The following is a 72,089-nucleotide window of genomic DNA, read 5'->3' as shown; positions in this document are numbered from 1 at the left end:
AACTTTATTTCCTTCTTTTTCCTTCTTTTTCTTTTCCTTTCTCTCTCTTTTTTTCGAAAAAAAAAATTTTTTTTGAATCACTGCTTTTTTCTTGCTTCAAGAATCAATCTGATGATTTTTCAGATCCTCAATAACAGTTCTCTTTTTCCTTCATTCTTTCAAGAGCCAACAATTTTTAACATTCTCAAAACAACAAGTTCAAAAGACATATGCACTGTTCAAGCATTCATTCAGAAAACAAAAAATATTGTCACCACATCAAACTAATTCAACTAGTTTCAAGGATAAATTTCGAAATCCTGTACTTCTTGTTCTTTTGTGATTAAAGCATTTTTCATTTAAGAGAGGTGATGGATTCATAGGACATTCATAGCTTTAAGGCATAAAATTTCAATTTTATTAATTATGAATTAAGAACAAGACTCAAAGATAGATATAAGATGAGACTAAAAAAATAAAAATAGAAAACAAAACAAAAGAACAAAAACGCAAAAAATTAGGCTCCTAATGATAGAGGTTTTCACAGAGTTAGGACTCAACAACCTTGATTTTGAGAAGTGGATGCTCCCTCAGCTTGAGAGGAGAGCTTTTGGCGTTTCAACTCTTGGAGTTCACGCCCCTGCTTCTCTTGTTCCTTCAGCAATTTGCAGAGCATGCAGTTCTGATTCTGCTGTTCTTCCTTCAGTTGCTCCATAGTCTCTTGCAACTTGGTGATAGATGCTTCTAGGCTGGTCCAGTAGTCAATTCTTGGGAATTCAGGGAGGAATTCCTGCGCGCTCCTTTTGATAGAGTTGTCTTGCATTTGTCCTTCCATTGACTTCTTGGTGATTGGGTGTTCAATGGGTATGAACTCATCTACTCCCATCTTCACCCCAGCCTCTTTACAGAGCGAGGAGATCAAGCTTGGATAAGCCAATTTGGCTTCAGTGGAATTCTTATTTGCAATTGTGTAGATCTCACAAGCAATCACATGATGAACTTCCACTACTTTTCCAAGCATAATGCAATGAATCATCACTGCTCTCTTGATGGTGACCTCAGAACGGTTGCTAGTGGGCAATATGGAATGCCCAATAAAGTCTAGCCAACCTCTTGCAATTGGTTTGAGGTCTCCCCTCTTGAGTTGGTTTGGGACACCCTTTGAATTGGTTATCCACTTAGTTCCAGGGAGGCATATGTCCTCTAGAACTTGATCCAACCCTTTATCTGCTCTCACCATCCTCCGATTGAAGGAATCAGGATCATCTTGCAGTTGAGGTAGTTTGAAGATTTCTCTTATTTTGTCCAGATGGAAGTACATAACTTTCCCTCTGACCATGGTTCTGTAGGTATGGTAAGCAGTTCCAGTCATTCTCTGCTTGTCTGTTAACCACAGATTAGAGTAGAATTCCTGAACCATGTTCCTTCCAACCTTTATTTCAGGATTGGTCAGAACTTCCCATCCTCTGTTTCGAATTTGCTCTTGGATCCCCGGATATTCATCTTCTTTCAGATCAAATTTAACTTCCGGGATCACTGACCTCAGACCCATTATTTTGTGATAATGGTCTTCATGTTCTTTGGTTAAGAACTTCTCTTGATTCCAAAGATTCTTTGGATTATTCTCTTTCTTTCCTCTTAAATTGGTTTGTTTTCCCTTAGGAGCCATGACCTTGATGAATCTTGGCTTAGTGATCACGGAAAAGCACACCAAACTTAGAGGTTTGCTTGTCCTCAAGCAAAAGAAAGGAAAGAAGGGAGAGAGAGGAAGAGGAAATTCGAATGGTGTGGTGGGAAGAGGGAGCCAAACGTGTATTTATAAGGTGGGGAGGGGAGTTTTCGAAAAAAAAGAAATTTGAAAAGAGATTTGAGAAGATATGGAAAGAAATTGAAAGAAAGGTGAGTTTTTTTTTGAACAAAATTTGGGAATGATTTGAATGATTTGAAGAATGATTTTGAAAATTTGAAAGTGAATGATGAGAGATTGAAATGTATTTTTGTAGAAAAATATGGGTGAGAAAAGGAAAGTTTGAAAAAAATCTGATTTGAAAACAAAATTGTGGTCCCACCACCTTTCTGGCGTTAAACGCCCAGAATGGCACCCATTCTGGCGTTTAACGCCCATTAGATGCCCCTTTTGGGCGTTTAACGCCCAGCCAGGTGCCCTGGCTGGCGTTAAACGCCAGAAATCCTTTATCACTGGGCGTTTTTCTGAACGCCCAGGATGCTGCACACCTGGCGTTAAACGCCCAGAATGGTGCCCATTCTGGCGTTTAACGCCCAAAATGGCACCATTCCTGGCGTTAAACGCCCAGAATGGTACCCATTCTGGCGTTTAACGCCCAAAATGCCCCTTACTGGCATTTTTTTCGCCAGTAAGCTCTTTTTTTCTGCTTTTTGAGCTGAATCCTTCTGTAACTCTGTGAATTCCTTCATTTTTGATATTTGCCTCTGTAAGAACAAATCATATAACCTCCTAATGACTGGGTTGCCTCCCAGCAAGCGCTTCTTTACTGTCTTTAGCTGGACCTTTACTGAGAATCACTCAAGTCTCAGTTTTGAGCATTCCTGCTCAAAATTGCCTTCAAGATAATGCTTGATTCTCTGTCCATTAACAATGAACTTTCTGTCAAAATCAGTATCCTGAAGCTCAACATATCCATATGGTGACACTCCTGTAATCACATACGGACCCCTCCACCGGGATTTGAGTTTTCCTGGGAATAGTCTGAGCCTAGAGTTGAAGAGCAGAACTTTTTGTCCTGGCTCAAAGACTCTGGTTGACAACTTCTTGTCATGCCATTTCTTTGCCTTTTCCTTATAAATTTTTGCATTTTCAAAGGCATTGAGTCTAAACTCCTCTAGCTCATTTAGCTGGAGCAGTCTTTTTTCACCAGCTAACTGTGCATCCATGTTTAGGAATCTGGTTGCCCAGTAGGCTTTATGTTCCAGTTCCACGGGCAGATGACAAGCCTTCCCATACACCAGTTGGTATGGAGAGGTTCCTATAGGAGTCTTGAATGCTGTTCTGTATGCCCACAGAGCATCATCCAAGCTCTTTGCCCAATCCTTTCTTCGGGCCATCACAGTCCGTTCCAGGATTCTTTTTAGCTCTCTGTTAGAGACTTCAGCTTGCCCATTTGTCTGTGGATGATATGGAGTTGCCACTTTGTGGCTAATTCCATATCTAACCATAGCAGAGTATAGCTGTCTATTGCAGAAATGAGTGCCTCCGTCACTGATTAGTACTCTGGGAACACCAAATCTGCTGAAGATGTGTTTCTGGAGGAATTTCAGCACGGTCTTGGTATCATTAGTGGGTGTAGCAATTGCTTCTACCCACTTAGATACATAGTCCACTGCCACCAGAATGTAAGTGTTTGAGTATGATGGTGGGAATGGCCCCATGAAGTCAATTCCCCATGCATCAAACAATTCTATCTCTAATATCCCTTGTTGAGGCATGGCATATCCATGAGGCAAGTTACCAGCTCTTTGGCAACTGTCACAGTTACGCACAAACTCTCGGGAATCTTTATAGAGAGTAGGCCAGTAGAAGCCACATTGGAGGACTTTAGTGGCTGTTCGCTCACTTCTAAAATGTCCTCCATACTGTGATCCATGGCAATGCCATAGGATCCTTTGTGCTTCTTCTCTGGGTACACATCTGCGGATCACTCCGTCAGCACATCTCTTAAAGAGATATGGTTCATCCCAGAGGTAGTACTTGGCATCTGAAATTAATTTCTTTCTTTGCACTCTACTGTACTCCTTGGGTATGAACCTCACAGCTTTATAATTTGCCATATCTGCAAACCATGGAGCTTCCTGAATGGCAAAGAGTTGCTCATCTGGGAAAGTCTCAGAGATCTCAGTAGAAGGGAGGGACGCCCCAGCTACTGGTTCTATTCGGGACAGATGATCAGCTACTTGGTTCTCTGTCCCTTTTCTGTCTCTTATTTCTATATCAAACTCTTGCAGAAGCAACACCCATCTTATAAGCCTAGGTTTTGAATCCTGCTTTGTGAGTAAGTATTTAAGAGCAGCATGGTCAGTGTACACAACCACTTTGGATCCCACTGGATAGGATCTAAACTTGTCAATGGCATAGACCACTGCAAGTAATTCCTTTTCTGTGGTTGTGTAATTCTTCTGTGCGTCATTTAGAACACGGCTGGCATAATAAATGACGTGCAGAAGCTTGTTATGCCGCTGTCCCAACACTGCACCAATGGCATGGTCACTGGCATCACACATTAATTCAAATAGCAATGTCCAATCTGGTGCAGAGATGACTGGTGTTGTGACCAGCTTAGCTTTCAGGGTCTCAAATGCCTGCAGACACTGTGTGTCAAACACAAATGGTGTGTCAGCAGCTAGCAGGTTACTCAAAGGTTTTGCAATTTTTGAAAAATCCTTTATGAACCTTCTGTAGAATCCTGCATGCCCTAGAAAGCTTCTGATTGCCTTAACATTGGCAGGTGGTGGTAATTTTTCAATTACCTCTACCTTTGCCTTATCCACCTCTATTCCCCTGCTTGAAATTTTGTGCCCAAGGACAATTCCTTCAGTCACCATAAAGTGACATTTCTCCCAGTTTAAAACCAGGTTAGTCTCTTGGCATCTTTTCAGGACAAGTGCTAGGTGATTAAGACAGGAGCTAAATGAATCTCCATATACTGAAAAGTCATCCATGAAGACTTCCAGAAATTTCTCTACCATATCTGAGAAGATAGAGAGCATGCACCTCTGAAAGGTTGCAGGTGCATTGCACAGACCAAAAGGCATCCTCCTATAGGCAAACACGCCAGAAGGGCAAGTGAATGCTGTTTTCTCTTGGTCCTGAGGATCTACTGCAATTTGGTTGTAGCCTGAATAGCCATCCAAAAAGCAGTAATAGTCATGCCCAGCTAGTCTTTCTAGCATTTGGTCTATGAATGGTAAAGGAAAGTGATCCTTTCTGGTGGCTGTATTGAGCCTTCTGTAGTCAATACACATACGCCACCCTGTGACTGTTCTTGTAGGAACCAGTTCATTTTTTTCATTATGAACCACTGTCATGCCTCCCTTTTTGGGGACAACTTGGACAGGGCTCACCCAGGGGCTATCAGAAATAGGATAAATAATCCCAGCCTCTAGTAATTTAGTGACCTATTTCTGCACCACCTCCTTCATGGCTGGATTTAGCCTCCTTTGTGGTTGGACCACTGGTTTGGCATTATCCTCCAACAGGATCTTGTGCATGCATCTAGCTGGGCTAATGCCCTTAAGATCACTTATGGACCGCCCAAGAGCTGTCTTGTGTGTCCTTAGCACTTGAATCAGTGCTTCCTCTTCCTGTGGATTTAAAGCAGAGCTTATAATCACTGGAAAAGTTTCACCCCCTCCTAGAAATGCATACTTCAGGGATGGTGGTAATGGTTTGAGTTCAGGTTTGGGAGGCTTATCCTCCTCCTGAGGAATTTTCGAAAATTCCTTTACTTCCTCTGGTTCTTCTTGATCAGGTTGAGCATCTTTGAAGATGTCCTCAAGCTCTGATTCTAGGCTTTCAGCCATATTGATCTCTTCTACCAGAGAGTCAATAATGTCAGCGCCCATGCAGTCATTGGGTGTGTCTGGATGCTGCATGGCTTTTACAACATTCAACTTGAACTCATCCTCATTGACTCTCAAGGTTACTTCCCCTTTTTGTACATCAATGAGAGTTCGTCCAGTTGCTAGGAAAGGTCTTCCTAGAATGAGAGTTGCACTCTTGTGCTCCTCCATTTCCAGCACCACAAAGTCAGTTGGAAAGGCGAATGGTCCAACCTTGACAATCATATCCTCTATTATGCCTGATGGATATTTAATGGAGCCATCAGCAAGTTGGAGGCATATCCGGGTTGGTTTGACTTCTCCAGTCAGCCCAAGCTTTCTGATAGTGGATGCAGGTATTAGATTGATGCTTGCTCCAAGATCACATAGGGCTGTCTTGGTGCAAGAACCTTCTAATGTGCATGGTATCATAAAGCTTCCTGGATCTTGAAGCTTTTCTGGTAAGCTCTTTAATATGACCGCACTGCATTCTTCAGTGAGGAACACTTTTTCAGTTTCTCTCCAATCCTTCTTATGACTTAAGATTTCTTTCATGAACTTAGCATAAGAAGGTATTTGCTCAAGTGCCTCTGCAAACGGAATCTTTATTTCAAGAGTCCTTAGATAGTCTGCAAAGCGGGCAAATTGCTTATCCTGCTCCGCTTGGCGGAGTTTCTGAGGATAAGGCATCTTGGCTTTATATTCTTCAACCTTAGATGCTGTAGGTTTATTCCTTACAGAAGTGGTTGAAGAAGCCTTGTTAGAGGATTACTGTCAGCACTTTCAGGTGTCTGATCATCCCTTGGTGTATGAACGCCAGGATTGGGTGGAAAATGGGCGTTTAACGCTAACTTTTCCCCCTTTTCTGGCGTTTGAACGCCAGAACTGGGCAAGGAATGGGCGTTTAACGCCAGCTTTCCTTCCCTTTCTGGCGTTTGAACGCCAATAACATTCCTCTCTGGGCTCTTACTGTCCTCAGAGGGATTTTGCACAGTGGTTTGGTTGTCCTCTGTCAATTGTTCCTTGTTTGGCTTTTTGCTCTTATGAGTAGTGTTATTCAGTGTCTTCCCACTCCTCAGTTGAACTGCTTGATATTCCTCTGTTATCTGTTTGGATATTTGCTGTTTTGCTTGCTTCAACTGCAGTTCTATGCTCTTGTTAGCAACTTTAGTTTCATGGAGCATCTCTTTAAAGTCTGCTAACTGTTCTGTCATCAGGAGCAATTGTTGATTAAGCTCAATTATTTGTTCTTGAGGACTAGGGTCAGTGACTACTGCCATGACTTCCTCTTTTGGAGAGAACTCATTGCTAGAGTACAAATATTGGTTCCTAGCAACAGTGTCTATAAGCTCTTGAGCTTCTTCAATTGTCTTCCTCATGTGTATAGATCCACCAGCTGAGTGGTCTAAGGACATCTGAGCTTTTTCTGTAAGCCCATAGTAAAAGATGTCTAACTGTACCCATTCTGAGAACATTTCAGAGGGGCATTTCCTTAACATACCTCTATACCTCTCCCAGGCATTATAAAGGGATTCATTATCCTCTTGTTTAAAGCCTTGGATGTCTAGCCTTAGCTTTGTCATCCTTTTTGGAGGGTAAAAGTGATTCAGGAATTTGTCTGATAACTGTTTCCATGTCTTTATGCTTGCTGTAGGTTGGTTATTCAACCACCTTTTAGCCTGATCTTTTACAGCAAATGGAAACAGTAATAGTCTGTAGACATCCTGATCCACCTCTTTATCATGTACTGTGTCAGCAATTTGTAAGAACTGTGCCAGAAACTCAGTAGGTTCTTCCTGTGGAAGACCGGAATACTGGCAATTTTGCTGCACTATGATAATGAGTTGAGGATTTAGCTCAAAGCTGCTTGCTTTGATGGGAGGTGTACATATGCTACTCCCATATGTAGCTGTAATGGGGTTAGCATATGACCCCAGAGTCCTTTTGGATTGATCAATCCCACTTAGATCCATAATGGATTGCAAATAGATATATTTTGTTTTTTTTTTGTTTTTTTTTATTTAAACGAAAAAAATAAAATAAAACAAAAGAAAATTAAAGTGAAAATTCGAAAATCAAAAAGAAAATAAGATCAAAGCAAATTGAGAACTGAATCAATTAGTTGATCAAAAAGATTTTGAAAATAGCAATTAAAAAGATATGATTGAAAAATTTTTATGAAAAAGATTTGATTTTTGAAAAGAGGAAAGAGAAAAACAACAAAAAGACACCAAACTTAAAATTTTTAGAAAATCAAACACTAATTTTCGAAAATTTTTAAGGGAAAACACAAAGAGGACACCAAACTTGGAATTTTTAAAGATCAAAAAGAGACTAAAAACATGCAAATTCGAAAATTAAAAGAAAAACAAAAGCATGCAATTGACACCAAACTTAAAATATGAAACTAGACTCAACTAAAAGACTCTAAACCAACAAAAACAAAGTAATCCTAATCTAAGCAACAAGATAAGCCGTCAGTTGTCCAAACTCGAACAATCCCCGGCAACAGCGCCAAAAACTTGGTGCACGAAATTGCAATCACACTTTTGCAATCCCGCACAACTAACCAGCAAGTGCACTGGGTCGTCCAAGTAATACCTTACGTGAGTAAGGGTCGATCCCACGGAGATTGTCGGCTTGAAGCAAGCTATGGTTATCTTGTAAATCTTAGTCAGGATATCAGAAATTATCAGGATTGATTGTGAAAAACAAAAGAACATGAAACGATTACTTGTTTTGCAGTAATGGAAAATAGGTTGAGGTTTTGGAGATGCTCCATCTTCTGAATCTCTGCTTTCCTACTGTCTTCTTCCTCAAACACGTAAGGCTCCTTCCATGGCAAGCTGTATGTAGGGTTTCACCGTTGTCAATGGCTACCTCCCATCCTCTCAGTGAAAATGTTCCTATGCTCTGTCACAGCATGGCTAATCATCTGTCGGTTCTCGGTCAGGCCGAAATAGAATCCCGCGATTCTTTTGCTTCTGTCACTAACGCCCCGCCTGCTAGGAGTTTGAAGCACGTCACAGTCATTCAATCATTGAATCCTACTCAGAATACCACAGACAAGGTTTAGACCTTCCGGATTCTCTTGAATGCCGCCATCAATTCTAGCTTATACCACGAAGATTCCGGTTAAAGAATCCAAGAGATAACTACTTAATCTAAGGTAGAACGGAGGTGGTTGTCAGGCACGCGTTCATAGTTGAGAATGATGATGATTGTCACGGATCACCACATTCATCCGGGTTAAGAACAAGTATTATCTTAGAATGGAAGCAAGCATGATTGAATGAGAAACAGTAGTAATTGCATTAATCCATCAAGACACAGCAGAGCTCCTCACCCCCAACCATGGGGTTTAGAGACTCATGCCATGGAAAGTACACAAAGAAAACGTGTAAAGTGTCATGAGGTACAGATACAATGTCAAAAGATCCTATTAATAGTAAACTAGTAACCTAGGGTATACAGAGATGAGTAAATGACGTAAAAATCCACTTCTGGGTCCACTTGGTGTGTGCTTGGGCTGAGCATTGAAGCATTTTCGTGTAGAGACCTTTTCTAGAGTTAAACGCCAGCTTTTATGCCAGTTTGGGCGTTTAACTCCAAGTTTTATGCCAGTTCCGGCGTTTAACGCTGGAATTTCTGAGGCTGATTTGCCACGCCGGTTTGGGCCATCAAATCTTGGGCAAAGTATGGACTATCATATATTGCTGGAAAGCCCAGGATGTCTACTTTCCAACGCCGTTGAGAGCGCGCCAATTGGGCTTCTGTAGCTCCAGAAAATCCACTTCGAGTGCAGGGAGGTCAGAATCCAACAACATCTGCAGTCCTTTTCAGTCTCTGAATCAGATTTTTGCTCAGGACCCTCAATTTCAGCCAGAAAATACCTGAAATCACAGAAAAACACACAAACACATAGTAAAGTCCAGAAAAGTGAATTTTAACTAAAAACTAATAAAAATATTCTAAAAACTAACTAGATTATACTAAAAACATACTAAAAACAATGCCAAAAAGCGTATAAATTATCCGCTCATCAAAAATACAAAAGTAAAAGGTCCTATATATAGAGAACCAGTATCCTAGGGTTTACAGAGATGAGTAAATGACATAAAAATCCACTTCCGGGCCTACTTGGTGTGTGCTTGGACTGAGCATTGAAGCATTTTCGTGTAGAGACTCTTCTTGGAGTTAAACGCCAGCTTTGGTGCCAGTTTGGGCGTTTAACTCCCACTTTGGTGCCAGTTCCGACGATTAACGCTGGAAATTCTGTGGGTGACTTTGAACGCCGGTTTGGGCCATCAAATCTTGGGCAAAGTATGGACTATCATATATTACTGGAAAGACCAGGATGTCTACTTTCCAACGCCGTTGAGAGCGCGCCAATTGGGCTTCTGTAGCTCCAGAAAATCCACTTCGAGTGCAGGGAGGTCAGAATCCAACAGCATCTGCAGTCCTTTTCAGTCTCTGAATCAGATTTTTGCTCAGGACCCTCAATTTCAGCCAGAAAATACCTGAAATCACAGAAAAACACACAAACACATAGTAAAGTCCAGAAAAGTGAATTTTAACTAAAAACTAATAAAAATATTCTAAAAACTAACTAGATTATACTAAAAACATACTAAAAACAATGCCAAAAAGCGTATAAATTATCCGCTCATCAAAAATACAAAAGTAAAAGGTCCTATATATAGAGAACCAGTATCCTAGGGTTTACAGAGATGAGTAAATGACATAAAAATCCACTTCCGGGCCTACTTGGTGTGTGCTTGGACTGAGCATTGAAGCATTTTCGTGTAGAGACTCTTCTTGGAGTTAAACGCCAGCTTTGGTGCCAGTTTGGGCGTTTAACTCCCACTTTGGTGCCAGTTCCGACGTTTAACGCTGGAAATTCTGTGGGTGACTTTGAACGCCGGTTTGGGCCATCAAATCTTGGGCAAAGTATGGACTATCATATATTACTAGAAAGCCCAGGATGTCTACTTTCCAACGCCATTGAGAGCGCGCCAATTGGGCTTTTGTAGCTCCAGAAAATCCACTTCGAGTGCAGGGAGGTCAGAACCCAACAGCATCTGTAGTCCTTTTTAGTCTCTGAATCAGATTTTTGCTCAGGTCCCTCAATTTCAGCCAGAAAATACCTGAAATCACAGAAAAACACACAAACTCATAGTAAAGTCCAGAAAAGTGAATTTTAACTAAAAGCTAATAAAAATATACTAAAAACTAACTATATCATACTAAAAACATACTAAAACAATGCCAAAAAGCGTACAAATTATCCGCTCATCACAACACCAAACTTAAATTGTTGCTTGTCCTCAAGCAACTGAAAATCAAATAAGATAAAAAGAAGAGAATATGCAATAAATTCCAAAAACATCTATGAAGATCAGTATTAATTAGATGAGCGGGGCTTTTAGCTTTTTGCCTCTGAATAGTTTTGGCATCTCACTCTATCCTTTGAAATTCAGAATGGTTGGCTTCTTTAGGAACTCAGAATCCAGATAGTGTCATTGATTCTCCTAGTTAAGTATGATGATTCTTGAACATAGCTACTTATTGAGTCTTGGCCGTGGCCCAAAGCACTCTGTCTTCCAGTATTACCACCGGATACATACATGCCACAGACACATAATTGGGTGAACCTTTTCAGATTGTGACCCAGCTTTGCTAGAGTCCCCAATTAGAGGTGTCCAGGGTTCTTAAGCACACTCTTTTTGCCTTGGATCACAACTTTATTTCTTTCTTTTTCTCTTTCTTTTTCTCTTTATCTTTTTTTTTTTCGTTTTCTTTTCTCCCCTTTTTTTTCGTTTTTCTCTCCTGTTTTTTGTATTCACTGCTTTTTCTTTGCTTCAAGAATCATTTTAATGATTTTTCAGATCCTCAGTAACATGTCTCCTTTTTCATCATTCTTTCAAGAGCCAACATTCATGAACCACAAATTCAAAAGACATATGCACTGTTTAAGCATACATTCAGAAAACAAAAATATTGCCACCACATCAAAATAATTAAACTGATATAAAATTCAAAATTCATGCAATTCTTTTCTTTTTCAATTAAGAACATTTTTCATTCAAGAAAGGTGATGGATTCATAGGACATTCATAACTTTAAGGCATAGACAATAAGACACTAATGATCACAAGACACAAACACAGATAAACACAAGCATTAAAATTCAAAAAACAGACAAATAAAGAACAAGGAAATTAAAGAACGGGTCCACCTTAGTGATGGCGGCTTGTTCTTCCTCTTGAAGATCCTATGGAGTGCTTGAGCTCCTCAATGTCTCTTCCTTGTCTTTGTTGTTCCTCTTTCATGATTCTTTGATCTTCTCTAATTTCATGGAGGAGAATGGAGTGTTCTTGGTGCTCCACCCTTAGTTGTCCCATGTTGGAACTCAATTCTCCTAGGGAGGTGTTTAATTGCTCCCAATAGTTTTGTGGAGGAAAGTGCATCCCTTGAGGCATCTCAGGGATTTGATGATGAGAGGGGTCTCTTGTTTGCTCCATCCTCTTCTTAGTGATAGGCTTGTCCTCATCAATGGGGATGTCTCCCTCTATGTCAACACCAACTGAATAGCAGAGGTGACAAATGAGATGAGGAAAGGCTAACCTTGCCAAGGTAGAGGACTTGTCCGCCACCTTATAAAGTTCTTGAGCTATAACCTCATGAACTTCTATTTCTTCTCCAATCATGATGCTATGAATCATGATAGCCCGGTCTATAGTAACTTCGGACCGGTTGCTAGTGGGAATGATTGAGCGTTGGATAAACTCCAACCATCCTCTAGCCACGGGTTTGAGGTCATGCCTTCTCAGTTGAACCGGCTTCCCTCTTGAATCTCTCTTCCATTGGGCGCTCTCTTCACAGATGTCTATGAGGACTTGGTCCAACCTTTGATCAAAGTTGACCCTTCTAGTGTAAGGATGTTCATCTCCTTGCATCATGGGCAAATTGAATGCCAACCTTACATTTTCCGGACTAAAATCTAAGTATTTCCCCCGAACCATAGTAAGCCAATTCTTTGGATCCGGGTTCACACTTTGATCATGGTTCTTGGTGATCCATGCATTGGCATAGAACTCTTGAACCATTAAGATTCTGACTTGTTGAATGGGGTTGGTAAGAACTTCCCAACCTCTTCTTCGGATCTCATGTCGGATCTCCGGATATTCACTCTTTTTGAGTGAAAAAGGGACCTCGGGGATCACCTTCTTCAAGGCCACAACTTCATAGAAGTGGTCTTGATGCACCCTTGAGATGAATCTCTCCATCTCCCATGACTCGGAGGTGGAAGCTTTTGCCTTCCCTTTCCTCTTTCTAGAGGTTTCTCCAGCCTTGGATGCCATAAATGGTTATGGAAAAACAAAAAGCAATGCTTTTACCACACCAAACTTAAAAGGTTTGCTCGTCCTCGAGCAAAAGAAGAAAGAAGAGAGTAGAAGAAGAAGAAATGAGGAAGAAGGGAATGGCTTTGTGTTCGGCCAAAAAGGGGGAGAAGTGGTGTTTAGGTTGTGTGAAAATGAAGGAGTGAAGATGGGTTTATATAGGAGTGTGGGGCGGGTGATGGTTTGGTCATGTATGGGAGGGTTTGGGTGGGAAAGTGGTTTGAATTTGAATGGTGAGGCAGGTGGGGTTTTATGAAGGATGGATGTGAGTGGTGAAGAGAAAGATGGGATTTGATAGGTGAAGGGTTTTTGGGGAAGAGGTGTTGAGGTGATTGGTGAATGGGTGAAGAAGAGAGAGAGTGGTAGGGTAGGTGGGGATCCTGTGGGGTCCACAGATCCTGAGGTGTCAAGGAAAGGTCATCCCTGCACCAAATGGCATGCAAAAAGGCGTTTTGAGCCAATTCTGGCGTTAAACGCCGGGCTGGTGCCCATTTCTGGCGTTTAACGCCAAGTGCTTGCCCTTTTCTGGCGTTTAACGCCAGTCTGGTGCCCCTTTCTGGCGTTAAACGCCCAGAATGGTGCCAGACTGGGCGTTAAACGCCCATCTGCTAGCCTTACTGGCGTTTAAACGCCAGTAGGTTCTTCCTCCAAGGTGTGCTATTTTTCTTTCTGTTTTTCATTCTGTTTTTGCTTTTTCAATTGATTTTGTGACTTCTCATGATCATCAACCTACAGAAAACATAAAATAACCAAAGAAAATAGATAAAATATAGCATTGGGTTGCCTCCCAACAAGCGCTTCTTTAATGTCAGTAGCTTGACAGTGGGCTCTCATGGAGCCTCACAGGTGCTCAGAGCAATGTTGGAACCTCCCAACATCAAACTTAGAGTTTGAATGTGGGGGTTCAACACCAAACTTAGAGTTTGGTTGTGGCCTCCCAACCCCAAACTTAGAGTTTGACTGTGGGGGCTCTGTGTGGCTCTGTTTTGAGAGGAGCTCTTCATGCTTCCTCTCCATGGTGACAGAGGGATATCCTTGAGCCTTAAACACAAAGGATTCTTCATTCACTTGAATGATTAATTCTCCTCTATCAACATCAATCACAGCCCTTGCTGTGGCTAGGAAGGGTCTGCCAAGGATGATGGATTCATCCATGCACTTCCCAGTCTCTAGGACTATGAAATCAGCAGGGATGTAATGGTCTTCAACTTTTACCAGAACATCCTCTACAAGTCCATAGGCTTATTTTCTTGAATTGTCTGCCATCTCTAGTGAGATTTTTGCAGCTTGCACCTCAAAGATCCCTAACTTCTCCATTACAGAGAGAGGCATGAGGTTTACACTTGACCCTAAGTCACACAAGGCCTTCTTGAAGGTCATGGTGCCTATGGTACAAGGTATTGAAAACTTCCCAGGATCCTGTCTCTTTTGAGGCAGTTTCTGCCTAGACAAGTCATCCAGTTCTTTGGTGAGCAAAGGGGGTTCATCTTCCCAAGTCTTATTTCCAAATAACTTGTCATTTAGCTTCATGATTGCTCCAAGGTATTTAGCAACTTGCTCTTCAGTGACATACGCATCCTCTTCAGAGGAAGAATACTCATCAGAGCTCATGAATGGCAGAAGTAAGTCCAATGGAATCTTTATGGTCTCATTTTGAGCCTCAGATTTCCATGGTTCCTCATTGGGGAACTCATTGGAGGCCAGTGGACGTCCATTGAGGTCTTCCTCAGTGGCGTTCACTGCCTCTCCTTCCTCTCCAAATTCGGCCATGTTGATGGCTTTGCACTCTCCTTTTGGATTTTCTTCTGTATTGCTTGGGAGAGTACTAGGAGGGAGTTCAGTAATTTTCTTGCTCAGCTGACCTACTTGTGCCTCCAAGTTTCTTATGGAGGACCTTGTTTCAGTCATGAAACTTTGAGTGGTTTTGATTAGATCAGAGACCATGGTTGCTAAGTCAGAGTGGTTCTACTTAGAATTCTCTGTCTGTTGCTGAGAAGATGATGGAAAAGGCTTGCTATTGCTAAACCTGTTTCTTCCACCATTATTATTGTTGAAACCTTGTTGAGGTCTCTGTTGATCCTTCCATGAGAGATTTGGATGATTTCTCCATGAAGGATTATAGGTGTTTCCATAGGGTTCTCCCATGTAATTCACCTCTTCCATTGAAGGGTTCTCAGGATCATAAGCTTCTTCTTCAGATGAAGCTTCCTTAGTACTGCCTGGTGCATTTTGCATTCCAAACAGACTTTGAGAAATCATATTGACTTGTTGAGTCAATATTTTGTTCTGAGCCAATATGGCATTCAGAGTATCAATCTCAAGAACTCCTTTCTTCTGATTTGTCCCATTGTTCACAGGATTTATTTCAGAAGTGTACATGAATTGGTTATTTGCAACCATTTCAATTAGTTCTTGAGCTTCTGTAGGCGTCTTCTTCAGATGAAGAGATCCTCCAGCAGAGCTATCCAAAGACATCTTGGATAGTTCAGAGAGACCATCATAGAAAATACCTATGATGCTCCATTCAGAAAGCATATCAGAGGGACACTTTCTGATTAATTGTTTGTATCTTTCCCAAGCTTCATAGAGGGATTCTCCTTCCTTCTGTCTGAAGGTTTGGACTTCCACTCTAAGCTTACTCAATTTTTGAGGTGGAAAGAACTTTGCCAAGAAGGCATTGACTAGCTTTTCCCAAGAGTTCAGGCTTTCTTTAGGTTGTGAATCCAACCATGTCCTAGCTCTGTCTCTTACAGCAAAAGGGAATAGCATAAGTCTGTAGACCTCAGAGTTAACCCCATTAGTCTTGACAGTGTCACAGATTTGCAAGAATTCAGCTAAGAACTGATGAGGATCTTCCAATGGAAGTCCATGAAACTTGCAATTTTGTTGCATTAGAGAAACTAATTGAGGCTTAAGCTCAAAGTTGTTTGCTCCAATGGCAGGGATAGAGATGCTTCTCCCATGGAAGTCGGGAGTAGGTGCAGTAAAGTCACCCAGCACCTTCCTTGCATTGTTGGCATTGTTGTTGTTTTCGGCTGCCATGGATTTTTCTTCTTTGAAGATTTCTGTTAGGTCCTCTACAGAGAATTGTGCCTTAGCTTCTCTTAGCTTTCACTTCAAGGTCCTTTCAGGTTCAGGATCAGCCTCAACAAGAATGCTTTTGTCTTTGCTCCTGCTCATATGAAAGAGAAGAAAACAAGAAAATGTGGAATCTTCTATGTCACAGTATAGAGATTCCTTGAGGTGTCAGAGGAAAAGAAAATTAGAAGGCAGAAGTAGAAAATTCGAACTTATCAAAGAAGATGGAGTTCGAATCTTGCATCAAGGAATAGTGTTAGTCCATAAATAGAAGGATGTGAGAAGAAGGGAAGTAATTTTCGAAAATTGAGTAGAAGATTTTGAAAACATTTTGAAAAACACTAATTGATTTTCGAAAATAAAAGTGGGAAAGGAATCAAGTGATTTTTGAAAAAGAATTTGAAATTAGAAATCAAAAAGATTTGATTGAAAGCTATTTTGAAAAAGATGTGGTTAAGAAGATATGATTAGTTTTAAAAAGATGTGATTGAGAAGATATGAATTGAAAAACATTTTAAAAAGATTTGATTTTAAAAATTAATGACTTGGCTATCAAGAAAAGATATGATTCAAACATTAAACCTTTCTCAACAGAAAAGGCAACATACTTGAAATGTTGAATCAAATCATTAATTGATAGCAAGTGTCTTTAAAAATGGAAAGAAATTGATTTTGAAAACATATGATTGAAAAGATATGATTTGAAAAAGATTTGATTTTGAAAAAGTTTGAAAACTTAAAAAAAATCTGCATTAAAAACAAAATCTTCCCTCTTGTGCCATCTTGGCGTTAAACACCCAGAATGGTGCACATTCTGGCGTTTAACGCCCAAAACTCTACCCTTTTGGGCGTTAAACGCCCAGCCAGGCACCCTGGCTGGCATTTAAATGCCAGTCTGTCCTTCTTCACTGGGCGTTTTGAACGCCCAGCTTTTTCTGTATAATTCCTCTGCAGTATGTTCTGAATCTTCAATTCTCTGTATTATTGACTTGAAAAGACACAAATTGAAAATATTTTTGGATTTTTAATCATGAGGAATAATCAAAATGCAACTAAAGTCAAATAACAATGCATGCAAGACACCAAACTTAGTAGTTTGTATACTATTGACACTAATGAGAATGCATATGAGACACATAAACACTCAAGTCAAGAGAATTCAAAGATCAGAGCAATGAAATCATCAAGAACAACTTGAAGATTAAATGAAGACAAATGCATGAATGCAAAAGGAACAGAAACATGCAATTGACACCAAACTTAAAATGAGACACTAGACTCAAACAAGAAATTTTTGGATTTTATGATTTTGTAAATTTTTTTTTGGTTTTTTTCGAAAATTAAGTGGAAAAGAAGATAAAGGTATCAAAATTCTTAATGAGAATTCCAGGAATCATGCAATGTTTAGTCTAAGACTCCGGTCCAGGAATTAGACATGGCTTCGCAGCCAGCCAAGCTTTCAAAGAAAGCTTCGGTCCAAAACACTAGACATGGCCAATGGCCAGCCAAGCCTTAGCAGATCACTGCTCCAATAGCAAGATTGATAGAAATCAACAAGCTCTTGTGATGATAAGTTGAAACCTCGGTCCAATGAAATTAGACATGGCTTCACAGCCAGCCAAACTTCAACAGATCATCATGAAACACTAGAATTCATCTTCAAGAATTCTGAAAAAAAATACCTAATCTAAGCAACAAGATGAACCGTCAGTTGTCCATACTCGAACAATCCCCGGCAACGGCGCCAAAAACTTGGTGCTGTTGCCGGAACAGAAATTTGGCACTGATGTTACCGGACCAAAAGCTTGCCGAAATACTCGAACAATCCCCGGCAACGGCGCCAAAAACTTGGTGCACGAAATTGTGATCAATACTTTTCACAAATCAATTAATCCCCGGTGATGACCCCAAAAACTTGGTGTTCAATACCATGGTATAACACAACTTCGCACAACTAACCAGCAAGTGTACTGGGTCGTCCAAGTAATAAACCTTACGCGAGTAAGGGTCGATCCCACAGAGATTGTTGGTATGAAGCAAGCTATGGTCACCTTGTAAATCTTAGTCAGGCAAACTCAAATGGATATGGGTGATATACGAATAAAACATAAAGATAAAGATAGAGATACTTATGTAATTCATTGGTGGGAATTTCAGATAAGCGTATGAAGATGCTTGGTCCCTTCCGTCTCTTTGCTTTCCTACTGTCTTCATCCAATCCTTCTTACTCCTTTCCATGGCAAGCTTATGCAAGGGTTTCACCGTTGTCAGTGGCTACCTCCCATCCTCTCAGTGGAAATGTTCAATGCACCCTGTCACGGCACAGCTATCCATCTGTCGGTTCTCAATCAGGCCGGAATAGAATCCAGTGATTCTTTTGCGTCTGTCACTAACGCCCCGCCCTCAGGAGTTTGAAGCTCGTCACAGTCATTCAATCATTGAATCCTACTCAGAATACCACAGACAAGGTTAGACCTTCTGGATTCTCTTGAATGCCGCCATCAGTTCTAGCCTATACCACGAAGACTCTGATCTCACGAAATGGCTGGCTCAGTTGTCAGGTGAGCGCTCGGTTGTCAGGCGATCAACCATGCATCGTGTATCAGGAATCCAAGAGATATTCACCCAATCTAAGGTAGAACGGAGGTGGTTGTCAGGCACACGTTCATAGGTGAGAATGATGATGCGTGTCACGGATCATCACATTCATCAAGTTGAAGAACAAGTGATATCTTAGAACAAGAACAAGCGGAATTGAATAGAAGAACAATAGTAATTGCATTAATACTCGAGGTACAGCAGAGCTCCACACCTTAATCTATGGTGTGTAGAAACTCCACCGTTGAAAATACATAAGAACAAGGGTGATCATTGGCTTCGGTCCCAGAGAGGGAACCAGAAGAGCCAAGATATGATCTAAGAACTAGATGTCTAAAGATGAAAATACAATAGTAAAAGGTCTTATATATAGAGAACTAGTATCCTAGGGTTTACAGAGATGAGTAAATGACATAAAAATCCACTTCCGGGCCTACTTGGTGTGTGCTTGGGCTGAGCATTGAAGCATTTTCGTGTAGAGACTCTTCTTGGAGTTAAACGCCAGCTTTGGTGCCAGTTTGGGCGTTTAACTCCCACTTTGGTGCCAGTTCCGGCGTTTAACGCTGGAAATTCTGTGGGTGACTTGGAACGCCAGTTTGGGCCATCAAATCTTGGGCAAAGTATGGACTATCATATATTGCTGGAAAGCCCAGGATGTCTACTTTCCAATGCCGTTGAGAGCGTGCCAATTGGGCTTTTGTAGCTCCAGAAAATCCACTTCGAGTGCAGGGAGGTCAGAATCCAACAGCATCTGCAGTCCTTTTTAGTCTCTGAATCAGATTTTTGCTCAAGTCCCTCAATTTCAGCCAAAAAATACCTGAAATCACAGAAAAATACACAAACTCATAGTAAAGTCTAGAAAAGTGAATTTTAACTAAAAGCTAATAAAAATATACTAAAAACTAACTAGATCATACTAAAAACATACTAAAAACAATGCCAAAAAGCGTACAAATTATCCGCTCATCACACGCGTTGAAAACTGAGCTCACCTTATACCAGGTTCATAGGATGAGATTCGTCCTCCTAACGATAATTCCCGATACCCTCTCAAACATTTGCTCTAGAATTCTAGGCGACATAACAATGGATGCCATTTGGTTGGAGTATCAGATGAATCCTAAAAGACTATTGGGTTTCAACACACAGGACCAGTGCATATCAGTTGCACCAGAGGAATTGAGTAGACATAACAATGGCCGAAAAATGCATATGCAACAAGGAGGATGGCAAACTGAGCAAGATAAGGGAAAGCAGAAGTATGTCTACAAGGAGCTGGATGACGTAGAACATCCAAAGACACTGACCGTATGCTTCAGTCGAGAGTCTATGCCCACTGCAGATGGCATTGCTGAGTTTTTCTGCAACTTGTTTGGTAATGTGGTTCAAAGGGTGATAGTAATGCCTCGGAGGGACAAAGACTCGGGTGATTTTGCTTTCGTTCTTTTCAACGACGCATCAATCTCGCGCATTTTCATGGGGGACAAAAATATTGTTCATCATACAATACAAGGCATGAAAAGTTGGATCAGATGGTGGACAGGAACACATTATCGCTGTGTGGATTAGTCTACAATAGACGATAAAGGTTAGTGTCATTTTTTCAAAATAATTTAGTTACACCAGAATGTTTACTTGTTAAGGGAGCTGATATATACGTTATATGGAATTAAAACACAATTCGATTTACCACAGAAGCACAAATGCTCATTTTTTATATCCAAGTTAAGTTATCGTTCAATTATATGTTACCGGATTTTGTTGATAAAATCTTGATGAATCTAGTTCCTTATTCGGCTGTGGTTATGAAGTTTAAATTGGAAATAAGAAACCCTATGACCAGTAATTAACTTCATGTCATTTGGAGTCCTTCACCATCCACCACCCAAACATAAGATATTATGATGTAGTTGAACTTGTTGGGACTAACGTAGGAGACATACCAGGAATGTTTTTTGGAAATATACACATTGAATATCACCTTTTTTAGTTGGACATTTTGAAATCAGAATGGTGTATGTGGCAAACACTTTGTGGCCGCCTTTTTTTATTTTATTCGTGGGCCCTAAAGTTGTTGTTAGAAAAAAATTAAATCTTTCTAAAACATAAAGGATTATACATTATGTCCAAAAATTCCAATTGAAACTTAAGTGGGCCGGTGACAATGTACTTGTTTTGGAATTCTAGTACGTTTCGTTTTTTTTTCTTATATTTTTTAAAACCCAAAACCGGGAGAGTTCCCCAATTAACAAATAACATAGTGAAGAAATAAAATAACACAGAACATCACATACAAAATATCACGATTGGTCACCATAATGTCAAACACAGAACATCACATACAAAATAACACATTCAGAATAACATTTTGATTCATTAAACTACCCAGGAAGTTTTAAAGGTTTGCATAAATCTGCTAAGTTGACCCATGGTTGACGGACGAGTCATGAGAGGTATCAGGTCGCTGTCGCTTATTAGGACCTGCCTCAGCCCCCCACCATGTTGCCTCTTGTTGATATTGTAGTTGAGTTAAAAAAATTTAGGCATAACACATGAAAACGTGAGAAATTAGAACATAAAATAGTGTTCATATGTTGCTAATCCTAACTGCTGAGTATCCAAATGATGCTGTTGTTAGCTCCGGCATTCATTCCTAAGAAATATCTCGGTGTGGTAGACTCTAAGTTGGGCTTCTTTGTTGAAGTAAGCACCACACACCGAAGCTAAGCGTTGTATAATTTGTTCAGGCAACACCTTCGACGCATACAGTTCATCAACGACACACGGAGGTTCATCTTTCCAGTTAATGTCCCTGACGATCATGTAGAATACTCCCCAGCCAACGTACCTAAGCTCCACATTCAGCAAGGAAGATCGTATATACATGCGTCGTATCCTCCCTAAATCAGCTCCCTTAATCCAGAACCTCTCACCGTCTCTCTTGAGTGTGATGTGGAGGCAATTATCTTGAGTGTCTATTAAATAAAGATCAGTGGTATTGTACCACTTGAATAGATTCACGATATTTGGTGGGAATTCAATATCATCCTATGGCGGAACAAGACAAAACCATGGCAAGTTAGTTTTCCAAATGTTTTTTAACATAAGCATAACAACGAAAGAAGGAAAAATTGTGGACATACGTACATCTGTTGCAAATAGCCCGAAGACATAAAACTGGTTGTACGATTGTTGTATGTTCCTTAATGCATTAACATACCTAACCAACATGAAGAAACAACAACAAATAAAAAATAGGGGAGCGAAACCTAAAAGAATGGAGTAGCTAAACATTTTGTGACTCTATCTTTACTTGTTCTATGCATGCAGTTATTTAAATATGCTTGATTTTATTCTTTACAGATACGGCTGCTATCAAAGGAGGTAGTAAAAAATTGAAGAACATGCTTACCGGAATCTAGGTTCCATTCTTGTTTAACTACTTCGAAGATGGCTGTGGTTGAAGGGAGGGAGATGCCAAGGAAGTGTTCAGACGAAGAATAGTTGATTAATGAGTGTAACTTTTTCCTTTTGAGTTTTTTTGCTATGTTACTATGTTAGTTGAGAATTTATTAAACCTTTTAATGTGAAATTAATCCAAACTTCGAATCAGTGGTAGAAGGAACTTAATATTATCCAACTCTGTGTTATCCTAATATTTAGAAAACGTAAAATATCCTTTAATTGATTGATTATCAAAATATTTTGGAAATGTGTCGTTTTAAATGTGCAGAGATCCCCTTTAATTGAATAAGAAAATATTTTCAAAATTATTATCCCTTGCTAATACACATTGTTGTTAAAGAAAATGTTATAACTAATTTAATTTTTAATTTGATTAGAATTGCAAAGTAGTTTATTTGTTAAATACTATTAGGTATCAAGAAAACAAGTAATCAAATGATTTCAACATTTTAATTTACCCGGTTAATTTTGCCTCAAACATGAAAGATTTTTTTAGTTTTATGTAGGTTAATAATTTTCATTTAAGAATTTAAATTTAAGCAGTAATAGTTATCAAAATAGGTAGTCACAGGCATTAAAAAAAAGAATATAAGATACCTAGTAATCAAATGATTTACAAAATTGAATTTAAATTTAAAAAAATTAAAAAGTTTGTTTCAAGTTTCAACCGGTTATATTTTAATCTAGCATTAATTTCGCTAGTAACAAATGTTGAAGAATTTAATTTTGAAAGGAAATAGTAGTAGTTACGTAGAAACCGATTAATTAAATAATGTGTTTCAACAACTTTGATAACATTAAATGGGTTAATAGCAAACAATTAATAATTTCATTTTCCTAGGATTTCTTTTTTTTTTTTTGGAAGGCAAATTAAATTTTATTTAGCTTTTTGTTAACAACGGAATTGATGGAGAGGGATTTACGGAGACTTATTGGGATAGAACGGAATATTTGTTGGAGATTATCAAAAAATGCAAGGTTTTAATGGCTAAATTAAAATTTCAATTTTTTTTGTTAAACGCTGCGTTTTAATACCTCATTTTTTACCTTCTTTTTTTTTCATTCAAAAGCGTGTAACATAAGTATCCTTCACTATTCAGTTTCCATCTTCCTTCACAAAACACTCCTCATAGTAACCCCAACCTAACACACAATTTGCTACTGAAGGTATCGACTCCAAAAGCTTCGTCTCCGAGAAAATGTCAACCAAGGTAAAACTCTATCCTAACTCTTCTCCTCATAGTGATCGGTTGTTAATCATCATCTGCATGTAGTGTCAATGTAATAAAAATTTAATCGTTGTAAAATCAAAATAAGCAAGTTAACCTTTTTTAAATGAATGGGTGACTGATTTGGGTTTCTCATTTGTTCATCTGAAAAGGATTTTATGCATTTAGGTTTCATTAAAAGATTGTTCTGTTAAATATTCAATAGTTAACGACAGTAACCCATTTCAACAAAATAAAGTTGCACTGTATGTAGCAAAATTGAACCACTTTGTTTCCAATTCCAAAAACATGCATGTCTATTGATTTTTATTCAAAAGATGCAACATTATGAGTTTTTTAAATGACTCTGATTTTGTTCGTTTTTCAACATGATCTCTGTGTGACACTTGCCATATATGACGTCTTCGAAGGACAAGGGCAAGAGAGTGCAAGTGATGGATCACGGTACCACACAGAACTACAAGTTGAGGTTTCTGAAGCCAATAATAAGGCCATCAATGTTCAAATTGGTAATTAACATCCCTTGACTACACACCTTTTAATTTTCAAGTTTTTGCAATGCTATCGATGTTTTGACAGAACTTGAGCTATGTGTAACAGTCATTACCTATAACTTCGGATGAGCTACCAAATCGTACACCCTACCTGGACCTGGTTGTCCCTGACGGAAGGAATAACCCCTGTCGGTGCTTTTGGACGCAACTCCAAAGTAGCAAAATTGCATTGACTCGTGGCTGGGAGGAGTTCTACCAGATGTACAAAATCAATCTGGACTCCATGCTATATTTCAAACACAAAGGAAACTCCAATTTCCAAGTCCGGATTTTTTATTTTAGTGGCATTGAGAATTCATACCAACTCCGTGATCCTAAAGAACCACCATATGTAAGGACTGGTCATTATGAAATTGCGAAGTGTATCAACATCCCTCCTTCAGCCAGTGCCAGAGTTGTTGCCGCAAAGGTCAAAAGCAAGTGGCCTTTTTTGTTATGGACCTAATTGCTCCCATGATGTCGTCGCGATTGCTGGTAAGCGTTAACTTGTTGCAACATTTTGGTTGAAATATTATTCTACTTAAGAAATCATTAAATTAGCTAATACTAACTGAAATGTCTTGTCTTATAATCAGCTAAACGTCCCTCATCTCAGTCACTTCACTCGTCAGAGGCACCCTGTCATCCTTACACACGGCCACATACAGGTCGAGGCTACATATACAAGGTATAGTGGAAAAAGGGATGGTAGCTTCGGCGTTATTTCTGGAGGATGGGAGAACTTTGCTTCATTGTGCAACTTCAAGCCAAGTGGTGTGGCGGTCTTCGAGGTGATATCAACTGAGCCAGTGATGATCCTCCAGGTTCGATGCAGATAGGATGCATAGGGACGAGTAACTGAAGGCGTAATGCCCCTGTGTTTGACATCTTTATCCATATATCATGCTAAGACTTTTCCCATAGTTTTAGGTAGTATGAAACTAGATTATATGTTTCTTGGTTGTTGAACAATTATATTGACTTTTTTTTTGGTGTTATTAAGTTGAAAACAACTTTCGGTATTAACTAAATCAGAACCGCATTCGCAAATGTTATAGGTTTTTGCACTTTTTTTATTCACTTTACCAATTTAACTTCATTGGACAAAAATTAGTTTTCCAAGTACAAATGGCAGAATTGCCTTTTTTTTTTACGTTATGCCAGAATAAAATTATTACTTTGTTGGCCTTTACAAAAACTTTTTAAAAAAAAATTCTGGCCCAATCAGTTAGGAAGACAACAAAACCTCGTGTTTTTTGTAAATGAAACTATTTTAATATGTTGGGTATTAAATTGGTCATTTTTAGGGGTTTTTTTTAAATTGGTTTTCTTGGACCTTGAAATGTTAAAGAAAAAAAAGTTACTCGAGAAAGATGTATACAGCAGTAATGTTTGAAGGAAGCCATATGTCACCAGTTATTTTTGTTTTGTTTAACTTGGTATAATGAAAAATGTTTTCCTTTTTGGTACATTAACAGACTATTAAAAAATTAATCCGGCCCAATCAATGAGTAAAATAGCCCAACCGAAGTTTCTTTTAATGACTCAAGGCTGGGTAATTTATTGTAGTTGGGCTTAGCTCTCAGCTGGGTTCCAGGTCCAGTGTGGAGTGTGTATTTTTTTTTAATTTCTTAAGGTCCTTGAGCAGATGTAATTAGAGGGTGATCCATAATCATAAACAAAGTAAGAAACCGCATACTTTTATATCATCATCCTATCACCTCAGCCATATCATGTTTGTGGTGGCTTCTACCTTTAAGGCGTTCAACACTACATCTTCATCGTAACAACTCCTTCGTTTCCCCTTCGATTAACATGTTTAACTTTGTACATTATAAGTTATAAGGATCTGTGTGTTTCTCATTTGCTTGACTTTTTTAATCACTTTGAAATCAGATGGACATGGGTTGAAACATTCGAAACAACACGGAGAAGGTTGTGTCCAGTGCGAAAGGAAATTGATGAAGAACCTAATACCCAAAGACAACAGGAGTGGTAGCAGTTTGGTGGATCTCTTTATTTCCGGGTATGTGAATATTTGATTTCTTTGCTTCAATGAATACTAAATTTCTGTATATGTTTTTTTTGGCGTCGTTGTTTTGTGCAACCAGGTTGATTTTTAGGTAATTTTTCAGGCCACCAAATATCCAGAAACATTAACGGATGAGGTACATGCGAACAATAGTGAAGATGGTGGTCAACAAACTTTGCTGCTGCATGAAGCATTTACGAAGTCTCGATATACCCATGATGGAACACATGTAAGCTTAAGATCCAGCTATTATAGAATGCCCGGACCCGTTTTCCTTCCGCCCACTACTGATGAACCGATACGTAATATTGTATTTAACTTTGTCTATGCCATTAGAAAATAAGCTGTTAAAATTTTGTCTGACGCAAACCTAATAAAAGGGGATCTATTTTATACTATGATATTTGATTCGGTTGGAATTACCAAGCGGAAAATGAAATAAACGCAAAGGAGAGTAAGAATGAAGAGGTTAGCGTTTGGTTAAATGAATGTTTGGTATAGAGTTCTCAAGTTACAGGGACTAAAGTCTGAGTATTTTTTTGGTATGTACGTGTTAAAGTCAATCCTTAGTTAAAATTCGTGTGTGATCCATTAATGTGACTCAGAGGTCGATTATTCCAGTTTGTCGAATTTCAGTCACGATAACTGCCGTGTGGGAAATGATTTTCCGATTCGCACGGTTGCGATCGTAACAAAAAATTCTCAAACTAAAATAATGGATCTCTGAGAAACTCGTTTGAATCACCATGAATTTGTATTTGGATTAACTTGTACTCTTAAAAACCACAAAATATCCATGCTTTAATCCTAGTAACTCATTAATTCTGTGCCAACCTTCATTTAACCAAACACTGATATCTTCTTTCATGCTCCATTTTCCTTTTATTTTAATTTTGATTGGTTGTTCCAACAATATCGGAGTTAACTGTAGTCCATGTCCTTTGTTACAAACTAAAAAATAGAAACAGATTTTGTTATACTGCTAGTAGCTTAATATTAATTCACACAGAATGTCTTACTGATAATTACTATAACACATTCTCAACTACATTCATGAGGAGGAGCCGGATGAATACTAGTTGGATAAAAATTGTGTTACACAAATGAATTTTCAATCGTCTTCTATAGGATAAACGTAACATGGGGAAGGATGGACATGGTAGTATTTGGTTGTATGAGTGCTAGTCCAGAGTTGTTTAGTTATTGAAATTAAAGTATGGGTATTTCCTGTCCCCGTGAATTACCTATATATGTTGTTTCTATGATTCCTTAATGACCTTCATATGCTTAATATAAATTCAAACACTAGGTTATTGTTGTACTATCCTTGTAAATGCACTATATCAGATGCTTCTATAACTGCTTAATGAGATTCCTATGCGTTAGATAAATTGACCACATCTTTAATTTTTTTTTGCGAGAGGCAACTAACGGTTATGGTTGACGACATGGTTGAGTTGCATTCTCACATGGCTGCGTGAATCAAGTAATTATAATGTTGCAGTCTTTGCTTTCTTGAACTTTCTTCACAAATACTTTTCTTACAGTCATTGTTAATTAATTTTTAATATCAGGTCATAATAGTCAACAATGTTACGGATATCAGATGACTACATTTTGGAAATATTCAAGCTCTCAATCCCAGGAAGCAAAACCCTGCCTATCAAAGTCATGCTGTAGTCACATAGCTGATAACATAGAAAGATTCGCTATTGTTCAACTTAAAGGAAATTTCTGCAGGGTTTCAAACATTTGTTGTTCATACTTTTAAATTCTGTCAGTATGTAAGACTCTAACAACTTCAAAATGTTATTGAACCTAATAATCGAAACTATGATATGCGCGAATATAAATGTGTTTGTGTTTACGATTTTCTGCTTCATATATAATAGATTCATGAAACATATATATTAGAAACTGCTTTCATACACAGTGTGCCATTTTCCCTTAAAAAAAATTTCTAATGAATATAGGAAATCTATAATAACAAAATAGATTCACAACCTCAACGTAACAAAAGAGATTTACAACCATCTATGAACAATTCAACCTTGGAGACTACAACCCATTCAATCTAATAATTTGGTTGGTAAATCAAATGCACTAACAAGGGAAAAAAATCCATTAACATAGCTCTAATTTATCAACTGTATTACATAACCAAAATGGTAGGAAGTCCTTACCCCAAATGCAACCACAATAAACTGCAACTAAAATACAGCAATGTAAGCAAAACACATGCATATTATTGAACATGATTGTCATCATTATGGACTAAGTAGGGAAAAAAATCAATTTACACAACTCTAATTCATCAACTGAATTGCATAATCACAATGGTAGCAACTCGTTACCCAAAAGTCAACCACAATTAACTGCAACGAGAATACAACAATGTAAGCAAATCACATACATATTATTGAACATAATTATCATCCTAATGGACATATTCACAGTTAATGTAAATAACTACAAGTTAAAACTCCTCAATACCAAGCAATGACAAATACATTGCGGTCAATAAATCAGGATACATCATGCTTTTAGAACCAATTATATTTGCATTGCACTAATTCCTTCAAATGGTCAAAGTGTCCTATGCATCAATGCGAACAATGCCATCTACGATCCTTGTTTGTTGCCACAGGGCAGTGACGATGGTAACGGATCTCAGACATCGATCTGCACATGTGGTGTGTCACATTTATCATCAATGACATCATTAACGCATTCATAGTTCGTGAATGAATGTCTCTTGTCCTGCTGTGACTCCTTCACCTGCTTATGGCATCATAATCCCCAATCAGAAACCATAATCATGCATAAAACCATAATGGTCATTCATCGCAAAGTGGTTAAGAGGAGTTTTACGCATCACACATGTGTTAACGAGTAGAGATTTTTATTGAAAAAACTATTCGTGGACGCGATGTCAATGGATTCACTGCTTTCATGGAGGCTCCGCTGTTTTATAAATTTTTTAAACAAGAAGAACGAGATCTTCATTAATTTACCCAGTTCATGACACAGAAATTAGAGGTTTAGATTCAAAAAAATTACCTCATCAAAAGTGTTGTCTTTACCCTTCCGGTTCCTCATACCCGTCGCCGTAAACTTCCTTGTTCCACCCTTTTTAAAAGGCTGCGCAAACAGAGGAACATTCACATAGTTTAATGGTATTTAAAGGGACACACACCGAAAAAGATATTCACAGCAGGAGCCTAGTTAGAATAAACAAATCGTACCTTGGTCTTAGGTCCTGAGTGGTGTTCGGACTTAACTGAGATCGACCTCGAACAATTAGCAAACCTTTCTGCACTAAAACCTGAGTCCTTGGATGATGCATTGCCGTCTGATCAATCGCGAGGGTTACCTTCAGCACTATGCTGCATCAGATCTGGACAGCGCTTGTAGTAATGACCGTACTTGTGGCAATTAGAGCATGCTCTCTTCTTCCTCCAAGAAGACCCCTTGGAAGGGGCTCCTTTGCTTTTGACAACAAAGGGATCGTTGATGCCTTCCACGTTAACATTAGGAATTGACTTGCCTTGTTTGCGTGACTGCAGGCGGATAACTAAATTGACAAGTTCAGACTAGACTTCATCAAAGTCTGCAAGATCTTTACAAGCAATATCACACAGCTTGTTGCAATTCGATGCCAATGCACCAACTCGAAACTTTAAGACCCTTTTGATGTCATCATTCATAGGCATTTCTGTGCTAATAAATTTGTTCTTTGCATTCTTTGTCCACCTTTTGTAGATCAATGAATCTGGAAACTCAAGTATGTTTTCGAACTTCATGGCACAGAAGACATGACTACACGAATACTAGGTGATTCAAACAGCTTGCACGAGCACGAGAATAGATTCTTACCTCTATCGACTTCCACCCGTCGATCTTTGGCCGGGTCTCTGAGAGCAGTCACACTGAACTCGACCTTGTCCAAGGTTGTGCTTAGTACCTTGATATTCAAAGCCCCTGCCCTCTGAATCTCATTACGAATTTCCTTGAAAATGTTTCGCGTGAAATAACATGATGCAGATCTTTCATATACCTCCAACAAGGTAATCATCACTGGCTCTGAGAACTGAGACTTAAAGCCAGCTATTAATTCGTTGTTTCTATACTCCTTTAAGGCCCTATCCAGGTTATGCATGAAATCAATGAGGGTGTTCTTGCGATTAACATAAAATCTGATGAGAGAATTTATACCTTCGCACTGTGATGTCGTCCTTATGTAACCGAAAAACTTATCCCGGAGGAAACAATGGGACCACATCGCATGAGTTTCGTACGTCTTTTCCATCCAGGTACTCCCAACAAGGTTGTGCTTATCCAAAATGGCTGCCCATCTCCAATCAAACTCTCTGTGGTCGTTGTTGTCGTATATAAGACACTTAAAATTGCGCAGGAAATTAGGATTCTTTATATTTTCACATGCATTTCTCTGCAGATGCCATCCGCATAACCGATGGGTCGCATCAAGAAGAACATTCTTGATTGCATCTCGCATGGCAAGGTCTCCGTCAGTTATTACTGCTTTAGGACTTTTTCCACCCATCGCTTCAACAAAAGTTTCCAACAACCACTTATACGTCTCTGTGGTTTCGTCGGATAGTAGGCCGGAGCCGAATATAACAGTCTGCCCGTGATGATTGCATCCGGAGAAAATGACAAAAGGCTTGTTGTATTTATTCTTCTTGGAGGTTGAATCAAAGGCAACAATATCCCCAAAGCAGTGATAGTTGATAATTGACTGCCCATCTGCCCAAAAAATATGCTCGAGCCTTTCGTCACTAGTGAACGTATACTTTCCAAAGAACAGCGGATCATTGTTTGACTTACCAATCAAATAGTTTATTGCCGCATTGGCATCCTCGTTTTTAACTTTCGACCGACGATAACGATCAACGTGGTTGTACAAATCTTTGCGTGTGAAGCCAGCATGACGATATCCACCCTTCTGGAACGCAATATACCCCATAATATGGCAGGTCTTGACACCAAAATTATGAAGATTTTTCACTTAGACTTTATCAATGACACTGAGATGACGATTGGCCGGAACCAGATGCGCAAATTGGGGTGGCGTCAGATCGTGGTTGTGAGATTCCACAAAACATGATATCTTCCATAAACCGTAGCCATAGTCAAGCTTTACCCTAAGCCGAGCTGGACACTTGGTTCGCGTTAGTGACCTTGCCTCCCTTGATCTATCATCCAGATCAAGATACCTCACATTCCTCCACCCCTCTTTGTTGCAAACAAGTTGCCTGCTAATGATTCTACCTTGTTTATCCCTAACCACGTCGTCCTTCCTCATTACAAAATCCATGCCAACAAGAATAAGCGTTATAAAATTGGCAAGCCTCATCCTCTGTCCTAAACTCCAGGTTCCAAATATCCTCCACCATTAAATCTGCTATTCTTTTTACACCACAAACTTCTTCACTCTTGCTAGTAGAATCCAGCGAATCCACATCGTCGTCTTCAGCATCATCTTCTGCATTCGGTTGATAATCGAAATCATCACCCAAATCATTATCAGAATCATTCTTCACATCAACCTCGTTTATGGACATAATTTAACCCCTGCTATAATTTTACCCAAAAATGTCAATAAACAGATCCAACAGCAGCAACTACGGGTAGCTAAACTAAGCTACATTTAAAATTAAATGAACCAAAACCAATTAAACTAACCCAATTGTTTATGACCCCAGTATAAGGTTTTAATTTCAATTCCCCAAACCTAGCCACATCATAGAACTGGATAATGTTACTTAATTTTCAAATTCCAGAATAGCAACCCAACACCCTAAATAGAGAACCATTTAAAAGGCATAGACCATCATCCAAATTAAACTAATCTGGATTAACAAAAAAACTTAATCGAACATACCTTGATGACAACCAAAGTTTGAGCTTGAACGGATAAAAAATGCACTCTCGGAGGGAGGTGACCTTGCCGAATCGGACGCACCTAATTCGAAGCCAGCCGAAAAATGAATGTTGGTAAACCAACTTCAAGCAGTCACAGTTTCGGATCAAGCAGAAGTTCAGCTACAAAGTTCTCTACTGGAACCACATCACTTTAGCGTTCGCCCTCTCCTCAGTTGACGTCGACGCCAATCCGACGGAACCAGAGCACCAGTACCGGAACCTGTTACTCGAATGAGATCATTCTTGCTAAATGGACGCTGGGTATAGAACGACGGCAAAAAAATCAAACGGGATTGGGTAGTGGGTTCTAGGATAACAACTTTCAAGGTTGGGTAGTGGGTATAGAACGAAGGAGAAAAAACCATGGGTAGTGGGTTCTATGCGTTTTCCAAGTTTTTAGACATGCATGTTGAATTTCAGGAAGAGATGGAGTGTATTTTTTAAAATGAAAAACAAGTTAGAGATTACAAATTATAATTGTAAATGTTCCCCAATACACTATACAGTATATGTATACAATAATTAATATAGTATTTGTTATGGTATATGTTCATTAAAGTCTTTTGTTATAACCAATGAATGCATTAATGAAAGTTTGAAAATTTTTTTGATCAATGGCTGAGATGATGATACATGAGCAAGGGTAACTTACCCACAAAATTAGCATGGGTTTGGAAGAAATTACCTTAATTCTATATTAAATATTAGTGGAGGTTTTTTAAATTGCCATCAATAAAATGTATTGTAGAGGTTTTTAGAAACCTCCACTAAAATACTTCCAAAATTAAATATTAATTTTGTAGTGAATCCAGAAGGACTATATATATTGTTTGATGTTAAAAATTGTTGAGGATCAATTGAATAATTAATTTCTATTAGAGATCAAAATGTTGACTTTGAATTCGTTCGAATCAATTTGGATAAATACTTCAAATTTTTTTTAGTGGTGTAAAAAAAATTATTTAAATTTTATAATGGGTTAATAATATTAATACTATATAAAAATCTATTTTTTATATTGTAAAATTATAAAATTGCTATCTATGCAAAATTGCTGACGTGACACAATTACAAAAAGCATATAGTATAAACTCATTTTATTATATGTTGTTATCAGCTTTTAAATGATATAAATAGACAGATGAATTTTTTATTTGAATTTGTTAATTTAGTTTTGATAATGTTTGACTTTGATTGATATTACCTGAAATCTTAAATTCTAAGTTTGTCTATGAAGAACAGATATAATTACATTAGTACATATAATTCTTTTTCTGTATAATATTGATTGATAGAGCCTCGTTGGTAAGTGTTACAAGATTTGTTATTTTATTTTTTTGATTTTGATTTGAATTTACTGATTTATAATGATAGTGTGTTTGTATTTTTTTAAAGTGTAAGACATTATTAAAGCACGAGGTTTGTTTTTCCTTAAATCTTTACTCGTTATTGGCCGAAATACTAATTTCCATGGGTTATCTTACCTAGTTATACTGTAATTAATAATATATCAAGGAACATTATTTTGGAAAGTAAAGTGGAAAGGTTTAGAGAAAAAGTAATTTGAAATTATTTTATTTTGAAACATTATTTATTAAAAAATATGGGAGAGTTATCATGTAACTTTTGTCCCTTAATTTTTGTTAGTTTTATCAAAATAATTTGAAGTTAGTTTTGTATATTATAGTATTACATTTCATAGTAAATGTAAAAGGATTAGTTTTGATGAAGGAATAATTTAGATAAATCGTTGCAGAGAATTAATAGTTATATTATTAATTGATTCATCACAAGTTTTAAAAATTCTTTGTTTTAGATATTTTTTAGATATTTTTATATATTATGTTACATAATTCTAATACTTAAATAAATATCTAGATATTTATTTTTACAGAACAAAATTATGAGAATTCTAGATATTTTTACAAATATAAAACATAATTAATAATTTAATTAAGATTATCTCAATTTAGCGAGAAAAAAATTGTCTTCCATTTTTTGCCTATGCAAATCCTCCATGGAAACATATGCATGCAGCATGCTGCAAGGGCTGCTCCCCATAGTCCTCTATTGAAAGAAGCTCCTACAGTAAAATTTTGGCGAGGTAAATCTGATTAATAGAAGTCTAAACAAAGATTTGGCAACTATGCTATTTATTTTTTGGAGAAGTATAGGGACAACACTCCCACTAAAATCATAAACAACACCAACTAATAATTATTAATTTATTTTTTTTAAAATTAAAATTTGAATAATCATCCGAAAACACATTTTGAATAGTAAGGATTAGCAAAATACCCCCATAATCACGTTTTTCCCTTTCCTGTCAACAACCACAAACCCTTCCTCCCACACAGTGGCGGATCCACGGGGGGACCTAAGGTGGCCATGGTCCCCCCCAAATTTTTTTAAAAAAAATAGTAAATAGTAATAATTAATAATATTAAATTTTTTTATATATAATATTAAAAAAAATATAACTTACAAAATTTTATAAATTAAAAAAACTAAAAACTGCATTATGTATTAGATATTTGAATTATTGTTGCTCTTGTTAACAAATAGCCCATTCTAATAATTAATAAAAATGGTTCTATTATACTAGCCCAAGCCCATACTATTAATTAAAGTAACCCTAGTACATTTTTCAAATATTTGTTTCAAACTATCATAGGCATAGCGCCACTTTTCTCTCTCTTTTAGTGATTCCCAAACTTTTGGTCTTCTACTCTTCTCATTCTAATTTTCTTTCCATACCAAAACAAGACATACGAAGAAAAACCATTGAAGAGAAGTGAACAACAAAATATTAACCATTGAATGCACAACAAAGATTCAAAGAGGTATATTTCAATTTTTTTTAAGTTAATGACAATGTCAAGTATTATTTACATTATTTATTTAAAATAATTAATTTATTTTTTTTATAATGGACAGTGTTCAAAGATTGAAGTGAGGACAAAACTCAATAGAATTATTTTTTTGTGAGACTTGGAACAAAAAATAATCAGGTAAATCAATAACTTTATTTTTGGTTATTATATATTTGTGTTTCTAAAATTATTTATTATTGCTCAATAGGTTTAATATTTTTTTTAAGAAAATAATATATATGCAATTATTTTTGTTTTTTTTTTGTTAGATAGTTCAAGTTAAGTTAAAAATGTCAAAGATGAAAACAATTCACTCATTTTTCAAGAGAAAAGAGAGAATATATGATGAACAAAATTCAGCTTCAGATTCTTTGAGTAATGTTCAAAATATTATTGAACAACCTGTGACACAACTTGTTGAGCAAGATATTCAACCCCCTGCTTCCAAAATAGCAAGGACTGAAATAGATCAAGTTAATATTGATACATTGATGCGTGATCCCGGAAAGCGTCCGCAAATTTGGAATTATCCTATCAATCAACAAGATGAAATCCGTAGAGCATACATAAAGTTTGGACCATATCAATTTATTATGGATGAGTACCCTCTTTCTGGTCTAGAAAGTCATCCTCGTCGTTTCAAAGCTCATTGGTTTAAGAGTTTTTCTTGGCTAGAATATTCGCCAGAAGTGGATGCTACATTTTGTCTTCCATGCTATTTATTTTCTAGAAAGTCAAGTCCATTCACATCAGGAGGATTTCGCAATTGGAAAAAAGTGAATAATGGAAAGGATTGTGCATTTTTATCTCATGTGGGTAAATCTCTTAGTTCTCCTCATAATATTGCTGTTAAGTCTTGTAAAGATTTGCTTAATCAATTATGTCACATTGACAAAGTATTGGCTAAGCAAAGCTCACAACAAGTTTTAAGCAATAGATTGCGTCTTAAAGCCTCTATTGATACTGTCAAATGGTTAACGTTTCAAGCTTGTGCTTTTAGGGGACATGACGAGAGTCATGAGTCTCAGAATCGAGGAAATTTTCTTGAAATGTTAAAATTATTAGCTTCTTACAATAAAGAAGTGGATGCAGTTGTTTTGGATAATGCTCCTCAAAATGCAATATACACATCACCTTCTATTCAAAAGGAAATTCTACATGTTTTTGCTAGAAAGGTGCAAAATGAAATTCGCAATGAGATTGGTAATGCAAAGTTTTGTTTGATTGTTGATGAAGCTAGAGATGAATCTAGAAGAGAACAAATGGCACTTGTTGTTAGATTTGTTGATAAGCATGGATTTGTCAAAGAAAGGCTAATAGATGTTGTTCATGTCAAAGATACTACTTCTGCTACTCTAAAACAAGAGATTTGTTTTGCATTATCTCATCACAATCTCAACATTCAAAATGTTCGAGGTCAAGGGTATGACGGAGCTAGTAATATGCGTGGAGAGTGGAAAGGGTTACAAGCTTTAATTATTCAAGAATGTCCTTATGCATATTATGTTCATTGCTTTGCTCATCAATTACAGCTAGCTCTTGTTGCTGCGGCTAAAGAAGTTGTTGATGTTCATGCTTTTTTCCAAAGTTTGAGTAATATTATCAATGTTGTGTGCTCTTCTTGTAAACGCAATGATGAATTACGATCTGCTTATGCAACTGAAATTTCCCATTTAGTTGCAACTAATCAAATTGAAACAGGAAGAGGAGCAAATCAAATTGGCACATTAAAAAGATCAGGAGATACCAGGTGGAGCTCTCACTTCAACTCAATTTGTAGCCTTTTACGTATGTTTGGAGCAACAACTTCAGTTCTGGAAGATTTGGCTACTAATGGATCTACATATTCTCAACGTGGTGATGCTACTTATGCTCTTAAATCTTTATTATCATTTGATTTTGTTTTCATTTTGCATATGATGAAAGAAATCATGGGAATCACTGATAAACTTTGTCAAGCATTGCAACAAAAATCTCAAGACATTTTGAATGCTATGCATCTGGTTTCTAGTACAAAGTCATTGATTCAACAGTTAAGAGATAGTAGTTGGGGAGCACTTTTGGAGAAAGTTAGTTCTTTCTGCAATGATCATGCTATTCAGATACCTGATATGGGTGCTTCTTTTAGTGACATAATTCGGTCTCGTCGTAAAAAGGATGTTGTCACTGTTGAACACCACTATCGTGTTGACATTTTTACTAGCGTGATAGATTTTCAATTGAAAGAGCTAAATAGTAGATTTAGTGAGCAAGCAACCGAGCTCCTCATACTGAGTACATCTCTAGATCCTAAAGATGCTTTCAAGTTATTCAGTGTTTGCAACATATGCAATCTTGTAAAGAATTTCTATTCTTTAGATTTTTCTGAGCAAGAAAAGATTCAATTGGATTATGAGTTACAACATTATGAACTTGATGTGGTTAAAGCTCCAGATTTTCAGAATTTGTCTACTCTTGCTGAATTGTGTCAAAAATTGACAGAGACAGGAAAATCAAATATATATCCTTTAATTGATAGATTAATTCGTCTTGTTTTGACTCTTCCTGTGACAACAGCAACAACTGAACGGGCCTTTTCAGCTATGAAGATTATTAAAACAAGGCTTCGAAACAAGATGGAAGATGAATTTTTAGCAGATTGTATGATTGTATATATTGAAAAGGAAATTGCTTCAAAATTCACTTCAGAGATGATAATTGATGATTTTAGTTCCATGAAGCATCGTCGAGCAAGTTTAAAAATATCAAAATCTTAAAGTATGTAGTTGAACATTGACTTTTATATAATATAATTACTTTTTTGATATATATGCTACAAATCATATTTTGTTAATTTTTTGTTATATTTTATATTTAATTGGCCCCCCTCTTATGAAATTTCTGGTTCCGCCACTGCTCCCACATCCACACCACACCCCACCCCTGCTCCCCACAACCCCCCGCCGGACTCTCTCAAAACACCGCAGGCATTCCGGCTCCCACATGCGTCCGCAACTACCACACGCAGCCCAACCTCATCGCGCCTCCATCTCGCCCATCGCTGTAGGCAGCCCAGTCTCGTCGCGCCTCCATTGCACCGCTGCAGACAGCCCAGCTTCGTCCTCCATTTGCACCGCGGGGACTGCCTCTTCCCTCTGTCGCTGCTACTGTTCATCAGGCTTCACGTCGCTGCTACAGGGAGAAGTCGCATCAATGACAGGATTGCGGCACCCATCGCATCATCGTCCTCCATCGTGTCCCTCCGCCGCCGTCGGTCTTCTTTTTCTCCTTCTGCGACGCAGGGCGCCCTCCACCTTCCATCAAAGCACAGCCTCCCAGATATTTCGTTTTTATTGTACACGCATATTTCGTTTTTATTATACATGGATGTTTCTTTTAAATTCGATGGATATAACATTTTATTGTACATGGATGTTTTTTTATTGCTGCGCTAAGGTCCGGTGATGCCGGCAACTTTGATGGGAAAGGGGAAAATAGGTTAATGAGAAAGGAGAAAAGTGTAATTGAGAGTAAGGATGGATAATATATTTTTTTAATGTTTAGTGGACCTATAGTGTAGCCCATTATTTACGTTGTTTATCTGTTGTCTATCTAGACCGCCCAAGAATTTTGATAAGAGAAATCAAACTCAGAAACTTAAAAAAAAGCCATAAACAATTCAAGATATCCTGCTTGCTCATTGTAGTAGTATACAAACCTCGAGAATTTGTTGGTTTTCCATGTTGGCTCTATTCACAAATCCTGCAGGCGGTGGCGAAGGTATTTTGTAATTGAAAATAATCACGAGTCTCTTGACATTTGAATGTTCCCATAGTTTATGAAGAGAACAAATGCCAGTGATGCTCTGAAGGTTTTTCTTTGATCTTCTCAAGCCGTTTAAGGATATCTAGGAAGGAAGGTCTTTGAGTCATGTCACCAGCCCAACAAAGCTCTATTAACCTGAGGGCATGCAAGGTCAAACTTCATCTTGTGTGATTACAAATTATTACAAGTCCAAAGATGCTCTGTCAAATAGTTAATATGCATGAGCATACATGATAGATATGATTCTAACATTTGATAACTTAATTTCCAGTGATCAGAATATGAGAGAGATCGTATCCGTCACAGATCGAAACTCCATTAAGGGTTTGCTGCATGCACAAGATAAGATTTAAACCCCACACTTACTTAAGCGGATTAATATCTACCTATTAAACCAACCCATGTAGATTAGGGTAAGCGTAAGTTTATCATAGTAGTCTACAAAGTAGTCGGCGACAAGACCATAATTTCTGTTTTCCTTAATCTCATTCATTAAGAATCCGACTATCAAGGGCCGAAACATCTTATTAACACTATTAAGAGGATTCTTATCTAGTAAGATCAAGACCAAGAGTGATTTATATCAAAAAATCACATAGGAAGCCTGCAAAAGAAGAAAAAAAGAAATTGGATGAACAAATATTTAAAATGACTTACTCTCGTAGTTCAGGACCATAACCTTTCGCTCGAATAATTGGCCTGTGTCCCTCAGCCACATGCTTGGCTCCCTCATAAGGTTCTAAATTTGTAAATGGTGGTTCACCTTCAAGCATCTAATACATAAGAGTATGTCTTTAATTAGAACTGTCTAATTCTATCACACCACAGTATGAAGAAAGCAGAATTACCTCATACAAAATCATAGCAAAGGAGAACACATCAACCTTCTTGTCATATCTCCGGTGTTTGAAAACTTCAGGAGCCATATAGCGGTCTATATTTTTATTTTTATTTTTCACAGCAGAAAGAAGAACTTTAGGCACTGCATGTAGTGATTATTATTTGATTGGAAAATTCTGCACAGACTCCCTAACTCTATCTCTGTAAAATAGCCACTGAACCTTTTTAGATGAAAGGCTAAACTTTCCACACAACTTTTAAATGGACCCTTCATACATAGTTGAAGAAAAACTTTCACCATATGACTTTTATGTATTGATTGCACATGATAAATATTTTTAGAAAAACATTTTTACTTCTCTTCTAATACCGTTTTTCTAAATATTATTCTATATTTTCTATTTGGTTGAATATAATGTTGGCCCCTCAAAATACTGGGAATTTTGCTTTCGATTCCTTTAACCAAACAGGTTTAGGTGCACATATTTCCTAAATATATTTTGGTTGGTTTTTTGTCCTTAATTCCTTATACCAAAGCAATATATTTTCTTTAAGTTCATAAAAACTTATGATAATTAGATTTAGGTCCATAAAAACTGGCTTCCTGAAATCAAATAATCATACTTACTCAAGAACTAAAACCAATTAATGTTAGAAATGTTTGGACCTCAATCAAAGTGAAATTTCTATCGGGGCTAAACCAGATATTTTATGAAATGTTTGAATTGAGAAAAAAAATATAAAAAAATGATAAAAAAAAATCTATAGCGATCAAAACCAAAATTCATAATACAAAGGTAGGGTAGACAAATGCAATTATGCAACCTTACCCCTTGCAAGAGGAGAGGGTATTTCTAGGATTTGCATGTGATGTCAGAAATTAAAAACAACAACCAACTGAACTTATCCTACTAGATTTGATCGGGTACATGGATCAGTCAGCTAGTGCCATACATTCTACCATAAACTATACTTATATTTAGTTAAAAAAAAGAAAAGGTTAACTAACCAAACTTACCTTTAGTAAAAGACTTAAAAAGGCTATACATGAGGTGGTCAAAGGAGATTTATGTGTCAACAGTCTCACTATGGACTTGATATATGATAGGGTGCAATGACGCCGTTTGATCCATGTAGCCGACCCCACTTAGGGGGATAAGGCTTTGTTGTTGTTGTTGTATGGAAAAAGTTAGAGACTGTCATATGTATTGATCAACACACACAAGTTGAGTGAGAAGAACTTTAGCTAATTAGTACATGGAAGGTTGTAATTTGCACATTTTAGGGAGTTTAAAGTCCTGATTGCATGAGATGTAAAGCAAGATAAAGTGCAGAATGGGTCTATGCATTTTTCCCTTATTAATTTAAAGAGTAATGCTTGTTATAACCAACCTTTTTTCAGCCAACGTCAGCCAACTTTTTTAAAATTACTTTTTTTATCTTACATCTAAACCTTAAATCATAAACCCTTAACCCTAAATCCTAAATTATAAATGTAAACTCTAATGTTAACTAATGTTGGCTAATTAAAAAGTTGGTTTCCTATACTTTCTCTAATTTAAAAGAACTAAGAATACTCACAACTTCCAGTTTCACCAGTCATCTTGTACACATCATGAGAACTTTTGACTTTAATAAGCTTGCTAAGTCCAAAATCTCCTACTTTTAAATAGTCGGCACAAGAATTGACCAAAAGAACATTCCTGAAATTTTAGGGGGAGGTAAAAATTCAACATGTAATGAATATGGATATAAATTCCAGCAACATAAATCTGGATGACATTAAACATAGTATGTGGCATGTCAGCCATTTAAGATAATATAGTGCATGTTTGGGCGCCATTATTTTGTTAAAAAAAGATCTTTTTTCAATGAAAAAAGATCTTTTTTTATTTTTTAACGTGTTTGGCAAATTTCTAGTAGTAAAAGTAAAAGCACTAGTAAAATAAAAAAAAGATCTTTTTTGAAAAGTTGTAATTTACATCTTTTTTTAAAAGATCTTTTTTCCTTAAAAAAAAGATGTTTTTCATGTAATAAATAAACAAAAAAGTACTTTTATATTGTTATACCCAAACATAATTGATAGATAAAAAGACCTTTTTACATGAGATATCCAAACATAAAATTACTTTTACTTCTCTATAAGATCTTTTAAAAAAAGATAACTCGAAAAAAGATCTTTTCTTAGAAGCTCACCCAAACAAGCCCATAGTCTTCAATATATAAGATAGAAATCACCATGTTACCTTGGCTTGAGATCTCGATGAATTATAACATTTGGTTCACTGTGAAGATAGGCCATCCCTCTACAAACAACATTCACGAAATAAAGGTTACAACAATGGTTAATTTCAAAATGAACGAAAATAAAAGACACGAGATTAGTTGTCACAAACTCAACATGTCATTTTAATTGATTTTTGCATTTTGCTTATGTCAAAGTGGATACACATTACAAATCTATGGGATATACAAAATATTGTCCAAGAAAGAAGGGTGACTTGTGCACGATACTCTCGATGGGTATGAGGAGGGTAAATATTTGCATTCTTAATCCACATGTGCACTTAGATTTTTCTTGAGATTTCTTGGAAGCTTCAAAAGTGGCTTTCGGAATTTTTTTGAGAAGCACGTTACAGGCTCAGGATCTTCTTTCATTCATCCAAGTGTAAGGTCCTTTGAAAGATTTGAAGAGCAAATTGCCACAGTTTTCAACATTTCTTTCCTGACAACTTTGGTGGAATGGATAAGTGAAAGTAATTGTATTATTGTTGTAGTGTCAATGGCGAATCTCTGAGAAGCATAGAAGAATTAAACTAACAAGAAGTGTCATAGCCTTAGAGCTCCTCTACTCTCTAATAATCTATTGCAAATGATCACTCACACCTAAGTAATACTTTCTACCTTTGCTTTATGGTTAGTAATTCCTAGCTACCTTATGGGTCCTAATAGTAATTCCTTTGTTTTGCTGTATTCTTGTTCTTCTATTATCTATCAGAAACAAAATAATAAAAATAACAAGTGTAGGAAAATTCAGGTATGATATCATACCTGGCAATATCCATGGCAAAGTTGATCGCTGTTGAAGTACTAAGTGAACTTTTAACCTTGAGGTACCTATGAAGATCACCCTACAAATGGCACGAACTAGCAGTAGTAAAGTTTAACCTCAAAACTCGAGACTGCAAATGCTCAATACGTCAGAAACTAGGTGTCAAGTGGTGAAGCAGTATTATCAACAATTACATACCCCTCTTAGATACTCAGTAATCAACATTAGAGGCTTCCTATCAGTAACAGCTCCAAGAAATTGAACAACATTAGGGTGGCGAAGTTTCACTAGCAAATTAACCTCATGCCTGAAGTCCTGACTGCATAAAAAGTTAACAATAGAGAAAAGAGGATAAGTAACCGACTGACACATGACACAGCAGAGAAACCTTGGACAGAAAAGTATAATTTATTATAAAAGAAATACAAGCTCAATTAATTTGAGGTCCATTACTAACTCCCCTCTATACCACACTTTGTCTTTGATTTTTATTGACAAACAGATAAAAGTATACATGCTTTAGAACAATTCATTTTTCTCCCCAGGTGAAGTAGGTTCAACAAGAATAAAAAATCATTATATGGGCTAGATAAAGTAATGACTTGAAATTATTGTCAATTGGTCAGGGTCAAATTGTATTTGTCTAAACATAAAGAAACAATTTGATACAATCCAATTGTAAGGTACCAGATTAAGTTCCGGATTGAGAGTATCGAGTTTATAAGGCTATGAACTTAAAAAAAGAAAATAATAATAATAATAATAATAATAATAATAATAATAATAATAATAATAATAATAATAATAATAACTAGGTGGTGTGATTGTCCCAGTATTCTTATCATTCATTAGAATTTAGAATGCAGAGGCCACCAAACTAACAAACCGTAGAAATTACAATCTTACATCACCAATCTATCATCTGAAAGAGCTGGAAGAATGCGTTTGACAGCAACAGGTGTTCCACGCCAATGAGCTCTTAAAATCTCACCAAAAGATCCCTTCAATAGAGATACATCCTTAATAAGTTTACATCTCATCATTGGTATAAATGCAGAGTATTAGTGAAATTATAGAAGCAGAAAAAGAAAAAATAGAAAAGTAGGAACAAAGAAACATTGTACTGAAAGTAGAGTAAGCTAATGTAAACAAATTTGTCTATCTTTTATTAAAAAAGTAGAAAAAGAGTCAACTTTATCCAATGTTTTAAATGGACAGATTCCTTTTGATAATCATCCAACATGAAAAACCAAGACTGATAGAAGTTAAAGTGAAATAAAATAAATCATATTTTCACCACGAAGGTTGGTTATGCCAGACCTTACCAATAAAATATAAAATTCATGACGTGAGTCATGATAGAGTTGATTTATGAGTAGCAATTCCGGACGCACAACCCTACCACAAGCTTAATTATAAAAGAAATACAGGTCCCTTAAGAAAGAAATACAAGCTTAAAATTTTTGAGTAACAATTCCAGACTCACAATCCTACCACAACAAATAGCTGTCACAAGTCACAACACAGTGAGAATTACTATTTTGTTGGTAGGAACATGATACGACATGAAGGAAACAGAATACCTTTCCAATACAAATTGAATTCGAGAAGTCCAGCTCTGTAGGGTCAACTTCCCAATCACACCTGTTAGGCAATGGGGGTGGAACAGGCCTATGTTCTAAATGACTTCCATTTTGGCCCTGTATCATCAAAGTTAATACTCTGACATCCCCAACAGTAGGCATCCATCAGAATTTAAGGATCCTTTGTAAAGCAATCTTGGGTAAGCATGTATGATGGTTAATTATCATCAAAAGATCTTAAAACTGACTGCAAACTTCAACGGGAAACATTACTATTCCGAAAGTATAGTGTGTCAAATATCAGGGAAAGCATTAAAGTAAATACTGATCAGAGCGATTATTCAAGAATTACATTCCACAACAGATTTTATACAATGATCCTAGAAGCACAGGAAGTTTAAAAGGAACTAGCAGACGTTAATAACCACATATTTTCACAAATATGAAAATCATTTTTGTTTTAAAAGAATTTGTAGTATAAGTGCTATATAATATTTATTAAATTTAATATTCACAGCTAAGATTTTATTAACTTGTCATATAGAATTTACACAATTAGATACACTGATTATAAATTAGATTGATCTGAATTTATTTTAAATTAATTTGATATTGGAATTCGAATCTTTAAAATAGACCGGATAAGAGCACAAATCTAATTAATACTAACTCATACCCCCATAAATACATGAGGGTTTCATGTCAATAAAACTCTGGAAAATGCAACTCTAAAGAAGAGTACCGAATTTTTCCAATTGGAAAAGTATATGGAACCAACTAATAATCAGCCAAGAGTGGAACAACATAATTAATTATAATTAGTTTTATTAATTTATAATTTAATTTGTTTTTTAAATTATTGTTGACCACGTCCAAAACATGAGGGAAGATACGCTAGTGATAGGAGAGAATCACGGAACAGATGCTTTGATCATTCATTAGTTGGTTCCATATAATTAATTATGTTTTATTAATGCGTAACACATGAAACATAGAAATCATATCGAAAACTATCCAGTTTACAAGAAAAAAAAACATCTGTGTGCCTATCAGTAGCAACATCCGGTTAAAGTCACCGGTGCCTCTGGTTTACTAATTGGCTGATACTTGGCTTATATAAAGTTGGTTCCCTGGCATTGTTGTTTTCCAATTCGTTACAATTATAAGTGCACTTTTATTTTCGTTACATTACCAACACATTTTAAAACGAATAAATAAAAAGACCTATTCTCTCCCTTTAATAAAAAAAAAAAAAATTATTCTCCACCTACAAGCGTTTTTTCCATACAAGTATTTACAAGTCATTTATATTCACGTGCATTTATATTCACACGCTTCGCGCCATTAGAGCAACTCCAATGCTGGGAAATAGAGACCCTTTTCTGACATATAGGGATCCAATTGCCGTTGGAGCAAAGAGGAAAGAGAGGCTCTTCATGGGGATCAAGACTAAGAGTCCCTCTAAAGAGGAACTTGCATCAACCAATAAAATCACGTCATGTAGTAAGTTAATAAAAAAAATAAAAACATATTAGATATATATATCTATTTAATTAATTGTTTATATTAACTCAATATCAAATATTATTTATATTGTTATATTGAATCATAATTAATTAAATTTATTTACATAAAAAATAAATTTAATTTTTATATATTATAAAATAATTTTTGGTTGAGTTATTTATTTTTATTTGTAAAATTTAAAATATTAATCAAATTTAAGTTATCTATTTTAATATTTTATAATATTAAATTATTTTAAATCATAAATTTAAATAATATTATTATAAAAAGTTAATGATTATATTAATTTTAAGTATTTTAATTAATTAATTAAGTGAGACTACAACAGGGATTAAAATTAGTTCCTTCTAATGAAGAAGAGAGAGATACTTTGAGTTCCTATTTACTGTTTATGACGCAAAAGCTGATGTGGAGTTACTAACAGGTGGGCCATAAATAAGGATTGGGATGAGTTCCCCACTGGAGATGGTCTTACTGCACGTTCTTCTTCTTTTTCTTGTTACTTCTTCTTCTTCGTTATTTTTCTTTTTCGTTATTTTTCTCTTTCTCCTCCATCATCAGTTATCTCGTTGTTGAAGATAAAGAATAATTCAGATTCAGATTGTCAATTGAACCAAAACGAAATTGATTATTGTTTTGAATTCAATCAAGTAGCTGATGTGTGGTTCAATTGAGATGAAAAAAATATAGCATTAGAGAAAATATTTTTCTGTATTTGCAGCAATTTTGGTGTAACACGAAGATATTTGGATGTATTTCAAGAATTTTGAGTATATTTTATTCTGTTAAGTTTTGCATAATTCAAAACTCTTCTTCTTCCTCCTCTTCATCTTCTACTGCTTCTTTTTTTTTTTCATCATCATCACTATCTTCTTCTTCTTTTCTTCTTATTCATCTTTTTCTTTTTGTTTTACCTTCTCAAATTACTTTTTATTTTACTCACTTAACAAGAATAAAAAAATCAAACAAAGAAGAAGAAAAAACGCATAATGCTCCAAAATTACATGGAAGAGGATGAACTTACATTCATTTAACAAAAAAAGAAAGAAATAAGAAAAAAAAGAAAAAAATACAGCATTAGAGGAAATATTTTTCTGTATTTGCAGCAAATTTGGGTGTAACACGAATATATTTAGGTGAACACAAAAATATTTTTGTGTATTTTAAGAATTTGGGTGTATTTTTATTCTGTTAAGTTCTGCATAATTCAAAATTTTTTCTCTACCTCCTCATCTTCTCCTGCTTCTTTTTTTTTTCATCATCATCACCATCTTCTTCTTCTTCTTTTTTTTGTTCATCTTTTGCTTTTTATTTTATCTTCTCAATTTTCTTCTTGTTTTACTCTCTTAAAAAGAATAAAAAAATCAAACAAAGAAGAAGAAACACATAAATGATGCAAAATTATTTGGAAGACGATGAATTTACATTCATTTAACTAAAAGAAAGAAAGAAATAAGGAAAAAAAAGAAGAAAAAAAGCAGCGTTAGAGAAATATTTTTTTGTATTTGCAGCAAATTTGGGTGTAACACTAAGATATTTGGGTGTAACACGAGAATATTTGGGTATATTTTTAGAATTTTTGGTGTATTTTTATTCTGACAAGTTCTGAATAATTCAAAACTCTTCCTCTTCCTCCTCCTCATCTTTTACGACTTCTTCTTTCTCATCTTCTTATTTCATTTCTTATAATTCTTTTTGGGAGAAAAAATCAAACAAAGAAGAAAAAAAATACATAATGTTACAAAATCAATAGAAAGAGGAGGAGGCAAAAAATATAACAACAATAACATCAATAAAAAGAACCACAATGAGGATGAAATATGCGAAAAAGAAGAAGAAAGAATGCGAAGAGAAAGGAGGAGGAATACAAAGAAGAACGTGGAATACAAATGTTGAAGAAGAACCGTTTCTTATTTCGCGTTATTCAAAGTTGAGAAAGCGCGTGTTTACACGCTCTCTAAATTGAGAGTTATTTTTGTTAGACTTGGGCTAACTTGTATAAACTTGTATGCCAAAAAGACTTGTATGTGTAGTAAGTCTCTAAAAATAATTGTAGTTACGTTAATTTTAAAAAAATAAAAAAAGTAAAAGCGGTAATTATTTTTAGAATAGTTACAGTTACATTAATCTTTTAAAGAATAAAAAAGTAAAAATGACTGTTATTTTGAAATGGAGGGAGTAACTGACTCATGCATATCATGATTCATGAATTATGAGAGTCTAGGGATGTTAATGGGGTAGGACAGAAGCGGGGGATGTTTCTGCTCCCCATTCCCGTCTCTAGATTTGCTCCTCGTTCTGTTCCGATTTTTTGCCGTGGAAAAATATTGCTCTCCATCTTCATTCTCCACAAGATCCTATTTTCTGTGAGGATCGCATTTTCCTTCTCTCTAATAGTTCTGACTAATTATTAATTTCCATAAGAATAAAGCTGAAAGTATTTATCTTATACAAAAATAGCAAGATTTTATACAAAAGTATAAATGACAAGATGGTAATTTCTTTCAAAATGACACAGTAAGAGACGCCACGGTGACCCAGAGCACAGAACAGTGGACGAAGTGGAGGGACGCAGCAGCAGCGAAGAGAATGGACACAACGACATAGTTGTGGAACGGAACGCCACCAATATAGAAAACGACACGGGAAGAGTGATGGAACGGTGAGGAGTGACAATGCGGTGAGACAGGAAAGTGGCGAGGAGGTGGCTACAGAGAGATTGGATGGAGTATGAACGACGCTAGAAATTTATGAATTAAAGAAGGATTACGAATTTTGAGTTTATATATATATATATATATATATATATATATATATATATATAGAATGTGAAATGACTAAAAAACATATATGAGAAATATTAAAAATAATTAAGTAAATTTATGAATTTTAAAGATGAGCAGAAATAGAGATTCTCGCTTGAAAAAGTTTTTCACTGTCAGATCGAGATAGTCCCCGTAGATCTCAGGAGTTTTGCCATCTCTATGAGAGTCTCATATCAATCTAGAACTCCGTTTTCGACTCCCATCCTCATCCCTATTAGATACCCTTAAAAAAAATCACACAATCAACCAAAATAGCAGTAATCAAAACAAATGACGCACATTGCCATGAAAACCTATCTACACAAATTTCACATGGAACTATGGTGTTCCTTTAATCCTCCTTTTTTTTTTGGGTTCCAAACCAAAAGAAGAATGCAGAAGTAGGAAATGCAACTTACATAAGACAATCCTCCACGTAACTTCAAAAGCTCAATCACTGAATTCCTCTTTGCTCCTTCCGCATCAGCCAGGGGCTTTCAATCCAAAATAACACCACAAAATTTATGAATATTCTGATATTACATGAAATAAACCTCACAAAATTAACACCAAATTTCAACAAGACAGAGTATCGCGAGAAAGAGATAGAGAGAGTAATACCGTGTTTCTCCATCGGTCTTGGGCGTTGACGTCAGCACCAAACTCTATGAGGCAGCTGGCAACGTCGGCCCAGCCGTGGAGGGAGGCCACGTGGAGGGGCGTTCGGTTGTCATAGTCACGTGCATGCACGAGGGAGGGATCCTCTTCTAGAAGCTTCCGAACCGCCGCGGCGTCGTTATGGTGCGAATGCCAGTGAATCAGCGACGTCCTGCTCACCCGTTCCTTCTCCTTAGCCTTCTCTCTGTACGACGCGGACGTGTCTCCGTCGGAGGTGGTGTCCATCGCCGATCAAGATAGAGAGGACGATCGATATTACAGTTATGTTAGGCAGAGTGGTGGCTTTTTCTTTGTATTTTATTTTTTGAGCAGCGGAAATTGGTTAGTACGAAATCAATGTGGAAATCAAATTCAAATGAGATTTTGATGAGAAATGAATTTGATCTAGTTTCTTTTGTGATGAAACTGTGATTGTGAATATGTTGTTTATCTTGTCCATTATTGGTCTTCAACTTTTACTAATTCAACCGAATTTTTATTTTCGCTTCCTTCGCCATAGAGAAATTATTAGTTGCTCCATCCAATTAGTTTGTAGCATCAGGAATTCAGGATAGAATTTATTTTTAACTAGTGTTTTTGCACATCTTTAAAAACTATATCCACTTTGTTTTGACATTATACACCATAACAAAAAATTAAAAAAATTATACAATTAAATTATTTTTACAAAAAAAATTATATGAAAAAAAATTTATACAATTAAATTATTTTTACAAAAAAAATTATATGAAAAAAAATTCCTATTAATATGTAATAAATATTTGAAAAAAAATATAAATATAGATTAAAAAGATAACTCATAAAAATTCAAAACTAAATTAAAAAACTAAAAAAATTATGCATATAATAATATATTTTTATGTAAATAATAATAGAAAAATTATTTTTTAATTATATTTAACAATAAATTTAATGTATTTTTTTTATAATTTTATGAATTTATTAAATTATGTTATTTTATTGATTTTATTTTTTGTAGAACATAAATGTAAAAAGAGAAAGAATAAAAGAGGAAAGAGAGAGAATGATAAAGAAATAGGCAAGGAGAGAGGGAGTTTATTAACTTTAAAAAAAGATTTTATTATAATTATAATAAAAGAATATTTCGTAACACATTTTGGTTTATCAAATTAATAATATAAAATATAAATTATAAGTTATATATAGAATGAAAAGGAAAGAGGAAAATAGAGAACAGGAGAGAAGTACATAAGAGGAAGGGAGTTTATCGATTTTAGAAAAAATATTCATCTTAATTTTAATGTGTTATTATGTGACATATTTTGGTTGTTAAATTAGTAATATAATATAGCTATGCTTTTATTTTAATTTTAGTTTTAATTTAATTTTAATTACAATTAAAAAATATCATGTTGCAGATTTTGATTGTCAAATTTGTAATTAGTTATTAATAATGATATATAAAAGAGATAAAGTGGATATAAGAATAAGAGAGATAGAATGGGTGCAGAAATGAGAGAGATAGAGAGAGAGAAGGAGAGGAGGAGAGAACTCTTTAATTTTGAAAGGAAAGATTGGATTTCAATTGTAATAAAATAGTAACATGTGATATATTTTAGTTGTAAAATTAGCAATATATAATATAGTTATATTTCAATTTGAATTTAGTTTTAATTTAATTTTAATTGTAATTAGAGAATATTATGATGCGCACATTTTAATTGTCAAATTTATAATTAGTCATTGATAATGATATATAAAAGAGATAATGTGGGTATAAAAATAAGAGAGATAGTTAAACCCCAAAGTGGTCCCTGAAATTCACAAAATGCATCGATTTAGTCTCTAACTTTCCAATTGCACTAATTAAGTCCACAAGATTGAAAAAAATGCATCAACGTAGTCCCCCTCATATTTTTGGGTGATATTCCTTGCCAGCCAGGAATGACGTGGACGTTGGAGTGTGTAACGATTGGTTGAGGTGTCAAATGAAAGTTTAAACTCCAATTTAGTCCCTGATCCCTTTTTAAATCCTAACTCGCAGCACTTCTTCGTCCTCGTAATCATTATCTTCTTCTTCTTCCCTGTTCATTCTGGTACCCATTACTTCTTCTTCATCGTCATGTGGTAAATAATAATAATTTCTTCGCAATTCTTTTTTTTTTCCCTTTCGATTTCTTTGATCCTTTTATTTTTTATTTTTCTCAACTCAATTTTATGGTTTTGATTTTGAAAGCTTTCTTTTATTTAGCGTCAATTTTGTGTTTCTTCTTTTGAGTGTTTGATAAATCTTGCATCTTTTTCTTTTTTTTTTCTTTAATATATCATTCAAATGCTTATCGATTTTCAGATTTTTTTTATTTATTCATTTTTAAAAGAATTTATAAAAGAGGAGAAAGATTTTTGTGCAAACCGATATCGGGTGTGTCCTAAGCATGGAACTGGATCGAGGTGACAATGCACATACTGTGAAGAGGAGGCTGTAGGTTGCCCTTAATGTGCCTACTGAACAAAGCTCACTAACATTTGGGGATTTGGTCTTGAAGAATGACCTTAGTGCTATACGGAAAGATTTGCCCCTCCTTCTCACAAGAAAACTTATTCATAGGAGCTCATCCACACCGTACTTGTCACCTATCGGACGCGATATGCAGTAAAGGGACAAAAGTGGAATTATTGAGATATTGGGATAGTCAAATCACCTTAATATGATGAAAGATATGGTCAAAGACATTGTGAAGGCAATTAAGATGGGCGCAGATCCAATTCCTGTTCATAGTGGGCTTGGGGGTGCTTACTATTTCGTAAATAGCCGTGGTGAGAATGTAACAATTGTGAAATCAACTGATGAGGAGCCTTTTGTCCCAAACAATTTGAAAGATTTTGTTGGTAAAGCTCTTGGACAACCAGGTCTGAAGTGCTCGGTTCGGGTGGGGGAAACAGGGTTCAGGGATGTTGCTGCTTATCTTCTTGACTATGAACATTTTGCAAATGTGCCTCCCACTACCTTGGACGTGCAGATGAAGGAGAAGGAAGTTCTATGCGATCAACCACAAGAAGGCCAAATCAGAGCAAAGGCACGTCCAACCATCATCCAACCAGCAAAGTAATAGGTAGGAGAATGAGTAGGGAAGAAGAAGAAGAAGATTATGAGGACGAAAAAGTGCTGTCCTATTTCTAAGTTAAGGTTTAAAAAGGGATCAAGGACTAAATTGGGGTTTAAATTTTCATTTGCCACCTCAACCAACTGTTACACACTTCAGCGTGCACTCATTCTTCACGTCACTCCCGCCGGCAAAGAATATCACTGAAAAATATGAGGAGGACCACGTTGATGCATTTTTTTCAATTTGGAGGACTTAATTAGTGTAATTAGGAAGTTAGGGACTAAATCGGTGCATTTTGTGAATCTCAGAGATCATGTTGGGATTTAACTCGAGAGAGAGAAGAGAAAATAACTTTTTAATTTTAGAAGAAATAATTTAATTTCAATTGTAATAAAAAGATAACATGTAAAATTAGTAATATATAATAGATTTAAAAATTAAAAACTACTGATAACAAAAAATAAAGTTAACCATGGTCAGTGTAAACATTTTTTTAAACGAGATTTCTTTTCTAATATTTATAAACATTTTTTAATTTCTTTTTCACCTTTTCAATTATTTTCTCTATTTATAAACAAATTAATTTCTTCTAAAACATCTAATCCCAAAATTTTTATGAATACATTTTATTTAGGACTTTATTTTCTTTTAACTCATTTAATAACGTGTTAGATTTATATTTTAATAGTCTAGTTCTTGTACTTCCCACTGTTAAATTATTTGCTCGTCTATAATATATATGGATAATTATATACCTTAGGAATTAAAAGATATTTGATGAAGCATTAGTAATTTTAAACTCATCAAAAAATATCGATAATTATTTATATCGGTAAAAAGTCGAACTTGATAATAATATTAATATTATTATCTAAGATCCATTATAATTAGAGCAAGTAAAATAAATAAATAATATAATAATAAAATTATATTACCATTTATTTTACTTCGAAATTCGAAATCGACTCGTCAAAATAAAGCTAATCGCTTTTAAAATATTATTTTAAGAAAAACTCGCGTTAGTGAAAAAATTAGAGTTGTTACATTCTACCCCCTAAAAGAAAATTTTGCTCTCAAAATTTTCTTTACCTGTAAACAGGTTTGAGTAATCGGTCCTTATCTTATTTTCAAATCCTCAGGTGTGTTGTATTTCCTCATCTCGTCTCAACTTACGTATAGCAGTTAAAGAAATAAAGAATGCAATGCACCGGAATCGTGAAGTGTAGTTAAGAAGCGAGTTTTGACCCAATACTGACCTTGGGTCAAGTAGTCTAAATACGAGCATCTTCAGCAGTCATTGTGAATACTCTTCCTAACTGTTGCAATTTAGCTACTCCTTGTACCAATTTTTCTAGACAAACTGCTTGCTATATGCCCCGGTTCACCACAATTGTAGCAGACCCTCATTCCAAAATAACAAGGTCTACTAGTGTGATCCCTTCCACATTGCCTACACGTCGGGCCCTCCTGACTCTGGTGAGGTTGCTTACCAGTGTTCTGTCTTATCCTATTTCCATTCCCAGCAGTAGTTGAGCGCGTAGGAAAGTTTCTAATTTGTTGGTTTCCTCGCATAGGTACTCCTGGTGCCTTAAAATCAACCTTCCATTATACCAAATGCCTATTGATGAGTGGATATTTTATACGCTTTTTATCATCATTTTCATATAGTTTTTAGTATGTTTTGTGTAAGTTTAATTAAGATTTCATAGGTTTTAGTACAAAATTCACATTTTTTATTCTACTTTGAGTTTGTATGTTTTTATGCAATTTCAAGTAGTTTCTGGCTGAAATTGAGGAGCTGGAGCAAAAGTCTAATTCAGAGGCAGAGAAAGCGCTGCAGATGCTATCCGGATCTGACCTCCTTGCACTCGAATGAGCTTTTCTGGAGCTACAAAAGTCCAAAATGGAGCGTTCTCAACGGCTATGGAAAGCTAACATCCAGCGCTTTTCAGAATTGAAGGCCCAAAACTGGCGTTCAACGCCAGCCTCCTGTCCTGTTCTGGCATCCAACGACCACAAAGGAGTAGCCAGTGTTCCAACGCCCAAGAAGGACCCCCTAGCCAGTGTTCAACACCCTAGAGGCCTCCTAGCATGATGATCTCAATAAACTCAGCCCAAACACTCACCAAGTGGGCCCCAAAAGTAGATTTTAGCACTAAAAGACTATTTTACCCTTTTTATGTAATCCTTAGTCATTAGTTTAGTATTTAAGAGAGAAGATCACATAAACACACGAGCTCTTCCAGCATATTTTTGAATTCCACCATCGTATTTTCTATCAGTATGAGTTTCTAAACCTCCTTGGTTGAGGGGAGGAGCTCTGCTGAGTTTTATGGATTAATAAAGTACTATTGTTCTATTTCAATTCGTGTTCAATTCTATATTCTAAGATGTATCTTCGTTCTTCATCAATATGAATGCGTTGAACCAGCACAAGGTTATCCCATTTTAGTAGAATGATTCTACATGGGTTCAGAGTGAGTCTTTCATCGGACAATGATGAACCATTAGCTTGATTATACATCTCTTAGATGGCTAATCCACGACTTCGTTGGGGACTTCTCGAAACATCAGTTCAGCCGATGTATGGGAAGATTAGAGTCTTTGTGGTAGAGGCTAGAACCAAGGCGCAACATCCTCTGATCCAGAAGATTCGACCTTGTCATGTGGTGTTTTGAGTAGGATCACCAAGGAGAATGAACTGCAGGAGCTTCACCTTCAATCAGATTGGATCCGCACTAACCCTGGGGTTCAGATCCGGAAGAGTATTAGCGATCTCTTAAAAAAGACGATAATCACATACAACCTGCCATAGAAGAAATCATTCAGAGTTGAAGAAAACAGTAAGACCGGAATTAATCCAGAAGAACAAAGCATCTCCAAGCCTTAACCATCTTTTTATCACTGGTTATAATCAAACATAGTAATTCCATCTTATCCCAATTTTACGCGTTTAAGCAATCAATCAACTTTTCTATCCGCCTGACTAAGATCTACAAGTTAACTGATGAATCCATATTTGATGATGATTTTTGGTTGAAATTTAGTGGATTTCATCATATAAACCTGCACTTATCCCATTAAATAGCATGCTTGATTATGAAAACATGCTATTTTGTGCCTAATTTAGTCAATTTTATTCCATTTGCCTTCCATTTGATACCTTGATGTTGTTTGTGAGTGATTTCAGATGTATAAGGTAGGAATGGCTTGGTGAAAATGGAAGAGGAGAATGTAGGGGTGGCAAGAGGGGAAGCCCGTCCCGCCCCGCCAGAAGCCTGCCCTTTGGCGGGCTGGCCCGCCCTGCCCCGCCTAGTGAGGCGGTCCCAAAATCCTAGCCCGCCCCGCTAATGATTGGATTCTTGACGGTTTAGAATTTCACTAATGAAATCTCGTTGTAAAGTATAGTCTCTAAACCAACAATAATCCTTTCATACAAAAATTTGTTTGTCACAAGTACAAACCCCTAAAATCTATAAACCGAAGTATTTAAACCTCGGGTCGTTCTCCCTAGGAATTACAATAAAGTGTCTTGTTATTGGTTAGAAATGTGTTTTGGGGTTTTGGATAGGAAGCATGAAAAGTAAATGGCAATGAGAATAAACTAACAACTATAAAAGGCTCTTGGCAAGGTATGAAAATTAGAAGTCCTATCCTAGTTATCCTTCGCAATTGTGATGAGAATTGTTCATTGCTACCACTTAGTTAACCCTTACTAAATGAAGGAAAGTCAAGTGAATGAATTGACTTGAGCCACAAGTCCTAGCCAACTCCCAAGGAAAGACTAGCTTTAGTGCACTCCAAACCAATTAGCAATCTCTCCAATTACCAATCAACAAAGGAATTAGATAACTCAAGTGTCACTAATTACTCTACCTAAGCCAAGAGGAACAAAATCTTTACTATATCTAGAAGAGACATTTCAACAAACACATAAAAGGCAATAAAAGTAAACAACATAAATTGCAAGAATTAAAGAGAGATCTAACTACAAAGGCAAGAGATCAATAATTGAAAAGCAAAGAAGAACAATTATTATGAATTACCTCTTATTGAATTGAAAGAAAATGGAAGGAACAATAGTAGATCTACAACAAAGTATAAGAACAACATAAAGGAAATTACAACAAAAGAATGAAAGAAGAATGAATGTAACAACAAGGAATTGAGAAGATAGAAGTAGAAGAAGATGAATTAAAATCTAGATCTAAGAACTAAACCTAATCCTAATCCTAATCCTAGAGAGAAGTGAGAGCTTCTCTCTCTAGAAACTACTTCTAAAACTAAACTATGACTAATGGTAACTAACTTGTAAATGTTGTGAAGTATATTGATTCTCCCTTCACTCCTTGGGTTAAATAGCATAAGAAATGAGTTGGATTGGGCCCACAAGGCTTTAGAGTTCGCTGGCCACATTTTGCTTTAAGTGAACCAGGTGGCAGCAATGGTGCGTGCGCGTACTATGCGCGTACGCGTCACCATGCGCGGTTCAACCATAGCAAATCTTATATCGTTTCGAAGCCCCGAATGTTAGCTTCCAACCCAACTAGAACCGCATCATTTGGACCTCTGTAGCTCAAGTTATGATCGATTAAGTGCGAAGAGGTCGGCTTGACAACTTTTGCGTTTCCTTTATTTCTTCATGAGTTCTCCATTTCTACATGCTTTTCCTTCATTCCCTTGGTCCAATCCTTGCCTCCTAAATCTGAAATCACTTAGCAAACATATCAAGGCATCTAACAGAATCAAGGAGAATTAGATTTAGCTATTTTAAGTCCTAAAAAACATGTTTTCACTCTTAAGCACAATTAAAGGAGAAGTTCTAAAACCATGCTATTTCATTGAATAAATGTAGGTAAAAGGTGATAAAATCCCTTAAATGAAGCACAAGATAAACCCTACAAATAGGGTTTATCAACCTCCCCACACTTAAACCAAGCATGTCCTCATGCTTAAACCAAGAATGAAGTAAAGGGCATGGCATTTATTCAATGGAAACTAACTAAATGCAATCTACCTATATGCAACTATCTATATGAATGCAATTGCTTGGTCAAAATAAATCAATTTCCAAGAACCATATATGCACAAGGCCTAGGACTAGCAAGTCTAATCCACAATTGAATTGAGTTATTAAATATTTTTATAAACTTGCATGAAAATTATAATCATAGGTGAAAACATGTAATTGAGCATCAAACCCTCACCGGATGTGTTTGCACTCTATTCGCTCAAGTGTTTAGGGTTGATTCACTCAATTCTCTCCTAATCATGCTTTCTAAGATTTGTTTTTCTTCTAACAATCAACAAATATTTCATGCATGCATACAAGTATCATGAGGTCTTTTCTTTGGTTGTAGTGGGGCTAGGGTCAAGGTATGATGCATATATGGTTAAGTGAGCTTGAAATTTGAATCTTTTGATAAGCTTAAACTTCCCACCTAACCTATGACATCCTATACAATTTCAAAGCTAGCCTAACTACCCATTTTCACCTTTTCACATACTCATGCATTTTCTTTTTCATTTTACAACACTTATGCATTGATCTTATTGAGCTTCGCTTTGGGGCATTTTGTCCCCCTTTTTATTATTTTTCTTCTTTTTTTCTTTCTTTTTCTATTTTTTTTCTTTTCCATATTATTTTTTTTCTTTTTCTTTTGTTTTTCTCATTTTTTTCTTTCTATATACAAGAACCTCAATGCATAAGATTTTATATTTGATCAATACATGAGTATGTACCCAATTCCCATTATTTCCAATAATAATACAAAACTACCCTTTTATTCACCCAATGTCCCAAGGTTCCCACACTTGAATGGTACTTACACACACTAGCCTAAGCCAATCAAAGATCCAAATAAGGACATTTATTGTTTTTCCGCTTTAAGGCTTGTAATGTGCTAAATTAAAGAACCAAGTGGGTTAATTGTAGGCTCAAAATTGGCTAACAAAGGAATATAAAGGGTTGGCTATTTGGGTAAGTGAGCTAATGAAATGATGGCCTCAATCATATAAATGCATGAATACACAAAATAATGGACATAAAGAATCAAACAAATCAAAGATTACAATCATAGGAAGAGAATAATGCACACAAGAAGGAAAATAAGTGGTTATAAGATGTAACCACACCATTAGGCTCAAAACTCACTTGCTTGTGTTTTTAGCTCAAAAACATGATCCACAAGATATATAATTCAAGCAAGTTTAATGAAAAGTTTTCACTTAAATCAATTGGTGCCCTATAGATAGAAATCCTTGAAAAATTTCATTATTTTGACTAAGCTTATTGTGTATACATATGCAAAAATTAAGAAAATGCAAGTAAAAATCCTAAAATGCAAGTAAAAATCCTAAAATCCTAGAATGAAATGCAAAAGTGTTGGAATTAGAAACTTGTCACCCAAAATCGCCAACCGGTCGGACGACCTCCCCACACTTAAAAGTTTGCACCGTCCTCGGTGCACTCAAAGATGAGTAAGGGGGTACGGTGACTCTCCGGGTTGCTGCGTGTTCTTAGTCTTGCTTCCATGTTTGCTTGTGGTGCATTCATAATGAAAATAAAAAATATAACACCATAAGATGAGAAGATATAAAAGCAAGGAAGCATACATTGTTGGAATGAGGTAGATCACTAGAAATGAGTGAGTGAATTAGTGTGACATTGATGACAAATAGGTGTGTGAATTCTAAATTGTGCGGTTTAGAACACACATTAGCATAAAAAGCTATGTCATAAAAGAAGCATGCACTTTACTCATTCTAGTATGCTTGAGATGCTTTAAGTGAACTTGTAAGGTAAAACAAGCATTAAAGAAGCATGAAAGCATTCAAGCTAAAGTATATGGATGCATATGATCATGAAATACAATGCATTAAGGTAAATACTCAACATCATCCATCAAGAAGTTACCTAATCACAAAATAAGGCTCAAATCACATGGTGGCCCTATCATGTAATTCAAGAAGAGTTACAAGCTTGAAGGCAATTCTCATCACTTGGTATTCTTCAAAAGGTAAGCATGAAAATCTCAAAACCAAGTAGCAACATATAACCTCAATCATAGAATCCAACAGAGATTATAAACATAATGATGTTAAGATAGCATCCCTTTTTAATACTTAGCAGCAAGTAGTACTAAACAAGAATACCAATCCAACACTTACAATGATAAAGAGAAAATGAAATGAAGAACTAACTAAAACTAACTATCAACTAACTGACTAACTAATTAGTTAACTAAAATAAATGGTTATCAATGGTGTTTGGAAGTGTTGGATGAGGGGTAGAAAAAGGGAAGAAGAAAGGGGAAGGAAAGAAATGGAAAGAGGAGAAGAAAAGAAGTGGATGGAAGAAAGGGCATCCACGCGTACGCACGCCTGGCGCGCGCGCGTCGATGGCTTATTTCGAGAGTGGCGCGTACTGGTGGACGAAATTGTGATTCCTATTTTCTTGTAATTGGATTTCAGAAATTGGCACGAGTGGACACAACTCCGTTCAACTAACCAGCAAGTGTACTGGGTCGTCCAAGTAATAAACCTTACGTGAGTAAGGGTCGAATCCACAGAGATTGTTGGTATGAAGCAAGCTATGGTCACCTTGCAAATCTCAGTTAGGCAGATTAAAAATGGTTTGTGGGTTTTCGAATAATTAATAATAAAAAGAAGAAATAATAAAAGGGATAGAACACTTATGCAGATTCATTGGTGGGAATTTCAGATAAGCGGATGGAGATGCTGTAGAGCTCTCGGACGCCTGCTCTCCTACTCCTTCTACTCAATCCTTCTTACTCCTTTCCATGGCAAGCTTTGTATAGGGGTTCACCATCAACTGTGGCTACTTTCATTCCTCACGGGGAAATATCCTGTGCGGCTGTCACTCGCACAGCTAACCAGTCTGGAGGCATCACCCATGGCTGATGGCTACATCCCATCCTCGCAGTGAAAACTATGCTAACGCACTCTGTCACAGTACGGCTAATCACCGGTTGGTTCCCGCTCCTACTGGAATAGAATCCCTCTTTTGCGTTTGTCACTAACGCCCAGCAGGTTAAAGTTTGAAGCACGTCACGGTCATTCATTACCAGAATCCTACTCGGAATACCACAGACAAGGTGAGACTTTTCGGACCCTCATAAATGCCGCCATCTATCTAGCTTATACCACGAAGATTCTGTTGGGGAATCTAAGAGATACGCATTCAAGCTCTGTTGCATGTAGAACGGAAGTGGTTGTCAATCACGCGCGTTCATAAGTGAGAATGATAATGAGGGTAATCTGGCTCATCACATTCATCATGTTCTTGGGTACGAATGAATATCTTGGAATAAGAATAAGAGAGATTTGAATAAAAGAAGATAGAATTTTCATTAATACTTGAGGTACAGCAGAGCTCCACACCCTTAATCTATGGTGTGCAGAAACTCCACCGTTAAAAATACATAAACAAAGAGTTCAGGCATGGCCGAATGGCCAGCCCTCTCTATGATCAAGTGACCGAATGAAAAAGACTAAAAATGGTCAAAAGATGTCTAATACAATAGATAAATGTCCTATATATACTAGACTAGCTTCTAGGGTTTACATGAGTAAGTAATTGATGCATAAATCCACTTCCGGGGCCCACTTGGTGTATGCTTGGGCTGAGCTTGATCATTCCACGAGCTAAGGCATATCTTGGCGTTAAACTTTGAGTTATGACGTGTTTTGGGCGTTTAACTCCGGATCATGACGTTTTTCTGGCGTTTAACTCCAGACAGCAGCATGAACTTGGCGTTTAACGCCAAGTTACGTCGTCATTCTTCGAATAAAGTATGAACTATTATATATTGCTGGAAAGCCCTGGATGTCTACTTTCCAACGCCATTGAGAGCGCGCCAATTGGAGTTCTGTAGCTCTAGAAAATCCATTTCGAGTGCAGGGAGGTCAGAATCCAACAGCATCAGCAGTCCTTTTGTCAGCCTTCTTCAGAGTTTTGCTCAAATCCCTCAATTTCAGTCAGAATTTACCTGAAATCACAGAAAAACACACAAACTCATAGTAAAGTCCAGAAATGTGAATTTAGCATAAAAACTAATGAAAACATCCCTAAAAGTAGCTCAAACTTACTAAAAACTATATGAAAACAATGCCAAAAAGCGTATAAATTATCCGCTCATCACAACACCAAACTTAAATTGTTGCTTGTCCCCAAGCAACTGAAAATCAATTAGGATAAAAAGAAGAGAATATACTATAAAGTCCAAAATATCAATGAATATTAATTTAATTACATGAGCGGGACTTGTAGCTTTTTGCTTCTGAACAGTTTTGGCATCTCACTTTTTCCTTTGTAGTTCAGAGTGATTGGTATCTCTAGGAACTTAGAATTTTAGATAGTGTTATTGACTTTCCTAGTTAGGCATGTTGATTCTTGAACACAGCTACTTATGAGTCTTGGCTGTGGCCCTAAGCACTTTGTCTTCCAGTATTACCACCGGATACACAAATGCCACAGACACATAACTGGGTGAACCTTTTCAGATTGTGACTCAGCTTTGCTAAAGTCCCCAGTTAGTGGTGTCCAGAGCTCTTAAGCACACTCTTTAGCTTTGGATCACGACTTTAACCATTCAGTCTCAAGCTTTTCACTTTGGACCTTCATGACACAAGCACATGGTTAGGGACAGCTTGATTTAGCCGCTTAGGCCTGGATTTTTAATTTCCTTGGGCCCTCCTATCCATTAATGCTCAAAGCCTTGGATCCTTGCTAAAATTTTCGCCCTTATCTTTTTTTTTTTCACTGCTTTTTCTTGCTTCAAGAATCAATTTCATGATGTTTTTCAGATCATCAATAACATTTCTCTTTGTTCATCATTCTTTCAAGAACCAACAATTTTAACACTCATAAACAACAAGATCAAAAATATGCACTATTCATTCATTCATTCAGAAAACAAAAATTATTGCCACCACATCAATATAATTAAATTAAATTCACTAATAATTTCGAAAATTATGTACTTCTTGTTCTTTTGAATTAAAACATTTTTTCAATTAAGAGAGGTGAAGGACTAATGGATTTTATTCATAGCTTTAAGGCATGGTTACACACTAATGATCATGAAGCAGAAACACAAAAACATAGATAAACATAATACTTAAAAACAGAAAACAGAAAGAAAATAAAGAACAAGGAATGAATCCACCTCTAGTGGCGTCTTCTTCTTGAAGGACCAATGATGTTCTTCAACTCTTCTATGTCCCTTCCTTGCCTTTGTTGCTCCTCCCTCATTGCTCTTTGATCTTCTCTTATTTCTTGGAGAGTGAGGGCGTGTTCATGGTGTTCCACCCTTAGTTGTTCAACATTATGACTCAAGTCTTCCAAAGAGGTACTAAGTTGCTCCCAATAGTTGTTTGGAGGAAAGTGCATTCCTTGAGGCATTTGTTGATGATGAACTTCCTCATGTTCTTCTTGAGGGCCGTGAGGAACTTCCCTTGTTTGCTCCATCCTCTTCTTTGTGATGGGCTTGTCTTCTTCAATGGAGACATCTCCATCTATGATAACTCCAGCTGAGTAGCATAAATGGCATATAAGGTGGGGGAAGGCTAGCCGTGCCATGTATGAAGGCTTGTCAGCTATTTTGTAGAGTTCATTAGAGATGACTTCATGAACCTCTACTTCCTCTCCAATCATGATGCTATGAATCATGATGGCCCGATCCACAGTAACTTCAGATCGGTTGCTTGTAGGGATGATGGATCTTTGGATGAATTCCAACCATCCTCTAGCTACAGGCTTGAGGTCCAGTCTTCTTAGTTGGACCGGTTTGCCTTTGGAGTCTACTCTCCATTGTGCGCCTTCCACACAAATGTCCATTAGGACTTGGTCCAACCTTTGATTGAAGTTGACCCTTCTTGTGTAGGGGCGTTCATCACCTTGCATCATGGGTAGATGAAACGCCAACCTCACATTTTCCGGACTGAAATCTAAGTATTTCCCCCGAACCATTGTGAGATAGTTCTTTGGATTCGGGTTCATACTTTGATCATGGTTCCTAGTGATCCATGCATTAGCATAGAACTCTTGAACCATCAATATTCCGACTTGTTGCATGGGTTTGGTTATGACTTCCCACCCTCTTCTTTGAATTTCATGTCAGATTTCCGGATACTCATTCTTTTTGAGCTTGAAAGGGACCTCGGGGATCACCTTCTTCTTTGCCACAACATCATAGAAGTGGTCTTGGTGGCTCTTGGAGATGAATCTCTCCTTCTCCCATGACTCGGAAGTGGAAGCTTTTGCCTTCCCTTTTCCTTTTCTTGAGGAAAATCCGGTCTTGGGTGCCTGACGAATAGATTTTTGACGGTTTAGAATTTCACTAATGAAATCTCGTTGTAAAGTATAGTCTCTAAACCAAACAATAATCCTTTCGTACAAAAAGTTGTTTGTCACTAGTACAAACCCCTAAATTTATAAACCGAAGTATTGGACCTCGGGTCGTTCTCCCTAGGAATTACAATAGAGTGTCTTGTTATTGGTTGTGAGTTATTTTGGGGTTTTGATATGAAGCATGAAAGATAAATGGCAAGAAAGTAAACTAAGGGCTAAAAAGGTCTTGGCAAGGGTTGGTGGTCAAGGATCTCTATCCTAATCACTAACCACAATATGAGAATTGGCAAGGATTAATCTCATTAAATCATCCTCTAACTAGTAGTAAAGGAAAGTCAAATGAGCTATATCAATCCTAGTCCATAAGTCCTAACTCTCCACTAATTCAATTAGTGAGAACTAGAGTCAATGGCTCCCAATCATCAATCTCTTGGACATTAGTAACTCAAGAGGTCCTAAGTTACCTTTCCAAGCCAAGAGTATAAAATCCTACTCTAAAATCCAACCAAGCATTTCATCAAACACTTGGAAGGCATAAAAGGAAAACATAGTAAATCAACAACAAGAACAAAATCTAACAACAATTATTTCAAAGACTTAACACAACAATCAAGGAAATCACAATTATCATGAATTACCTCAAATTGCATTATTGAAATGAAACTAAAGAACAACAATCTATCCAAAACAAAATGAAGAACTACAATTATAGAAACACATAACTAGAAAGAGAGAGAGATGAGAAGATTGAGAATTGACAAGGGAAAATTGAATCAAAGCATGAATTAAACCTAGATCTAAGAAGAGAGATTAACCTAAACCTAATCCTAATTCTAATTCTAGAGAGAAGTGAGAGCTTCTCTCTCTAGAAAACTAAACTAAAACTAATCCTAGTGTGTGTGTATGTGTGTATGAACATGTGTTGTCAATCCCCTTCAATCCTTGGCTTTTATGTGCATTTTGGCGCCAAAGTTGGTTGCTGAAACCTCTCCAAAATCGCCAGGCACGTGTTACATAAATGAATTCATGTGCCAGCATCGGCGCGTGCGCGCATGGTACGCGTGCGCGTCCTTGGACTGTTTCGCAATGTGCGCGCGAGCGCCTTGTGCGCGTACGCGTGCACGGCCTGGATCAGCTCTTTGGCTTTTAGTGCTTCTCTCCACTTGCATGCTTCCTTCCTTGCTTCCTTTGATCCATGTCTAGCCTATTTCATCCTGAGATTACTAGCAAACACATCAAGGCATCTTATGGAATCAAAGAGAAATTAGAATTCATCAATAATAAGGCTTAAAAAGCATGTTTTTACACTTAAGCACAAATATGGGAGAGATAACAAAACCATGCTAATTCATAGGCTAAATGTGACAAAAGGTTATCAAAATACTCTAAATTCAATACACAACAAACCGTCAAATTGGGGTTTGTCAACCTCCCCACACTTAAGCCTTAGCATGTCCTCATGCTAAAATAAGAAGGAATTAAAGGTGATGACATTTAATGAATGCAACTAAACTATATGAGTCCTATCTAAATGCAACTACCTAGAGCAAATGTAAATGCTTAGTTCAAACACATCAAATTGCCAAGAGAGCATGTGTAAGCACAAGGGCTAGGCAATAGGAATTAATTCCAACCACAATTGTATTGAATCATCAAAAAGAATTTAAACTTGCAAGAATATAGATAATATAGGTGAACACATGTGATTGAACTTTTGAACCCTCACCGGATATGTGTATCCGCTCTATTCACTCAAGTGTTTAAGGGTCAATTCACTCAATTCTCTTCTAATCAAGCTTTCCAAAATTTGATTTTCTTCTAACAATCAACATTTATTCAATGCATGCATACACTCATCATGAGGTCTTTCATTTAGGTTGTAATGGGGTTAGGGTCAAGGTAGGATCATTTATGGTTAAGTGGGCTAATATTTGAATCTTTGATTAGCATAGACCTTCCCACCTAACCTATATAATGACCTATACAAATTCAAACTACTCTAACTACCCATTCTTCACTTTTTCTTACATATTCATGCATCCTTATTTAATTCATAACACCTATGCATTGATTTCTTTTTATTGACTTCACTTTGGGGCATTTTGTCCCCTTTTTATTATTTTTCTTTCTTTTTTTCTTCTTTTTTTTTTCTTTTTTTTCTTTTGTTTCCTTTTATTTTTCTCATTTTCACTTTTATTTCTCTTTTTTTTTCTTTTGTCAAACTATATACAAAAGCATCAATGCATAAGGTTTATTCATTTAATCAATACATGAGTATGTACCCAATTCCTAAACATGAAAGTGTACTACCCCTTTTATCTCATCCAATGTTCCCAAGCCTCACCAACTTTGAATAATAAACACTCTCACTAGCCTAGGCTAATCAAAGATCCAAACAAGGGCTTTTCATTGGTTTTCCGCCTTAGGCTTGTAATGAGCTAACTTGAGAATAAGTTGGTTAAGCATAGGCTCAAAATTGGCTAACAATGGAGAATAAAGGGTTGGCTATTTGGGTAAGTGGCTAATGAAGTAATGGCCTCAATCATATAAATGCATAAATACAAGAAATAAATGGACATATAAAATCAAGCAAATCAAGGATTACAATCATAGAAAGAGAGCAATTTCACACAAGAATGGAAAATAAGTGGTTATAAAATGTAACCACATCAATAGGCTCAAGTCTCACAAGCTTGTGTTCTTAATTCAATACATGCTTCACAAAGTATGAAATTCAAGCAAGTCTTACCAAAAATTTTCTTTCAATCAATTGGGTTGATGTCCTATATTTAAACTTCTTGGAAACTTTCACTATTTGAATAAGCATTGTTGTGATTGAAAAATTCAAAAATTTTCTTAGTTCACCCTTTCCTTTTTCAATTAAAATCAATTTTTTTTATCATGCAAAAAGGGTAACTAAAAGTATGATCTCTAATCACAACCACAAACTAAGAACAAAGATAAGCAAATGCATAAGGAAAACTAGGCTGAAATATCCAAAATATCTAAAATATCCAAAAGTATCAAAATAACTAAAATCCAAAATAAGCAATAAAAGTATCCCAAAGCAACTAAAAATGCATCCAACTATATACAAAATGTGCAAAATAGGATAACTAGGCTGAAAAAGTTCACCGGTTTCCAAATAGTGCTACCGGTATCCTCCCCACACTTAAAACCAAGCATCGTCCTCGATGCTAAACCGGAGGATCAGTGGGAGGTACAACGATAGGCTCAGGCTCTGACAGTGGGACCAGCTCCTCATGAATCTCCAGTGGCTCTGTAGTGGTAGGGGAATGCTGCTGAACCGGCGCCTCCGCGACCTCCTCCTGATGATCCTGATCATCAGAAGCTGGAGAGTCGGGAAGAGGGGGTAGCTCAAGGCCCTGTGCCACAAACATCTGATCTATCCGATCCAAACGGCGTCTGATATGGCGCTTCTCGCGCTCTAAAAATCGGAAAAGGCGCTGGACTAGGAGATATGTAGGCTCGGGTGCTGCTGGTGGATCAGTGGATGATGAAGGAGCTGCAGCTGTAGAGGATGATGGGGCAGCTGTAGGGGCAGAAGGTGAAGGTGTCCCCACGGGAGCTCTGGCCCGAGATCGGCGTCTAGCAACTGGCCTCTCGTGCACCCAACCTCCCCAAGGAATAGTAACCTCCTTGTCATCATCATCAGGGGGCGGGGGTCGCACATCATCATCCAACCATGGCACCTCGGCTAGGGCCGCCATACTCGTGACCAAAGTAGGAAATGGGAGTAGGCCACGAATATGCGCCCGCCACATACACTGTCTGATCAGTCTAGGGAAGGAGACCTCCTTCCCCTCCATAACACACCCAATCAGTAGAAGCATCTCCATAGGAATCTCAGAAAAATGGGTGGTGGGAAGGACATAGCAGGCAAAGATCATCTGCCAAGTCTTGGCCTCTCTAGTCAAATGAGTAAACAACATCCCTTTCGGCTTGGTATTGTTGGCATCCATAACCCAAGTAGCCTCTGGTATCCCAATAACAGTCCTGAGTGCCTCGTAATCGAAGGTCATACTGTGTATGGCTAACTCAGCCTGCTGATGGGCACACAACTCATCCGAGACATGCCTGCACTGTAGTGCCTCCTCAATGGCAGTCTCAGTGATCATAATTTCCCTACCCCTCACCTGAACCGAATCTAATGTCGGACGGAAGAAGTTACAGTAGAATTCCTTCACCCAAGAAACATTGATATCCCCCAAATCTCGGTCAACAAAGTCAATGCCCAAATCAATGATCCGACCGGAAATGGAACGTCTCACATCCATTGGGAGAAGTAGCTTCTTCTCAATGTTGAGCTTTGTAGTCCGATATTTAGAAAACCGGAGCTCACAGTAGAGATTCGGGAATTTTTCAGGATTGGTTGAAGGTAACTGCTGATTCTCTTTGTCCACATCATTTAAAGGGTTCTTGGCATAATTCTTATATGTGGAAGGAAGAGAAGGGGTAGAGTGTTTTCTCTTTTTGGAGGTAGTGGCTATGGCTTTGCCTTTGTCAGACATCCTGAAAAATATGATAGGATATATAAGACATTTAGCAATTAACAAATAAAGCATGTTCAGGAGACAAATGACAAAAAGAAACAACCTTGATGTTGCAAAAGTGAACAAATGAACCAAAGAAGCAAGTTCCATTAAAAATAGCAACTCATATTCACAATGCAAGAATATCATCATAATTTTGAAAGAATTGTTAAAGAGTAAGCAGAAGTTAGATGGTTAAAGAAATTAATGAGGTTAGAAAAATGGATTAGAATATGATGATATTTATGCAAAATGAAAAGAAAAGTTGTGGTTCAAGTTCACAATGAGAAATGTAAATCGGGGAAGTCAAAGAGGGACGGAATGTTGCCCAAAATTGAATTAAAGACCAAAATGAATTAATTTCCTTGAAAATCGGGCAGCATTCCGGCTTAAAATTGGACGTTCCCGGATAACAAATTAGCACAATTAGCGCAGAGAACAACATCAAGTAAGTACAGCAACAATGGTATATTAATCAGGCAGCATGAGATGCACAAAATCAGTCCAAGAGCAGCATACAACTTCAAATAAACAGATAGCACATAAGCACATACGGAGCACTTATCAGGCCTAGAATCCTCTATCCAGCCCTAGCTACCTAACCGCAGTTATTTCTATCTAACCTAACATGCAAAGTTTGAATTGAAACTAACTAACATGCAATTTACTAACTAGCATACATGAAGCAGTAAAAAGAAAACAGAAAAGAATACAGAAACGGAGCAGGAACCTGGGAGCGGGGGAAACAGTAATGGAAGGGAAAATGAGAAAGAGATGAGCCCAAGAACTGCGCCGCCGTGAATGGTGGTCGGAAAGACCAGCAGCGGCGGTGAATGGTGGTTCTGCCGGAGGAGTGAGGAACCGAGGGAATGAATGAGAGAGAGAAAGAGTGAGAGGGGATAGAGCAGGAGGAGAGAGAGTGAGATGGGCTGCCGGCGGCGAAGATGAGGTGGTGGCGGTGAGTGTTCGGCGGTGAGACAGAGGAGGAGAGAGATGAGACTGAGTTGGTGAAGAGGAGGGAGGGAGTGAGAGAATGGGAGAAAGAGGGTTGTGGGTGAACAGTGGTGGTCACGGTGGTGGTTAATGGCGCTGCTGTGGCGGGCGTTGGAGGTTGAGAGAAGGAAGAAGATGATGGGGGTTGAGGGGGTGAGTGCGCGACTGCGCAGGATGCGTCGCGCATTAGGGTTATACCAAATTTTGAATCGACGCGCGCGCGCACCTTGCGCGTCCGCGTCTATGAAGAAAACTCGGAACCTACGCGTGCGCATACACTGCGCTTACGCGTGGATGAGAAATATAGGAAGGTACGCGTGCGCGTACATTGCGCGCACGCGTGCATGAGGTTGGGCTAGAGGCATAGAGTTGGCCCAAGGCAGGCCTAACTCTCTGGAGAATGGCCCGGAGGTTGCACCATCAGATCGGCGCGCACGCGGCATGTGCGCTTCCGCGTACATTGTTGAGGTATGATTCGGCGCGTTGGCGCGATGTGCGCGCTCGCGCAGGTTGAGTTGAGCCTGGGGCCTAAAGCTAGCCCAGGGACGGCTCAACTCTCTGGAGTTTGGCTCAAAGACCTGCAGCAGCGAATCGGCGCGGACGCGGCATGTGCGCGTCCGCGTGCATGTTTACGCTATTAGAAACGGCGCGCGCGCACGTTGTGCGCGTCCGCGTGGGTCGAGTTGGGCTGGAGGCGTGATATTTGCCCAAGGGAGGCCCAACTCTCGGGTGTTTGGCTCGTGGTGCATCCACAGGAGGACGCGTGCGCGTACATGGTGCGCTCGCGTCTATTCCCCCCCCTTTTTTTTTTTTATCAGAGACAAATTTCTGGTGCTCCCCTTAGTGTTCACAACTCTTATTCACTCATCTATCATACAATTCACAAAAATGCAATTTTGACATTATGCATCTACTACTAAACACAACATGCATATGACTAAGCTAACAATTAAATTGTACAAACAAATTTGTATGAAACATCTACCTACAATGGTAACTCAAATCACTTATTAAATGAATGTAAAAGATTTGGAAAGAGTTTACCATGGTGGGGTGTCTCCCACCTAGCACTTTTAGTTTAAGTCCTTAAGTTGGACATTTGAGAAGCTCTTTGTCATGGTGGCTTATGTTTGTACTCATCCTTGAATCTCCAAGGATCCATGCTCCTCAATTGGTTGACAAAATTCCCAACCATTTTTATTGAGCTTGGGCAGATTTCTACCCAAAATACGAGTCCCCATATTTGGTCTTCACATATCGAACCGGGATCCCATATCTTATTTTCGCATCCGTCCGTTAGTTGAGTTCCATGATTTTGTCGGATGGGTGGTTGATATAAATGTGGTGGATACACGGAATTCTCTGTACTCCAACAATGCTTCCTCCTAGATCCATACAAAGTGATCCTTCTCCCAACATCATCCCTATACCTTGAGGTCTTGACCTTAATGAACCTAACACCTACTTTCCAACCGCTACACAACTCATTCTTACTTTTAATTTCACAAAGAGTTCTAAGTTGACCATCATTTTCAATCAAACCATATTCAAGTGAGAAATTAAAGCTTAGGGATAGAGACTTTACCCACTTAAATGTTGTGTTGGATGGTGGCTTGGGGAAGAGGGCTTCCCCACACTTAGACAATACAAGATCTACCTCTTGGTGCTCCTCTTTGATTGTTTCCACCTCTTCATAAGCTTCTTCAAGTTTAACCTTTTCCCTTTTGTTACATGGCTTGGTGTTGACATATTGTGTCATGGGCGGTGATTCAACTTTGGACAGGAATTCATCGATGAATGAATTCATCTCTTGATCAACCTCTTCATATTCTTCAATTTCAATATACACCATACCATTTTTGTCTTCATGTCCAATGGGAGAGGATTCGATTGTAGATAGGAATTCATCCATGATTGAATCCATCTCTTGATAAGCTTCTTCCGAGTCTTCAGTGTTGGTATGCCTTGGAGGTTGCGCACCCTCCTCAACATCAATTTCAAACTTCTTGGAAAAATGTTCTATGATGCTACATTCCCATGGACTTTCAACATCTCCTAGGTCTTCAACCACTTCTTCCTTTTCTTCAATGATCATAGGCTCCTCCAATTGTTCCAACACAAAATGGTATCCTCCATCCCCCACCGAATCTTCCAATTTCTCCTTCATGCTTTGTTCTTCTTTTGACTTCTCGCATGGGATCATGGGAGTACCTTGAGCGTTCAAACATCGGTAGGCTAAGGTGGACACTACCTTGGTCAAGTTGGTCACAAACTCAAGTGTATCCCGCTTCATGGCTTCTTGTCCTTGAAGTAACAAAGTGAGAGAATCGTTTATTGGCGCTTGTGGTGGGTAAGAAGGATCATCATTTTGGAGAGAGGGTTCATAATAGGAAGGTGGTTCTTCTTGGTAAGGTTGTGGAGATGGTGTGTATTGAGGTGGTTCTTTGTAGTGATCTTGATAGGGTTGTGGTGGTTCAAAAGGTTCTTGCTCATAATGGTCATAAAAATATGATATGGATGGTTGGTCATATGATGGATATGGATCATAGGAAGGTGCTTGGTATGGAGAGGCTTGTGAGAATGGTTGCGGCTCATGTTGAGGATATGGTTCATAGGCATATGGTGGTGGTTCTTGAAAATCACAAGGTAGTTCACCATAGCCATTGGGTTGGTATGCATCATAGGATGACTCTTCCACATAGTGCATTGGTGGAGGTTGTTGCCATGAAGAGTGATCATATGCATATGGCTCCTCCCACCTTTGATTGTTCCATCCTTGATACACCTCCTCATTGAAGCTCTCATTACCTACAACACAATTAGAACCAAGCTCATAGCCAAAGTGAGAATTCATGGTGGAAAGGGAAAATGAAAGTCTACACTAGCAAATAAAGCAAGAAGCAAGATATTTACACTATTCACATATGTACAACACCTAATAACACAACACCATTGCATTCCCCGGCAACGGCGCCATTTTGACGAATAGATTTTTGACGGTTTAGAATTTCACTAATGAAATCTCGTTGTAAAGTATAGTCTCTAAACCAAACAATAATCCTTTCGTACAAAAAGTTGTTTGTCACTAGTACAAACCCCTAAA

The 72,089-nt window shown here is 37.1% G+C and overlaps 2 protein-coding genes and 1 non-coding gene across 6 annotated transcripts; 1 reads left to right on the top strand and 2 right to left on the bottom strand.

The window, feature by feature from the left end:
- The first annotated feature begins 15,485 nt into the window (after positions 1-15,485).
- Positions 15,486-15,593, top strand: LOC112804285 (small nucleolar RNA R71). Its single transcript, XR_003202899.1, has one exon. It is a non-coding gene; the product is annotated as a small nucleolar RNA R71 (small nucleolar RNA).
- A 12,604-nt stretch (positions 15,594-28,197) lies between these two features.
- LOC112803584 (protein FAR1-RELATED SEQUENCE 5-like) lies at positions 28,198-30,878 on the bottom strand. The gene is made up of 5 exons (XM_025847068.1): positions 29,768-30,878; positions 29,137-29,243; positions 28,952-29,032; positions 28,568-28,669; positions 28,198-28,266 (listed from the first exon to the last, which is right to left on the bottom strand). The coding sequence occupies exons 1-5, from the start codon at positions 30,876-30,878 to the stop codon at positions 28,198-28,200; spliced, it is 1,470 nt and encodes a 489-aa protein (XP_025702853.1).
- A 2,789-nt stretch (positions 30,879-33,667) lies between these two features.
- On the bottom strand, positions 33,668-49,406 carry LOC112801648 (serine/threonine-protein kinase VIK). Of its 4 annotated transcripts, XR_003202007.3 has the most exons (12): positions 48,942-49,406; positions 48,740-48,814; positions 43,990-44,106; positions 43,313-43,407; positions 42,605-42,725; positions 42,406-42,485; positions 41,601-41,660; positions 40,936-41,057; positions 39,363-39,448; positions 39,172-39,287; positions 38,408-38,649; positions 33,668-33,920 (listed from the first exon to the last, which is right to left on the bottom strand). XR_003202007.3 is itself a non-coding variant. In XM_025844518.2 (11 exons), the coding sequence occupies exons 1-11, from the start codon at positions 49,221-49,223 to the stop codon at positions 38,526-38,528; spliced, it is 1,278 nt and encodes a 425-aa protein (XP_025700303.1). In that variant the 5' UTR covers positions 49,224-49,406; the 3' UTR covers positions 37,199-38,525. The 4 variants fall into 4 exon arrangements, 2 of the variants coding, with proteins under 2 accessions (XP_025700303.1, XP_072093396.1); XM_025844518.2 differs by lacking the exon at positions 33,668-33,920 and having other exon boundaries at positions 37,199-38,649; XM_072237295.1 differs by lacking the exons at positions 33,668-33,920; positions 38,408-38,649 and adding an exon at positions 38,656-38,843.
- Positions 49,407-72,089: the final 22,683 nt, after the last annotated feature.

This window comes from Arachis hypogaea, chromosome 5 (assembly GCF_003086295.3).
Source record: "Arachis hypogaea cultivar Tifrunner chromosome 5, arahy.Tifrunner.gnm2.J5K5, whole genome shotgun sequence".
NCBI classification, from domain to species: Eukaryota; Viridiplantae; Streptophyta; class Magnoliopsida; order Fabales; family Fabaceae; genus Arachis; species Arachis hypogaea.
The sequence above is the reverse complement of the archived record's forward strand: the minus strand, read 5'-3'. Positions and strand labels throughout refer to the sequence as shown.

Bases quoted from the DNA above. Each gene is read 5' to 3' on its own strand.
- LOC112803584 (XM_025847068.1), bottom strand. From the start codon at position 30,878: ATGGGGTATATTGCGTTCCAGAAGGGTGGATATCGTCATGCTGGCTTC. The intron at 28,670-28,951 runs GTAATTTTTTTG...TGCCATAAGCAG, and splicing joins AAGACAACACTTTTGATGAG to GTGAAGGAGTCACAGCAGGA. The intron at 28,267-28,567 runs GTCTGAGATCCG...TTCTCGTTGCAG, and splicing joins CACCACATGTGCAGATCGAT to TTAATTGTGGTTGACTTTTG.
- LOC112801648 (XM_025844518.2), bottom strand. From the start codon at position 49,223: ATGGACACCACCTCCGACGGAGACACGTCCGCGTCGTACAGAGAGAAG. The intron at 42,726-43,312 runs GTAAGATTGTAA...CTTTTTATGCAG, and splicing joins TCAGATGATAGATTGGTGAT to TCAGGACTTCAGGCATGAGG. The intron at 41,058-41,600 runs GTAACATGGTGA...CTAAAATTTCAG, and splicing joins CATCGAGATCTCAAGCCAAG to GAATGTTCTTTTGGTCAATT.